Source organism: Pelodiscus sinensis, chromosome 11 (assembly GCF_052426305.1).
Source record: "Pelodiscus sinensis isolate ZL-2025 chromosome 11, ASM5242630v1, whole genome shotgun sequence".
In the NCBI taxonomy this organism is placed as follows: Eukaryota; Metazoa; Chordata; order Testudines; family Trionychidae; genus Pelodiscus; species Pelodiscus sinensis.
In genome coordinates, this window is record NC_143062.1 from 17,233,327 (window position 1) to 17,294,645 (window position 61,319).

Consider the following 61,319-nt stretch of genomic DNA (forward strand, 5'->3'; position numbering starts at 1 on the left):
GCTCTTGCATGCACCTTGCAGCCCCATGTTCCCTGGTCTGGCTGCATTTGTAGGCCCAACCCCACTCACCTTCTGCATCTTGCTGATGGTGCAGCACTGGGACACGGAGGTGACATTGTGTCTGAAGCTGCTGGCCAGCAGGATGGAGTACTTGGAGGGGAAGGCGCTGGACTCGCAGTAGCCCACACAGGCCTGGACCACATGGGTCCCCCGGCAGGTCCCACGGCGGTCGCTCTTGATGGTAACATCAAATGCTATGGGGAGAGGGGAGAGTTCAGTCTTCATGGCCTGGGCAGCCCTCAGTGTCTGTGCTCATGAGTTAAGGGCTGGGCTGAGAAACAACTAACTCATTTTGCACCAGGGCCACAGAATGGGCATAACCCTGCTGCTTGGGATTCAAACTGGCAACTTTTGGATCCAAAACACCCAACTTCTGCCAAGTGCTCAAGTGGCTTGACAGCCATGAACATCCCTGTAAAGAAGAGGTGTGCAAAGTCAACTGTGGGGGGTGGGGGCAGGGATGTATAATGATTAGAGCAGAGGGACTGGGAGCTAGGGCTCTTGGCTTGTAGTTTTGGTTCCGTCACAGACTATGCATGACCTTGGGGCCAACCCACTTCTCCTTTCTGTGCTTCAATTTCCCAGTCTGTAAAATGCAGCAATGTCACGAAGCCCATGGTGGTGGGGGATGGGAACATCAGACCCAGGGTTAGGGAGATCCTGGCTCTCTGGTGTCATGTTCAGTCCCTGGTATAGCTCCAAACCGCCCTCCCCCATACACACATCCTTACAGTGCAGATGGCATCCAGGCCTCACGGCCTCATTGCTCCAGTAGGGGGAAGCCATCAGGATCAGCAGCAGGGAGATGATGGCAGCATGGCAGGATGGCAGGAAGTGGCACATGCTAAGAGCACAGAGTCTCTGTAACAGAAGTGGCACATGCTAAGAGCACAGAGTCAGGTCAGCAGAAGCTGGAGAGCAAAGCGGTCGCACAGCCATCCTCTGCCGGCTGGAATCTGCATCTCTGAGCTGTGTGTCCTACCTTCTATACTGCTAAGTGGGATTTCTCTCGTTTTTGGGAAGAGAAGAGGCTGTGACATGTGTCAGGGACCCCCTGACCCTGCACCCCCATCCACAGCAAGATGTGACTCTGCCAGCCAGTAGAATAGAGAGGGTTTATTGCTGCTCTGAGATACAGCACAGCATAGGACCAATGCAGGCATAAGAGGATAGGCTGACAGCCCTAGTTCCCTTGGGGGAGGGGGTACAGGCCCCTGGACCCACCCCCACACTGGTTAGTCTGCTTCCTCCATGCTTCCCTTATCCTTCCTGCCCTGGGGCTACCTGGCTTTTGGCTGTCCTGTCCCATCCCAACTAGAACTTCAACCCATAACCCTTCCTATTCCAGGTGAGCACCCTAGCCCCTAGGCCACTGCCCCACTCTCTGAATGGTAGGGTGCCCTTTATCCCTCCTGCCCCCCTGCCTGGCTTTTGGACACTCCCACTGCCCTTCTCCAAACCACACCCTTCCTTTGTTCAAACCCCTTCCCATGTCAGGTGAGAACTGGTTGGGCCATGGCCTACCTGATATGAGGGCCCTCAGGGCGACCCTCACTGATCAGTGCTCACAGACGCAGGCCAGTAGGGGTCACCCAGAGCCCAAGCATAGCGACCAGTGAATGCCCAACCAGAGTGTACAGCACGCCCCACCTACATCACAATGTGCTAAGGCAAAGGGCACATGGACCAAGCTTCCGAGTCTGGGCTCTGGCTATGTCCCATTGCCCCTCACACTCAGTTTCATAGATTCCAAGGCTAGAAGGGACCAACTGATCATCTAGCCTGACCCATTGGACAGCACAGGCCAGAGAATTCCCACACTCACTCCTAGAGCAGCTCTTTTAGAAATACATCCGGTCTTGTCTTAAAATGGTCAGCGATGGAAAATCCACCTTGCCCTGGGGAACGTGGAACTTAATTATCTTCACTGTTAAAAATGTCGCCTTGTTTCCAGTCTTTCTCTGCTAGACACAAGAGCCTACTGTTAAATATTTGTTCCCCAGGTAGGTCCTGCTACCGTGTGATCAAGCCACTCCCGTTAACCTTCTCTTCGATAAGATAAATAGATTGAGCTCCTGGAGTTTCACTATTAGGCAGGTTTGCTAATGCTTTACTTGTTCCCATGGCTCTGCTCTGAACCCTCTTCACTTTATCCACATCCTACGTGGACTGTGGACACCGGAACAGGGGGCAGGGTTCCTGGAGTGACCACACCAATGCCAAATAAAGAGAATAACTTTTTTTCTTCTCCTTGAGATTCCCTTCATTAATCCAGGCACCATGGAGCCCTTTTGGCCACAGCCTTGCACAGGGAGCTCACATCCAGCTGATTTCTCTCGCCCTCCCGCCCAAATCTTTTCAGAGCAGCAACTTCCCAGGACAGAGTGCTTCGTCAAGTCATCTGTTTAGACCTATCAAAACACGTACTGGTTGCTTGTGCCCGCTCCCTGGCGTTTCGGCCTCACGCTCTTCTACCTGGAGTAAAACTGCAACAGAGAGAACCCAGGACAATAGATTTTCCTTTTCACTGTAGCAAGCTCTTTCCACTCAGCTTCGCTTGTGAATCAAAAGAGCAGCAATCAAGGGGGGGATTGGCTAGTATGTGAGGCATGCAGAAGGGAGTCAGCTCTTCTAGTTTCTATCACTAATTCTGGGAGAGGAGGCTTGCGGTGAGAGCAGGGGCTAGGGCCTCAAGATTCCTGGGTTTTAATCCCAGGCCTATTAAGTACATTGGTTAGTGTGGGTATGTGAGCTGGGGATTATTTCTTCTATTTAATAATGACTATTCTCTCTCCACCTACAAACTCTTCCTGTCCCCAGGATTCACCAGACCTGGGAACCTGCTCTACCTTCAGTGCAGCTGAGACCCCAGCTCTTCTACCCCCGTCAACTCCCCATAGCCAGGTGTATATCCTACCATCTGTCTGTAGCTGGCAGGGAGTCCACAGCAGAGGTTTTTAGCAGCTCTCTTGCACTGGGTCCTGTTGGCAGCTCCCGAGTCATGGTATCCTGCTGCAAGCCCTCCCTCCCTATTTCTAGCTCAGGTATTTGCATCTCCACACCTCAGCCTGCCCCTTTGGGACTCTTTTCCCATCTCCACCCCATGCCCCGCCTCCACCAGCCCTCCCAGCTAAGAAATAGAAATTGCTGTCTGCATTTCCAGAGCTACTAGCCTTTTCAGAGATCCTATCCCCTCAACCCAACCAGCTTCCTAGGCCGAGCCCTCCCTAGCTCCAGCTAAAAAGGGTTACTATAAATTTCCTTCCTATTAAAACCATCAATTCGGGGGCAGTGTGACAAATAGTTTGTTAGTGTAGTAGAGAGTGCGTGTGCGTGAGAGAGAGAGAGAGTAAGAATGGGTGCCACTGCCTTCTGTTGGATGGAATTGGAAAGACTCAAGCATGTGTCATAAGCCCTACATTGCTAACAGCAAATGGGGATTATCTGTGAACTCTGGTTTGTAGAAGGAAAGGCTGTGTGTGCAGTCTAGTGACAACAAGGGTGCTGCTTAGGGTTTGTAGGTCTTGTTTTGATCCCCCTGAAGTGGCTAGTTTGAAATGTATTTAGGGGTGTGCCCTCGGAGTCAGGGCTACAATGGTATTCAATATCACGCAATTGTAGCAATTGATGGATCTTGCATGAGACAGCACCTTCCATTCTGACAGATCAAAGACCACAGTGCAAACTATGTATATGCCCCCTTTTACCTCCCAATGAGATGCAGCTGCCTCTGGGGTGGGGGTGACACATACACCCACCAGTGAGATGCAGCAGTTATTTATCAGCATCAAGGCAGCACTCCCCACCACACTGAAGACTGTAAGTGGAGTCTTGTTCCTACTGGGGGAGAACAGGATGCCAGAAAAGAGTCCCTCACCCTGGAGTTTGGGTAGGACTCCAGGTTCACATGCCCACTGCTGGGGGACTGAGCCAGGGATTTTTAATGAGTGGTGGTGATATGGGTCTTGCATATCATCTCACAGACAGGATGCTGCGATCCAGAGAGCTAGTGAATGGCACGCGCCCCCTCAGACCAAAAAAACTGCTTGAAAAATTATGTCTTCCTGCAGGCAGCCTTCCAGTTCAGGGGCACAGCAAGTCCCCTGCCAGACGCCGGGCGTGCATCCGACTGCCGGTGCATTAGGGAGATAATTGTGTTGCCGTTGCAAGATGTGCCCATTTATTACTAATAATGATTTCTCCACTCTGATGCAGGTCACTCTAGGTCACAATTCTGGCTCCACTGGTAGCCCAGTGAAGAACAGTGGCTTGCCCCTATCCAGTGGCTCTTCCCTGAGTATCTAGGTGTATTAGTTAATTAATACATTAATCAGTGGTTTCTAGAACCCAGCTTGGGTGGGTCACCGCCCCGCTTTGTGTCTCAGCTTTCCCATCTGTGATTAAAAGGGTAATTATAATCTAAATAAGAAAGATCATCCTCACATTCAGGTGGGGAAACTGAGGCCCAGAGAGGTTCAACAACTGGCTCAGAATCATCTAGGGAGACTGTGGCAAAGCCAGGAAGTGAACCTAGATCTCCTGAGCCCTAGTCCCATGCCTCAACCCTCACAATTCCTGCTCTTCTCCATCACTGAGCTGTCTCTTGCTTGATATGGGATGGTGCCAGCTCTGCAGAGATCCCTGAACCTTCCAGGAAAAGGCTGGACAGGGAGACAGTGTTGTACAATGGTTAGTGTGCTAGGCTGTAACTCGGGACACTTGAATTCATTCCAGGATCTGTCTTGGGTGACCTTGCTGTGTACTTCAGTACTTTAAAAACAATAAGTATTTTTCTGGCTCTGCACTGGGGTGGGTCTCAGTAAGATGGGGAAACCGAGGCATGGAGCTGGGGCAGTGACATGTCCATGGTGAAATAGTGGCTGATCCTAGAGCAATGGATTCCAACAGGGAGGCCAAGTAGCTGGAAGATGAAGATAGGCCAATTGAAAAGTAGGGTCCAAATATTTAACGGGGGGGGGGGGGAATTCACCATCGGAACAGCTTCCCAAAGGAAGGGTTGTGGGTTCTCCATCACATCCACATCCACTCTTGATTTAAAAATTGCTGGTGTTTCTAGCAGGCCTATTCTGCTTCTAACCTGAGTCAATTCAGGGATGTCTTATGGCCTGTGCTATATGAGTCAGACCAGAGAAGGCCAGAAGGGACCCCTGGGATCATCGTGTATGAAAATGGCAGCCTTCTCCTAATCTTTATTAACAGGTTTGATCTTGCTTCTGAAAGCTGAATGCAAGCCTGCCACCCAGAAGAGTGGGGGGAGGGGAGTTTGCGCACCAGGGGAAGGAGGGAAGGAGCGGGGGATCCTTCTCAAAAGAACAAAGGGACCCCCATGTCTCCTAGAGGAGAGTAAATTCAGCTGTGGGGGTGACAAGCTGTTGAAGCCAGCCTGGAAATGGCTGGGAGAGGAGAACTGTTTTAAAGAATCTTTTTCAAGTGGAAAAAAACAATGTGGGTGGTTTTGTTTGAGGGTTTGGTGGTGGTCTTTATTTGCTATGCCCAGTAGGGCAAGACTGTCAGAAGCCCTGGCAGACAGAGAGAGGCTGCCCCTGCCCTAAAGGGGTCTCAATCCACACAGTTAAAAGGATAATTGGCCTTGTTTTTAGGTGAAAGCTGAAGCATGGTGCAGGGAAGTGACTGGCACAAGGCCACCTAAGGAGTCAGTGGCAGAGCTCACAGTCAACCCCAGCATTTCTGCAGCTTAGTCCAGCCCTTTAGCTACAAGACCATCCTCCCTGCTGTAAAAATATTGCTGGCCTGTCATTATGTAGGGGCTTATGGATTTAGGATCCTGACTCTTCAAATTTTAAGGATCAAATTTTCCAAGCTGCCCAAGCCCTGGTTTCAAAAGTGACTCGGGCTCTGGCGAGTCACTTTTGAAAATGGGGCATAAGCATTATTGGAGAATGGGACCCTCTCTATTGTGAGGTCACTAAACCAGACACTAACTTGATTAGCCGATCTCTGCACAGCACCAAAGGCTCTTAACTCCTCTCCCCTCCAAACCAATTAAATCCTTCCAGGAGAGTTGAATTAAACGAAAGGGGGTTGTGACTTAACATGTTGGGAAAGAGCAGGGAGAAGGCTCCAGTTCTTTACCAGCCCCTATTTTTATCACCCAGACAGATTTTAGGCATCAGATTAAGTTCAATATATAAACCTGCCATTGTTGAATTGAGTCCTGGGGCTAACGGAGAGTTGCTTTGGAAAGCTTAATGCTGCGTAAAGACTGGAATTTGGCTGCAGGGGCTGCTATGTCAGACTTCCCTGGATAAAGAGGGCTTTGAAAAGTGGAGGGATGCTGGCGTGACTGACTCGAGCTGGGATCTTGGAGGGGATCATCGGCTGTGTCTCAAACAGCACATTTGCTTGTGTGTTTCAGCTCAATCCATCCGTGTCTGGGGTGGAGCAGGGCGGTTGCTTGGCAGGCAGGCATTTTAAGGGAGGAAATTAAGTCTCTTGAAACAACGAAGGGTTGGTTAAGAAGCACAAAATGCTGGAGCTGGAGCTGGGCTGGAGTGCCAGGGTTCAGCTTTGGCTGTGGAAGTGCCAAGGGATTTCTGAAACCCACAAAGGTGGTGGCTTCATGTTGAATTTCAGATAGGACACCTCTGACAGACACCACCATTTCTGCCTCCTGATTCTGGCCTGTGAACACCTCCTCGCTTTCAGCTGTTCCTTGCTCCTGTTTCCCGAGGGCTCAGCTCCCACAGATTTCCAGAAGTTTGCTTCACTACCAGCCCAGTGGTGGATGCTGAGCCCTCAGAAACCCCTTGTTCTGAGCTCTTTGGAAAAATCTAGCCCTGGACAGCTGATTTGCAGTGCAGTAAGCAGATCTTCCCTCTGCTATTTTCAAATGCAGCATGGGTCATACCTGACGCTAGCCAGATTCTACTCTGGTAGAGATCAGGATCTGGCCCTTGGTTCCAGGGAAGACAGCAGAAGATCACTGCAGAAAAGTAACTGTATCCTGCATCAAGCCATCTCTAGCACCCCTGAGCTTACAGTTCTTTCTGTAAAAGCCATAGATGCTTGTGTGTGCACGTAGTTGGCCCTAGAAAAACTTAGAAGAAATGATAATGCAAAAAGAGTCGTTACAATAAATATTTCATGGGGCTATTTCTGCATTACTCTCAGCCTGTGGAAATACCAATGGTCTACTCACCGTTAGGCCATTCAAGGAGCCAAGCATATGTCAATATCTCTTTGCTTCTTTTATCTCTCCTAAATACTCATCTGCACCCTCCCCTAATGTCTAGGTACCCCTCGATCTTAAATGGATTTATCCCAATGCATCCCTGTGAGGAAGGGCAGTGCTGTTATCCCTATACAGTATTAGAGATGGGAAAACTGAAGCATAGGGGCTCTTTTGCCCAAGATCGCACAGGGACTCTGTGACTGAATAGGGAATTGAACCCTGGTCTCCCATGACCTGGGTGAGGTACATAACTGACTAATCCCTGCTTACTGATTGGTTAATTGCTCCAGGCTACAGCTGTGAGGTCTGGTTTTTAAAGGGTGGAGGGATGGATTGTGGTTTGCAGGAGAGAGAGGACCAAGTAGCTGAGTTCTGCTCTGGGTTTGAATGCCCCAATGTCCAAGGAAAGAGCACGTTACCTTGGATTGATAGTGGGGCTTGCTTGTAAACAGCAGAATTGCTCATGCCAGGGCACTATCTGTTCTGCTTCCACTGAAGCCCATGAGAGCAGCTATGAATGTACATAGCTGAAATCAGAATCAGGCCTTGATCCCGCTGTGGGCAGTGGGTGACTCTGGATTGACCCTGGGGGATGTGAGATCAGAATCAGGCCCATTAGATGTTATACAGTGTGGCCAGCTGTGCTGGTCCCCTATGGAAGTGCCCTACTGCTGACCCCTTGAGAGCAGGGAGCCCTGAGGGTGGGGGATGTGAGCAGGCGGGCAGCTGCCTCGCTTGAATGACAGCTTGGAGGAAACTGACATTAGCTCAGCAGCTGCCTGTGTTGAAAGACAAAAGCCCTTCCAGCTGGGTCTTGTTCCTGCAGGTTCCTGTGGGTGCACCTAGGAGGAGGAAAATGAGGTAACAGAAATGCTGAGCTGGGGGCTTCTTAGATTAAAGAACCAGTGTGAGGGGATTGGTCAGAATTTGAGGCTGGATTTATTTTTTCCATGATCAAAGCTGTAGCTAGGCAACTCTCTCCAAATAGCTGCCGGGCCGGAGTCTGATCTCACGGAGAGCCCTGTAAGTGTGGGGTTCTGTTCCTGGCTGTGGGGTCTGGTGTCTAGAGAAAGGGGGAGGAAAAAGGAGCTGGCAGCCAGGGTTGCTGGTCTCTTCCCAGTGCTAGAAGAGGCATGTGTGGTATGGCTAGAGCAGGGGAAAGTGGGAGGGAGTCAGGACTCCTGGGTTCTATTCCTAACCTTGCCGCTGCTCAGTACAGTGGCACGTGGAGGCGGACATGCCCTGCCTGTCCCTGTTCTCCTCTCGCTGGTGGGATGCGAGAGTAAGTCAATAGAGCCAAGCTCTGATGCACTGGAGAGCTGAGTCAGGTGCTCTGGAAATGCAGCCTTCTGCCCTCATTATGAAAAGTACTTTGGGCCTAACGGCTTCGTCTACGCTGGCAGCTTCTTGAAGAGTTCTTGCGCAAAAAGTGTTCCACAAGAGCGCATCTACACTGGCATGTGCTTTTGCGCAAGAGCATCTATGGCAGTGTGGACGCTCTCTTGCGCAAGAAAGTTCCGATGGCCATTTTAGCCATAGGGGTTTCTTGCGCAAGAAATTCATGTTGCCTGTCTACACTGCCCTCTTGAGCAAGAGCTCTTATTCCTCGTGGGGAGAGGAATAACTCTTCCGGAAGAAGCCCTGTTTTCCGACTCTGTACTGTAAATTTACTTGTGCAAGAACGTGCGTGCAGTATAGACACCCAGCAAGTTTTTGCACAAGAACAGCCGTTCTTGCGCAAGAAGCCTCCAGTGTAGACGTAGCCAGAGAGGATTAGACCTCTTGCAAGGCTGGGCTCATGGCTAAGGGACTGGCTGGAAGGGTATAGGACAAATGCTGTAGGGCCCCAGAGAACCTGTGCTGTGGCCCCTCGGCTCCTCTGCCCACGGGGAAGAGGGACACTATTTATAGTAATGACAAGTCACAGGGCCCAGCCCTGCTCAGCCAACATTAGGTGCTAGTGAATTCTCCAGGGCCTGCTCCTGGTGTCATTCTGGAGTGGCTTTGCCCAGTGCAAGCACAGAGACCATTGGAAATTGCAGAAGGATTTAGCCTTGGCTAGTGATAGCATTCTTCATGATGGCTCATCCCTGTCCTAGAGGCACCGCTCACTCTCTGAGATCCCCTCTTCTCATTAGTTTCTAGCAAGTCCCTGCTAAGACTCGGAGGGATTTAGTTTTGAAGGCCCCTGGGCTATGGCTCCCAGTCCCACCTGCTCTACCCATATAGAACTCTATTTCCCAGGGCTGGGAATGGTACCCAGGAGGTTGGGCATCCTGCTAGCTGCTTTAATCTCTGAAGGGCCAAGACCACCTGGAGCTTGGGAGGGGGCAGGCAGGGCTGAGAACCAGGACTTCTGGGCTCTATTTCCCAGCTTTGGAAAGGACTGTAGATCACACTGCAATTTGGGAGCCAGGATTGTGGGGTTCTAGCCCCAGATCTGGGACAACAGTGGGCTCTAGTGGGTAATGCTGGGAGGCAGGTAATGCTGGGCTACGTCTACACTGGCATGATTTTCCACAAATGCTTTTAACGGAAAACTTTTCCGTTAAAAGCATTTTCAGAAAAGCGCGTCTAGATTGGCAGGACGCTTTTCCGGAAAAGCACTTTTTCCGGAAAAGCGTCCGTGGCCAATCTAGACGCGCTTTTCCGCAAAAAAGCCCAGATCGCCATTTTCACGATCGGGGCTTTTTTGTGGAAAACAAATCTCTGCTGTCTACACTGGCCCTTTCGGGCAAAAGTCTTTCGGAAAAAGGCTTTTGCCCGAACAGGAGCAGCAAAGTTTTTCCGGAAAAGCACTGATGATTTTACATGAGATCATCAGTGTTCTTGCGGAAATTCAAGCGGCCAGTGTAGACAGCTGGCAAGTTTTTCCGGAAAATCAGATGATTTTCCAGAAAAACTTGCCAGTGTAGACACAGCCCTGGGTTCTAGTCCGAGCTCTAGAAAGATGTATACCCTAGAGCAGTGTTACTTAAACTGTGTTCTGTGGCACATTGGTGTGCTGTGGAGAACAACAGAGTTCAAAATGGCTGCCCTTAAAGGGGCAGATGACCTTTTTTGTTTGTTTTTTTGCTCAATAACTTCCCCTCCCCCTGCCCAACCTTTTTTTCCTCTCTCAACAAAAGGCCAAAAGGCTATCAAGTGCCAGTGATTCAGCTACTCCTCTTCACGCTGCTGTGCATCTCCTGCCCTTTGCCTTGGAATTGTCCCCTCAGGAGCTCCCTGCTTGCTGGGCAGGGCAGAGGAGGGATGCTGATGTCAAGCTGCCCCCTCTCCCACTCTGTATTGTATCTCCACAGAGCAGAGAGGGGGCGCAATGGGATGGAGGGAGTTTGCTGGCTGCTTTTGGGAGTGGGCCAGGGCCAGGGCAGGGGTGAGCCTGCCTTAGCCCCACCTCACCCCCACCCAGGAGCCACTGGAGGTAAGCAGTGCCCAGCTGGAGTCCACATCCCAAGACTCTACCCCAGTCATGAACCCTCTCCTGCACCCCAAGCTCCTGCCCTATCCCCGAATACCTCTGCATCGAAAGGGAAAAAAAGTGACCCAGGTAACTATAGGCCTGTTAGTTTGACATCTGTAGTATGTAAGATCCTGGAAAAAATTTTGAAGGAGAAAGTAGTTAGAGACATTGAGGCTAATGGCAATTGGGACAAATTACAACATGGTTTTACAAAAGGTAGATCGTGCCAAACCAATCTGATCTCCTTTTTTGAGAAAGTAACAGATTTTTTAGATAAAGGAAATGCAGTGGATCTAATCCACCTCGACTTTCGTAAAGCATTTGATACAGTACCACATGGGGAATTATTGGTTAAACTGGAAAAGATAGGGATTAATATGAAAGTTGAGAGGTGGATAAGCAACTGGTTCAAGGGGAGACTACAGCGGGTCATATTGAAAGGTGAACTGTCGGGTTGGAGGAAGGTTACTAGCAGAGTTCCTCAGGGATCAGTTTTGGGGCCAATTTTATTTAATCTTTTTATTGCTGATCTTGGCACCAAAAGTGGAAGTGTCCTAATAAAATTTGCGGATGATACAAAGTTGGGAGCTATTGCCAATTCAGAAAAGGATCGGGATATCATACAGGAAGATCTGGATGATCTTGTAAATTGGAGTGATAGCAATAGGATGAAATTTAATAGTGAGAAGTGTAAGGTTATGCATTTAGAGATTAATAACAAGAATTTTAGTTATAAGCTGGGGACACATCAGTTGGAAGTAACGGAGGAGAAGGACCTCGGAGTCCTGGTTGATTATAGAATGACTATGAGCCACCATTGTGACCTGGCCGTGAAAAAGGCTAATACGATCTTGGGATGTATTAGGCGAGGTATTTCCAGTAGGGATAAGGAGGTGTTAGTGCCATTATACAAGGAATTGGTGAGACCCCATTTGGAATACTGTGTGCAGTTCTGGTCTCCCATGTTTAAGAAGGATGAATTCAAACTGGAACAGGTACAAAGAAGGGCCACTAGGATGATCCGAGGAATGGAAAACCTGTCTTATGAAAGGAGACTCAAGGAGCTCGGCTTGTTTACCTTAACCAAAAGAAGGCTGAGGGGGGACATGATTGCACTTTTTAAATATATTAGAGGGATAAATACCAGGGAGGGAGAGGAATTATTTAAGATTAATACCAATGTGGACACAAGAACAAATGGATATAAGCTGGCTAGTAGGAAGTTTAGACTTGAGATTAGACGAAGGTTTCTAACCATTAGAGGAGTGAGGTTCTGGAACGGCCTTCCAAGGGAAGCAGTGGGGGCAAAAGATCTATCTGGTTCAAGATTAAACTAGATGGGTTTATAAAGGGGATGGTTTGATGAGATAACATGATCTTGGTAACTAATTGACCATTCATAATCAGTGGGAATAGGTCAATGGAGGGATGATAGGAGTTACTATAGAGAACTTTCTGGGTGTCTGGCTGATGAGTCTTGCCCACATGTTCAGGGTTTAGCTGATCGCCATATTTGGGGTCGGAAAGGAATTTTCCTCCAGGGTAGATTGGCAGAGGCCCTGGAGGTTTTTCGCCTTCCTCTGTAGCATGGGGTACAGATCACAGCTAGAGGATTCTCTGCATCTTGGGGTCTTCAAAGTATTTGAAGGCTTCAATATCTGAGATATATAGGTGAGAGGATTATTCTGGGAGGGGTGGGTGAGATTCTGTGGGCCTGCACTGTGCAGGGGGTCAAACTAAATGATCATAATGGTCCCTTCTGACCTTAAAGTCTATGAGTCTATGATCGAAACACCCTCCCAGAGCCTGCAAATAGAACCCCCTCTAGCACCTCAACTCCCTGTCCCAAGCTCAGCTCTGAGCCCCTCACACTCCAAATCCCTTAATCCAAGACCAGAGCCTGCATCCCAACCCTCTGCCCCAGCCTGATGAAAGTGAAGAAGGATGGGGGAGAGAGGGAGGACAGAGTGAGCAGGGGTGGGGCGGGGCCTCAGAGAAGGGGTACAAAGGAGGCCCAGCAAGAGTATTTGGGTTTGAGGTAGATCTTGGACTGCACTTATATTCCAATAGTGATCTCATGCTTAAAAGGGTTGGAGACCCCTGCTCTAGAGGTTAAGGCACCTCCCTAGATTGATATTTTTGTACTAGCCCTTGGCTCTAAATGAAAAGTTGGAGGGAAGAGAAAATATACTTCTGGAACCCTTTATTCCTCCGGTGCTCTCTGCCAATGTGGATCCAGGCTCTGCCTAGCTGGAGCACTCTGCCACTTCATAGATCACTTTCTCTCTCTTGCTCGGGGAGCATCCCAGAGTTTCTTCCCACATCTCCCTTCTGGGAGCCAGCCCAGGGCATCTCTGTGCCTCCACAGCTCAACCAGCAGCTTCACCAAGTCCTGCTCTGCTTTGTCCAGGCATTTCAGAGATAAGTCATGGGAGAAGCCCCCGGAGGGAGGGTTACAGTAGTCTGGAGAGCCATCATCCTGCAATGAAACAGGCAGTATTAGCATGAACCCAAGAGCTCCCTATACTGCGGAGAAAGTTAGCAGGCTGTCTAAAGTTAGTTTCAAGTCCTAGTGTGCGGAGCTGAGAATCACGGCTTTCTTTTTTTCTTTTCTTGTTTTTTTAAGCAAGTTTCTAGCTGCATCACTGCAGAGCAAACCCACAACACATGAAACTAGTAGAGCAAGGAGACAAATACAAAAAATCCCCAACTCTTATTTTTCAGTGTGACCTTGTGGAGTCTATTTCTGGCTCAATGTCTGGCTGGGTAACCTCATGCAAGTCACTGCCTCTCTCTGTGCCTCAGTTTCCCCATCTTTAAAATGGAGTTAGTGATACAGTACTGACTAGGGATGTACTAGCATAGTCAATTAACTGATTAACTGATAAGCAAAAGCTTATAGGTGAATGCTATAGACAATATGTATTTCCCTCCCCCCTTGCCAGTACATTTTTTAGCAGGCTGGTTCATGCTGGGTCTGGGACCTACCCCTGCTCTGCATTTAAAGTGTATTAGGAGCCAGGCGGGCAGGCAGCCTAGCTCAGTTCTGGGTCACACTGGGTCCAGGAGCTCTGACACCCTCTTGCCCCCAGACGGGCTGCTGTCTCTGTATCTGGTTTTAAAATTGACTCCCCACAAATACCAGCTCCTGCTGATAAAGGCAGCAGCATGGGGTAGCAGGGGGCTCCTCGGGAGTGGGGCCGGAGCTCACTGGCTACCAGCCCTACCCCCAGGGACTATAGAATAGTGGAGCAACCAATACGAATTCATGAGGTTAATCGACTATTCAGTTAACCAATATTTAACATCCCTAATACTGACCTTTGTAAAACACATATCTGCTGATTAGAAGAGCTAGGAATTAGTATTAATTCTGACTGTTGGAAACTGACTATTTGATAGGGCTTAAAAGGGGGAAGATGATCATCAAGCATTGGGCTCCATACAGGAATCACTGGGTAAAATTCTCTGGCTTATGATATACAGCAGATCATGTCTAAACCCTTATTTTATTTTACTCAGTTCTCATTGTTATAACTTAGTAAGTATTCAATCCTTTCTTTAAAACCCTGAAACTGTCTCAACAGTATCTTGTAGCAATGAGTTCCACAGGGTAATAGTGCATTATATGTGGGAAGATATTTCATTAGCATCTGTTATCCCCATCCCTAAATAACTATTTGTATTTGTTAGTATCTTATACAAAATTTGTTACTATCTTATACAAGAAACAGAACAATATTTGTATTTGTATTTGTATTATAGTGTTGCCTAGGAACTCAGTCATGGACCATCCCCTCACAGTGGAAGGCCCCAAAGGATTTACAATCTAAGACAAAAGGTGTCAGGTGGATACAACAGACAGAATAACTGGTACCGTAATACTACTAATATGCACATAACAGGGCAAGATATGGGGCCCTTATGCTGTGCCATATTACTACTAATAATGTGCACTCCATAAGGGGGCTGGATCTCAGAGAGGTCTCTAGGCATGCTGATGTAGAGGTGTTGCTTGCTGCCTATTGGACCCTCACCTCATTCTCCTGCTTGCCAGAGAAGTCGTCCAGGAGGTTGGTCAGGCCATACAGACCCACAATGCTTACTAGCCACAGCCCAACCCTCTGCCCCAGTGCTATAGCCTGGTCCTGCAGAATGGACCTACTCCAGGTCCATCTGTAGCCCAGTGTCTCAGACACGGGCTCCCTCTGCTCCCCTGGGGTGGCCTGTCCTGCCACACAGCATAGAAAGAGCCACAGGAGCCAGTTGCTGTGGGCCATGCTCAGCTCAGACCTGCCCACATGCTGCCAGAGTGCCATAGAGAGCACTGGCAGGGGGACTCTGCCATCCCAGGGGGCCAGTGACATCACAAACCCCCCCTTGCTTGGTTACCTAAGGCCCCAGGCCTGGCACAGCCCCTGCCCTGTGGGTCAGTGGGACTTTGGTCTGGATCAACATGTCTGGGCTGGACCCAGTACTGCCTGGGTTCTGGGACTCTGTAGTAAGAAGAGATGCATTCTGGGGCCCTGCCATGGTCATGCCCTAGATCAACTGTGCCTGTTCCCAGCATCCCTGTGATCTGGGACTAGGCGGGGAGCTGCCCCACCTTCTACTCATGGACCTGAGAATGGGGGACTGTCTCCTCCACTGGTGTCCCATCCCCAGCCCAGCAGCCGTTGTGGGATGTGTGTTGCCATAGCAACAATGCCTTTTGCCCCTCACTGTCCCTCATGCAGAACTGGACCAAAGGTTTTTGACACCCTAGGCGAATTGTGACTTGGGCGCCTTCTCCTCCATTCAATACAGAGAAAAATGAGAAGTCTAGAATGACATTTTTCCCTTTATTTACTTGGCACTAAAAACAGAGAACAGCAATAGTAAAGTAGAACGCTATTTACATTAAACTAAAAGATAAATGAATCAAAACAATTAGTAGGAATGATTAAATGTGGAGTAAATAATGTATGGAAAAGAAAAATTACGAATTTGCAATGCCATGGGACAACAGAGCATGTAGCTCTCTCTAACTAGTGAAACCTTTCCTGGCGAGTTACTGCGCATGTGATGGCATCAAAAATAACATGCATCTGGTAAATTTTAATTTAATCAATAGTCACTTAAAACTATTTAAAAAATAAAACAGAAGGCCAGAATTTATCTAGGGTTACCATATTTGAACTTTCAAAACAGAGGACACACCTGAGAGGGTGTGTATCTGTATCCGTATCTACCAACTCACGTTGTAATAATGTGTTATGTAGTATATAGTTATATGAATACAACGTGAGTTGGTAGATACGGATACAGATACACTCCCTCCCAGGTGTATCCTCTTTTTTGAAAGTTCAAATATGGTAACCCTACTTATTATCGAACATTATTGTAATTAGAATGGAAAGGGATGTACATGTTAAATTATGTTTGTTAACATTAGCAGTCAGATATTTGAAAATGAAGGCTATACTATTACTTGAACACATCTTAATCTTACAAGTACTTGTGATTCTCCTTTTACAATCTTGTTAAAAATAGGGATGTTAGTGATTAATTGAATAGCTGTGTAACCACACAAAATATTATCAGTTACAGGACTAGTCAATAGTTCCCAGGAGTGGGGCTGGCAGTCAGTGCACACCTGGCCCCACTCCTGGGGAGCCCTCTGCCACCCTGCGCTTCTGATATAGAGGCAGCAGTGTGGGGCAGCAGCAGCCCCTGTCCATGGCAGGTTCAAGCTCCCCATTGACAGAAGCTGCACCAGCATCCCATGGAGCAGCCTCTGTGCCTGGCAAACCTGGGCCCTCTACTGATGAAGGCTGTTCTGTGGCAGCCTCTCCTGCCGCCTCCCACCCTGTTCTGCTGCCTCTGATAGATGCATGTGAGGAGAGCTGGCTTAAAAGCCGGTTCACAATGCGTATCAGCTTCCCCTGTCCCTGCCCTCCCCATGCTGCTGTCTCTGATAGAGAGGCAGCAGCATGAGCAGGAGGGGGACAAGTGATTTGCATGAGCTGATACACATGGGGAGCTAGCTTGAAAGCCGGATTTCTGCATGTACCAGCTCCCACCTGCCCCCCTCACTCTTTATGTTGCTGCCTCGGGCAGCTCCATTGGATCTGGTGCTCGTGGGGAGCTGGCTAAAAAGCTGGCTCCCCATGGCATCAGCTCCCACTCTCCTCCCTCCCCCTTGCTTGCTGCCTCTGGTACAGAGGCATCAAGGGGGAGGAAATGTGTGTAGTCAATAAGATTAGCCGATAAGCCTAGGTTTATCAGTTAATTGTATACTTGACTACACGTTGACATTCCTATTTAAAAACTCTTACTAAAATTTTCAGTCCAACATAATACAGATTTTCTGTGGGCACAGTGTCTTTGGAATCATGCCTTGTAACACGGCAGAACAGCTGTTGCAGGTCACGGTCCGGCCTTCACTAAGTGGCGAGCAACACTGACGCAACTGTATGACTGGCCAGCCCTGGGCTACTGAGAATGCCTGACCTGCCAGACCCCACTCCCAGGCAGCAAACCCAGGCGATGCTCTTTTGAAGTTCTGCCGTGACAAATTTTAACTGTGTTTGCATACACAGCTGTGCTCCACAATGTGAATAAAATAACAACTTCTGACATGGGAATAATACACTGTTTTACAAGTTCACTATTTGATACTTTCGTTTATAAGAGATTAGAAGATTTACCAGCATTGCTCGGGTTCTTAACTCAATTTTGTTTTTCTTCATTTAAATCATTGCTCTGTGGTGTGTGTGTGTGGCGGGGGTGGGAAGTGCTGCAGGTCAAGGGTGGCCCCCAGAGCCTGACCAACCCCCAGTGCAGCCCCCAAATAGGTTGCAAGATAGAGGGTGCTGCTGCAGGCCGGGAGTAGCCCCCAAAGCACTTCCATCCCCAACCAGCTGCAGGGTGGGGGTGGAGGGCAGCTACAGGATCGGAAGGCAGCAGCAGGACAGGGGCTACCCCCAGGGGCACTGCCTCCCCTCAGATAGGCTGGGGGGCAGCTGCAGGCTGGGGGCAGTCTGTAGAGCCCCACCCGACAAGCGCACAGCCCTAGATCCCCCCCTCTTGGAAGGAGCCACCATCCAGGGAGTGCACCCTCAGGCCCTCGAGAGGAGCTGCTGGCCAGGGAGCGCTGCCCTAGCCCCCTGGGAGGAGACACCACTGGAGCAGCACAACGGTAAGCCCACCGCCATTTCCCCATCTCCTATCCTGAACCCCCTGTCCTAGGTCCTGCATATGCCACCTGCCTTGACTTCTACACTCCTACCCTTGCTCTGAGCCCTCCCACCCCCCAACCCTCTGCTCTGAGCCTCCGGCCTCGAGCCCCTCCACCTCCCAACTCTCTGCCCTAAGCCACCTACCCCATGCCTCTTCTCACCCTAAACCCTCACTCCAGCCTTCATTTTCGAAAAATACAATAATTGAAATAAAGCATGTCCATTATTCATTTATTTCCCCACCCCCCGTTAAATTACTTCAGTTACAGACAGGAGCACATCTGCTACTCTGATATAGTAATATCTGTATCATTCGACCCAGACTGGGGCACTGCACACATGAGATGAGCTCACATTCTAAACAGGCAAAAAAGATGGCTCTCCCCACTCTCTTGGATGGGATCCACGGCTCACAGAGATGGAAGTGACTTACCCAGGACTTTCCCAACAATACACAGACTACAAGCGGCGTAGAGCACCACAGAATTTGAAGCTCACATTTCATGGAGCCCTAACAAGGGCAGTGTTGCCAGATTACGCTGATTTCTATCCATGTAGTTTTTTTCCTACCAGTATTACTAAAGTGACACGTGTAAAGCAAGGGTACATGAAGTGAGGGTAAATTTTAGAGTTGGTTGAAAAAATTTCAACTTTCTGAAGAAAAGAAAAAAGAATTGTCAAAATCAGTTTTGTTTAATATTGAAACAAAATGAGAAATTTCCATCAGTGTCGTGTTTTATTATTTCCTTCTTTTTTACTTATTGGCTACGTCTACACTGGCACCCTTTTCCGGAAATGCTTAAAACGGAACAGTTTTCCGTTATAAGTATTTCCGAAAAAAGCGCGTCTACATTGGCAGGATGCTTTTCCAGAAAAGCACTTTTTCCGGAAAAGCGTCCGTGGCCAATGTAGACACGCTTTTCCGGAAAAAAGCCCCGATCGTCATTTTCGCAATCGGGGCTTTTTGCAGAAAAGACTACTGTGCTTTCTACACTGGCCCTTTTCCGGAACAGTTTTTCTGGAAAAGGATTTTTGCCCGAACGGGAGCAGCATAGTTTTTCCGGAAAAACAATGACGATTTTACAGTAGATCGTCATTGCTTTTCCGGAAAAGCAAGTGGCCAGTGTAGACAGCTGGCAAGTTATTCCAGAAAAGCGGCTGCTTTTCCGGAATAAGTGGCCAGTGTAGACACAGTCATTTTGTTTAGACTTTTATTTTAAAACATTAAAAAGAACATACATATGGCATGTTACAGATGGACTACACAGGCAGTCCCCGAGTTACGCGGATCCGACTTACGTTGGATCCACAGTTATGAACGGGGATTTTCTCACCCCGGAGGACTGGGGCGGCGGGACGCCTGGTCCCGCCGCCCACCTCCTCCGGGGCGAGAAAAGCTGCTCCCCGTCTCCCTGGTCTGCTGGGGGAGCCAGCAGACCAGGGAGATGCTGAGCAAAGCGGCGGAGGCCCCGGGCCGGACCGCAGCGCTGATCTGGAAGCGCCGCGGTCCAGCCCGGGTCCTCCGCCGCTTTGCTCCACGTCTCCCTGGTCTGCAGGGGGGGGACGCAGCTAGTGCCCTCCCCAGCAGACCAGGGAGACGTGGAGCAAAGCCCGGGGCTTGTGGTAGAGCAGGTGGGGCGCTGCAGGTTGGTCCCGCAGCACCGCTCCTTGGTGCTACTGGACCAACCCGGCAGCACCCCAGCTGCTCTGCCCCAGGAGTCCTGATTCAGCCGCTGCTGATCAGTTTCAGCAAAGGCTGAATCAGGATGCCTGGGGCAGAGCAGCTGGGGTGCTGCTGGGTTGGTCCAGTAGCGCCGAGGAGCGGCCGCGCTACTGGACCAACCCAGCAGCACCCGAGCTGCTCTGCCCCAGGCGTCCCCAAGTCAGCCGCTGCTGAAACTGACCAGTGGCTGACTACAGGAAGCCCGAGGCAGAGTTGCTCTGCCCCGGGCTTCCTGGAATCAGCTGCTGATCAGGACGCCTGGGGTTCTTAAGTTGAATCTGTATGTAAGTCGGAACTGGCGTCCAGATTCAGCAGCGGCTGAATCTGGATGCCAGTTCCGATTTACATACAGATTCAACTTAAGAACAAACCTACAGTCCCTATCTTGTACGTAACCCGGGGACTGCCTGTATAGAACTATAACCAATAGTGAAGTTAATATTACAGTTGTATAAAAGTTTCAGTGAAACATTTGTCATTGTTGAAATGACCCAGTTTTACCATATTGAAACAAAATGACTCAAAATGTTTTGGAATCTTTGTTTCTCAGGAAACTTCCAAAATTCTGCTTTTAAATTCAAAATGAAACATCAGTATCTTCCTGCAAAGAGGGATTCTGGTTCCCAACTAGCTCTAGTTAATTTTTCTTGGAGAAACTTCTAGACATAGCACTCCTAAATTTGCACTTTAGCTGGTGCTGGATGTGTTGCAAGGAGGTACAGACCTGTAGGGCTAACAGCCAAGGGCTGCCAATTGTCTAATCACACAAACCAAACAAAGCCCTTGCCTCACTCCTTATCAGAGGCCCTGCCCTCACTCACTCTATCCCCCCTACCTCTGTAGCTCACTCTCCCCCATCCTCGCTCACTTTCACCAGGATGAGGCGGGGTTTGGGGAAAGTGGGCTCTGGGCTGGGCCTGAGGTGTTGGTGTGTGTGTGAGCCTGGGTAAAAGGATTGGGGTTAGGTTTAACTGCTTCAGCCCGCTCCCACTCCCAGTCCTGTGCTGGGGCTGGCTACAAGCTCCTGGCCCCCATGCTGGGGCTGGGGCTGCTGTAGTGTGCAGAGGCCTGGCAGAGCTGTACAGGTGTGAGGTCTGGGCTCTGGGAGAGGGACTCAGGACTGGTAGAGGGTTGGGGTATAGATTCTGGCTGGGCAGTTCTTATCTCTGGCAGCTCCGAGTGCTGGTTGACAGCAGAATGGGGCTAAGGCAAGTTCCCTGCTTTCCCTGGCCCCATGCCACATCCTTCCCTGTGGCCCCAGCTCCCATTGGCCACAGTTCCCTGCCAATGGGAGCTGTGGAGTTGTCACTTGGGATGGGGCAATGTGCAGAAACTTGCTGGGCCCTGTCCCTGCCCCCCATCTAGATACCATAAGGTGGGACATGACTACTGCTTCCAGATGTGACATGGGGCCAGGGCAGACAGGGAACCTGCCTTAGCCCTGCTGCACCCTAGGACTTTTAGTGGTCAGTCTTCTGGTTTGGCATCAGCAAACCTACCTAATTCTGGGAGACTCCCAGTGAAACTAGGTTAGCAACCCTAACCTATTCTAGTCCTATCTCTGACTCTGGCCAATGCTAGCTGCTTCCCAGGACGCTGCAAGGAGCCATACATTTAGGGGATAACCTGCCCTCTGGGCCATTGACCTTCTGACCCCCATTAGGTAGAGGTGAGTTCATGCTCTGAAATAGATTGGACTCAACCAATAATACTACCACTAAGGAATGTATTATCATGGGCCCTGCTCCTGGCTGGGGCTCCTAGGTATCTCCCTAATATTAATAATGCACACATCATAATAGGAGCCCCGATCTTTGTCTGACCCCCTCGGTACAACTAATGTACACACCTAATTGGGCCCTGATCTTGGTCTTGGCCCTACGTGCTACTGCGCTACTAACTAGCAACTAAAAGTCTGTGTTGTTGTACGTGGCATTTTTCCTTCGTGGTCTCCTTCCTTTAGCCTCTCTGTGACCAGTGAGAGTAGCTCTCTTTCTGTGGCGTTGGGTCTGTGCCCAAGGATTAGAGTGGTTTTGGTAATGATAAGTGTGAGCACTGGGCCCAATTCTGTATGGCTTGGAATCAGATTATTTCAGTACCTGTCATAGGTGCTGAGCACCCACTAGTGCTAAGCTCCTCTTCCTGCATTTCTTGCCCACTCCTGGCCCTGCTGGCCACGTCCTTTCCCATCCTCCCAGCACTTCAGGAGCACCGTGAACAGCTGATTTGTGGTGTTCCGAAAGTTCGGGGCTGGAGGGAGAGGAGTGGGGCAGCACGTGCTCAGGGGAGAAGGCAGGGAAGAGGTGGAGGAAGATGTGAAATAAGGTGGAGGAAAGTGTGAAATAAGGTAGAGGCAGGGCAGGGTCAGGGCCTGAGGTGGAGTGCGGGGGGAGGGGGAGTTGAGCACCCCTCCTGTCACGTTACTGGAATTTGAGGGAAGCAGCCAGATCATGGCTACACCCATAGGTGGGGGTGCTGGCCCCAAAAATGATATAAAAGGGGGCCATGTGGGGTGTTGAATGGGAGCTTACTGTTTGCTGATCCTGTGTACGCTATTTATGTGAGTGTATAGTGTCTGTGTGTATAGGTAGGAATCTGTAATCTGTGTGGAAGCTGAATATTTCTCTGAATGTGGTTGAGCATTGGGCAGAGCCTGGCCTATGGACATGCTAATTAGCGAGGCCCTATGGGACAATGGCACTCCATGGGCCAAGGACACACCTAAAGCATGAGGGCAGAGACCTAAGAGCTGCCAGGAGAGAGAGGCTGAGGGCCAGGTGACCGGCTTCAGCCAAGAAGAGGCCAGGAAGGAGGTATAAAGAGGCCATGTGGGGGACTCCATTTTGTTCTCAGCTCAGCACTTCATCCCAGAGGCAGCAGTGCAGGGATCGAAGAGCCCGGGAGACCTGTGAACCCATCCTGATGCTAGGATGTGCAACAAGAACTTTTAAACCAGCAGCTGTAACATCTCTGCTAGAGCCTGCATCGAGAACTGGGAGATTCGGTGCATGTAACGTACTATTCTTTAACAACCTTACTCTCATGCTTTTCTTTATTGTGATAATAAACCTTTAGTTCTTAGATGCTAAAGGATTGGCCCAGCATGACTTGTGGGTAAGGTCCAGAGGGTAAATTGACCAGGGATCTGTGGCTGGTTTCTTGGGACCGGACAAAACTTGTTCCGGGTAGGTGGGATTGGGTGCTAGGACCCCCCACCTGTGTATGAGGCCCGGGGCTATCTGAGGCACGGATATTGCTGGGGTGTCGGAGGGGTTTTGCTCATGAGGCTTCAGGCAGGCAGCTGAAGCGCTCTGTGGGACTGGTTTGTGGCCTGTTTGGAGAGGTCATCAGTCTGGGGGCTGTAAGGAGCCCCGGATTTGAGCAATTCGCCCTGAGCAGACGCCCTCAGCTGTGCCCGGACACGGCCTGGTCCGTCACACCTCAGTTAGAAGGGAAGTTGGCACCTAAGGTACCTGTGGCAGGCTTCCCCCATATGCCTGTCAACTAATTCACTGAACATCACAGCAATGAACATGTAAACCCAGCACAAAGTGGCATGTCTCTGTGATGAGGAAATAGGGGGCAGTGACAGTAAAGCTGCATCGGGAGGTAATATTTCAGGGCTCTTGGTTTCTATATGCTGTGGTGTAGTGAGCAATGTTGCTGTTTGTAAGTGTGCTCCAAAGTTTGTGTACGGAGCTGCCTCATGGCTTGAGACACCACCTCCCATTTGTTGTCCCCATCTTCTCTGACGGGCTGTCACATTTCAACTGCCACAGACCCAATTGGCTCTACCATCCCATCTGGTCCTCCCGTAGCCCAGAGATGGTTGATCCTGGCGACATGCTAAGCAGAACACTCTCTCACCGGGCATGGAGCTGCTTTGCTGCACACTGACTCAAGAGATACTCTAGGTTTCAAAGTGTCAGTCCTGGAAGGCTTTCCTTGGTGTATGGGTGATGAGTGACACATATGTGCTGGGGCTGTGTGGGAGAAGGGTTGTTATGGGGTTAGTTTTGAGGAATTATGGTAGCTGATTGCTGAACCAAGTAATCTGGCAACTGTATAGTTTAACTCCTACAGCCAATATAAATTGTCGATGCAACACAGCTGTAGAGTAAGGATGGTGATTGTGATCTCTGACGTAACTCATCCAATGGTCTAGGACAGGGACGGGAAAACCTTTTTTAGACTAGGGGCTGCTGACCCACAGAAAAATCAGTCGAGGGCCGCACACAAGTGAGAAGCCAACCTACCCCCACAATTCCTCGCTGATGTAGTCCCCAGATGAGGAGAAAGACACTTCCCACATTCCCTTCGCACAGCAGAGCTTGGGGGGCCCCACGGGGAGGCAGCAGGGGGCTGGAATGCCAGCGCGGGCTCCCCAATGCTGTGGAGAAGCCCTGAGTTTCGGGGGCTGTATCCAGGCAAGCCAGGGGCTGCATCCGGCCCCAGGCCTTACGTTTCCCACCCCTCGTCTAGGACTCCTGCCAGGGCACAGATACATGACATACTGCAGCTGTGTGCCACAGGGGGGCACTCTGTCAAGTCAGAATGGGTGAATATGTTAAAAACTGTATGGTAGCAGATGGCAGAGCTCTCGACCATGCTTGTAGCTGTTTCCATTGCCCCACACGTATTCTATAGCCATACTCCTCTTCAGACAGGCTGAGGAGGTTTTGCCTTCCTCTGCAGCCCGGGGCATGGTCACAGGCAGGTTTAAGCCTGTAGTGTAAAGGGTGGAGCCTCTGAAACTTGAAGTCTTTATATAATGATTTGATGACTTCAGTAGCTCAGCCAAAGGTTATGGGTTTATTATGGGATGGGGGAAGGTTCTGTAGGCTGCACTGTGCCCAAGGTCAGATCAGATAATCCTGGTGGTCCCTTCTGGCCTTAAAGTCTGTGAGTGTGTGGCATCTGATTATACGGGTAATGTGATAATGGGAGTCTGATCTCACTTAGCTCACAGTATAAGTGAGCCTACCTATGCCTCAAAGTCTGAACCCCACCTTACAAGAGAATAAACAAAGTGTAATTTAAGGTTCACACCTGAGCTGACACAAACTCTGAGCCAGTAGATGCTCATGCAGAAACACAGTTACATAGACTAGACATTTGCAAGGTCAGAAATTCATAGCTGTCTTGTTAAACACGGCACCTGGTGAGCTAGGAACCTGAGAAAACACCAGTTCCATTTCAGTATAAACAGCAGCTTGGTAATGGCTCCTTAGGGTGAAATTCACCCTGTGCTTAAGACTAGGCAAAAAGCCTGGACACCATAAGGTACCAGGGCTGCACTGAGGGCTAAATGGATAAGATCTAGTACTAGCGTTGCACTTGATTGGAGTCCCCAGTTCTGTGTAGCACGGTGGCGAGCACTGCAGGCTGGACGGGCGCAGGGTCAGGTGTTGGCTGCAGGGTGGGTGTGTGAATTTTATTAGTCTCCTCACAGGTCATTAGTCTGATTTGGTTTTAGAGTTAGATGGCATCAGGCAGGACTGCCTGCTCCCTGTACTGTGCTGGGTTCTGTGGAACAACAGGCTGGGTTTGCTCAGGGACTAGCCAGGAATTCCCTCTCTGTGAGGAAAGTGGTTTGATTGTGGAGAGGTCTACTGCCTGGAACGAAGCGAGGCTGCATCCATCCACCAGCCCATCCCCTAGATGACATTTGGTGTTGTCCTTTCAAGTACCTGCTTCTGGCCAAGGTTGAAGATGGAACAACCTGGGCTGTGGGTCTGATCCAGGGCAGCAGGGAGGGAGGGATACTGCGCTGGATGGGTCCAGCAGTCTAATCCAGTACAGCAGTTCTTCTCTCCCAATTTAACTCCCTCCTTGGCTTATGATCCCCATGGGGTAGTCGGGGTCACTGTAACCCCAGGTCCAGCCCTTCGACCAGCCAAAGTGGAAGGGAGGGCTGAGTTGTCAAGGAAGAAGTCAGCAAGTCCTGGCAGATGTCCGGGCTACCAAGCAGGCAGGTGGCCTCATGGTCCTTGAGCGTCTGAATCCAGTTCTTCTTCTCCTTCTCCAGGGCCTCAATCTCCTTCTGCAGGGCAGCGTTAGACTTCTCCAGCATCTCGTGTTGCTGGCAAAGAAAGAAGGGGTGAGACTAAAATGCCAGCCACTTTGAAGAATGTGTGTGTGTGAGTGAGGGGGATCTGAGAGGTTCTATCCCCAGTTCGCACTCTTACTACTTGATTATGAGTAAGGTTAAGATTGTGTCATGGTTATGTTTCATAAAAGCAGGGACAGGCCATAAACAAAATAACGGTGACAAAATGAGGGTGACGGGGGGAGACCTGAAGCCTGAGCCTGGCTACAGAAGAGGGGAGGGGTCCAGCATGCACCCCTGCCATGGCTTGGAGCACTCAGGGCTGCCCTTAGCAGCTAAGGGCTTTGGGGACACTGTCGCCTCCATGGATGAGACTTCTGGGACAGATGACTTGGAGATCCAGGTGTCCCCCCCCCCCCCACCCCCACGCTGGCTGACAGCTCCAGCCCACCCCCTCAGGCTGAAGTGGAAAATGTCACAGAGGTCTCTGAAGCCAGAGGATCCGTGACATAATCTTATCCTTAATTATTAGGAAGATCTGCTATATGATTTCTAGCCATTTCTGTGCAGAACAACAGTGGCCCCTGGTGTATGATGTGGTGGCTGGCACAGCCAGGTGGCAGGATAGGAAACAGCAACAGTGGGGCAAAGCTGACTCCAAACAGGGCGCAGCAATATTAGTGCTTTCACAGCAATGCCCACACAGCAGGACGTAGTGCTGGATGAATAGGTTGGTCACTGTCTCATGAGCCAAATTCTGTCCCAAGGTACACCCATATCTGCTTCTACCAGGTCATGCAGAGAGACAGAATTAGGCCCTAAGAATTGTAGCTAATCCATGGCCAATAACATCATTATGCTGCTGCAGAGATAGAGCCCTGATTCCCCCCCCCCACCACCCCACCCCACACACACACCCCACCCCCTGTGCTGGATTTAGCACACCTGACTGAACAGGTCCAGTACTCTCCAGCAGGAGGCACAGCTCTGCCTGCACATTCATTACATTATGAGCCCAGCAGCTGCGTTAGCATTGCCTTCAGCATGGCCACTCACTTCCCTGGCCTTTCAATCTTCAGCCTAACCCCTCCCACAAGTGGTGCTTGGGGATTTTTAAGAATTTTGATCACATTGAAGGTGAAGTGCGGCAGTGGCTAAGGGGGCAAAAAGGACTTTGGGTAAAGAATAATTAGAACATTTTCTAGTGCTGTTCTATACATTGATTGTGCAGCCTCTCTGGAATACTGGGTAGCAAAAGAACAAGGACCCAGGGGTCAGAGTCAGTTGAGAAACTCAGATTCAATTCCCTGCTCTGCTACAGCTACCCTGTATGACCCTGGGCAAATCCCTTAGTTTCCTATGTGCTTCATTTTTCCCCATCTATACAAAGAGGCTAATAGCACTGCCCCGCCTCACTGGGGTGTGGAGAGGAAAATGCCTTCAGGGTGGTGAGATGCTCAGTGACTAGGCTAATGGGGTGCAAAGACCTTTCTGGTGCCAGAGAGAGATTCTGGATGCACTGCTGGTCACCCCATCTCCAAAAGGGTATTGCAGAAAGAGCAGGGGGTCAGAAACCTGGAAATACTCTCTGAAAAGTCTGGGATGGGTTTTAAGAAAATAAAGGCAAGGGGACAGGATGGAAGTTTCTAAAATACTGACTGTTTTAGAGAAGGCAGATCAGAGCTTTTGTTCTCCTGGTCTCTTACCATGAGAACAAGGGGCCATTCAATGAAATTGAAAGAAGGGAAAGAAAGACAATAAAAGAAAATGCTCACTCACATACCATGGGCTTAGCCTGTGGAGCTCTCTGCCACAGGAAGTCACTGGGGCCAAGAGCTTGGCAAGACTCAGAAAAAACAGTGTGTAGACTGATATGCAGAACAGGGATAGCTGGAGTAAATGTTGGTACAGTGTGGAAGGGCTATTAAACTGTGGGCTTCAGCTGAGCTCTGACTAGTAGAGACCAGAAAGAGGCCTGATGAGGGGTCCAGAGTAGCGCACATCTACTTCTATGGGAGTCTTACACCTTCTTCTGATGCTTCTGTTGCTGGGCACTGTCAGAGACTGTGCACATCCTGCCAGCACATGCTATGACCCTGCTCTGCCTTTCCTGTCTCTCACTGGTTCCCTGCCAGAGTCCAGGAAACTGGGTGCTTTTGCTATTACTTTCCCTCTGACAGTTCAGTCAGGCACAGCCCTGTGTCCCTGCTAGACACGGTGTCACCTTAACCAATTGTTTGCAAAAGGAATGGTTTGGAAGACCCCTGCCTGACTAAGGGGATGTAATAGAAAATGGAGGGCTAGAAATTCCACAGATCCCAAATGGAATGGATTGAGAGGCAGTGGAAGTCAAAGGGTATGCAAGGCTTAGGAGTCAGCACACTTGAGTTCATAGATTTTTAAGGCTACAAGGGTCCTTTATGACTATGTGTCTGTGCAGCATCAAGCAAAGTGGGCGTAACAGTCTATGGGTGCTGCCACCATACACGCATAATAACACACACGGAATAGGCATACAGTGAGATAAGGCCTAATACGCAGCACTGAGATGGGAGCCAGGACTCCTGGATTCCAGCCTCAGTTCTAGGAGAGGAGGAGGAGGTCTAACAGGTTAGAGCAGGGAGAGGGCTTAGTCATTGCCATTTCCAGTTGAGCCCCGGAGCTATGAGTTCCAGAAGAGCTCCCCTGGCTCTAGCCACTACGCCGTGTTCCCCTCCCAGAGCAGAGGACAGAACCCAGGAGTCCTGACTCCCAGTCTCCTGTTCTGATCATGGGCCTGCACTGACTTCACATGAACACACCAGACACCACGCCGGCAAACTGTGAGGGGACCTGGGGCCACACTTAATGCATGTAGCTATTTTTGGTCCACAAAACCCCCAACTTTCTGGAGCTGCAGAAAATCATCTTGCAGAGCCCCAGCTCCTTATCCTGCCTGCTGCCCCAGACACCTCCCATCATCCAATGCTTGGGTCTTAAAGAGCCAGTGATTACTCTGGGGTTAGAGAGAGTGATCTTCCCTCCTCCAAGGCTCTGATTCCAGCATATCTCACCATGGAACCCCACCTCAAGGCCTTGCCACATGTGCTGACAGAGAATCCCCATTCACCAGGAGTATGGGTCTTAGGACACATGTAGTTATGCAGTTTTGATCACCTGCATCAGTTCTTGTTAACTTGTTCACTGGGGAGTTTTCTCTTTGGGGTGTCCTGGAACAGAACCCATGTTTCATCCTATCTTATCATCGTTAACCCCCTCCGCTGACCTGATGGAGCTCGTCTGCCTTCTCTGTGTGCTTCTGTCGGCTCCTCTGGGCAGCTGCACGGTTCTTTTGACGTCTTTTCAGCTTTTTTTCTTCCAAAGAATTCTAAGACACAAATCAATCAGTGAGGCTTGGGATGAGTTGGCTGGGCCTCAGCTAAGGGGCTCCCCAATACAGAGGGCATTATAGCTGATCCCCAACTCACTCCCTTATCAGTGAGGTAGAGGGCTGGATGGGCCATTTGGGGCGGGGGGAGGAAGGATGCAGGGAGTTTTGCACTCTAGGGCTATGTCTAGACTACAGGCTTCTTTCGGGAGAAGTTTTTCTGGAAGAGATCTTCCAGAAAAACTTCTTTCAAAAAAGAGCATCCACACAGCAAAAGTACATTGAAAAAGCAATCTGCTTTTTCAAAAGATAGCATCCACATTGATTGGACACTATCTTGCATTTAAGTTGTGATTACTATGGACGGAATGGCCATCGGGGCACCTGTGCTTTTTCCTGGAGGCCTCTTCTTTCAGAAAAAAACCCTCTTCCCTGTCCACACACGCCTTTTTCTGAAAGAGCTCTTTCGGAAAAAGGTTTCTTCCTCGTAGAAAGAGGTTTGCGGCTTTCGGAAAAACCTCTACGTTCTTTCAACTTTCTGTCGAAAGAACACAATAGCGTTGTGGACGTAAATGTAGTTCTTCTGGAAAAACAACCATTTTTCCAGAAAAACTCTGCAGTGTAAACATACCCTAGGGCTGTGGGATCCAGTGGGTTAAAACAGGACACCATGTCAGGGCACCTGGGTTCTATTCTTGATTCAAGGAGGCGGCTAGAGTTTAGTGGTTAGAGCTGAGGATGGCAATCAGGACTTTAGGATGTCTCTTCTCCTTATCATCCCAAATGAACCCAAACCAAAAACAAAGTTGCCCCTAGGAACCGGACTCTTGGATAATGCAACACACTGGACCGTGGATGTTGACGCTGGCTGTTTCGAACCCACTCCAGTCATGGTTCAATGGTGAATCAGATCAGGGCTGACCCTGTCCCACTGTGCCTCATCACAGCCATTGAATTGACCCAGGGCATGCACCCAAGGGATGGGGCTTTTGAAAGCACCCAAGAGTCCCAGGAGATTTGGAGGCACAAGCCAAGATTCCCACCCAGGCTGGCAGTTTCCCAGCAGGTCTCCGAGCCCTACCATCTGAGGGGATTCTGTAGTAAGTGCTGGGCGTGAAAGGATGAGTGACAGAATGCCTGTCACTGACCCTCGGCATGTCTCCCTACATCTTCCACACATTTCACACACACACAATCCAGCACAGACACAGTCATAAGAACAGCCACACTAGGTCAGACCAAAGGTCCATCTAGCCCATTATCCTGTCTGCTGACAGTGGCCAATACCACATGCCCCAGAGAGAGGGAACACAACAGGTAATCCTCACATGATCCCTCCCCTGTCATCCACCTCCAGAGAAACTCAGACTAGGGACACCATTCCTACCCATCCTGGCTAATAGCCATTGACGGACCCAACCTCCATGAATCTATCTAGCTCTTTTTTGAACCCTGTTAAAGTCCTAGCCTTCACCACATCCTCTGGCAAGGAGTTCCACAGGTTGACTGTGCGCTGAATGAAGAAACACTTCCTTTTGTTTGTTCTAAACCTGCTGCCTATTAATTTCATTTGGTGTCCCCTAGTTCTTATACTGTGGGAATAAGTAAATAACTTTTCCTTATTCTCTTTTTCCACACCAGTCATGATTTTATAGGCCTCTATCATATCCCTCTTTAGTCTCCTCTTTTCTAATCTGAAAAGCCGAAGTCTTTTTAATCTCTCTTTATATGGAACCCGTTCCAAACCCCTAATCATTTTTGTTGTCTTTTTCTGAACCTTTTCCAATGGCAATATATCTTTTTTGAGATGAGGCAACCACATCTCTATGCAGTATTCAGGATGTGGGCGTACCATGGTTTTATATAGAGGCAATAAGATATTTTCTGTCTTGTTCTCTATCCCTTTTTTAATGATTCCTAACATTCTATTTTCTTTTTTGACTGTTGCTGCACACTGAGTGGATGTTTTCAGAGAATTATCCACAATGACTCCAAGATCTCTCTTAGTAGTTGTAGTAGTCAAATTAGTCCCGATCATATTGTATGTATATTTGGGCTTATTTTTCCCAATGTGCATTACTTTACATTTATCAACATTAAATTTCATTTGCCATTTTGGTGCCCAATGTCATATCATATATAGTCACACAATCTACCTTTCAACAGGCAGACACGCACACACACAAGCTCTGACATACCCACACATTCAGATATGTACAAAATATCTGTATAATGTTCAAACACAAAATCTCTCTTATCCCGGAAAAACTGTGTAGTCTAACCGTACCCTCACACACACTATCACAAATTCTCTGTCACACACACACAGGCCTCTCTTACACACATACACAGTTCTTTCTGTCACACACACACAGATCTCTGTCTCTCTTACACATGGTCACACAACACCAAGTTCTCTGCCTCACACACAAATGTCACACATACACTCACATAGTGGTCTCTGTCACATACACAAAATCACAGTTCTGTCACCTACTTACCACACACAATTATCTCTGTCACGCTGTCCCATTTACACACCCACACACAGTTCTCTGTCACCCACACACAGTTTTCTCTGTCATCCACGCTGTCCCATTCACACACAGTTCTGCAACCCACACACAACATTCTCTTGTCTCACATGCACACACACCTGCAGTTTTGTCTCACTCACACTCTTCTCTCTGTCACACACTCACTTAATCTCCCTAACACACAGTTCTCTCTGTACTTACCGCTCCAACCATTAGAGTGTTCCCGTCCTGTGAGTCCTCGGAGAGGCAGCTAGTGCTGCTCTGGGATGAAGGGTTACCTCCAAACCATTCCATGCTGCGTACATGCATGGGGTCAGATCTTGAGGTGACAGGTCACTATGAAAGAGTGTGTACTCGGGTCGAGGGGGCTCGGCACCCTGTGATCATCCTCACAGAACCTGTTATTCGCTGGGCCGGCCCAGCCCTCCCTCACAGGCTGCTTGTCCTCTCCTAAGAGCCTCGTACATTCATGAGGCCAGCCTTTATATACACAGCTCAGTTTCGATTTATCCTAAACCAGCCCTTTGCTCAGAAAAGTCTGGCTCAGCTGGAAGACACGTGTTTGGAATTTCCTTCTTTGTGGGTGAGCCAAAGGGCTTCCTTCCTTCTTGTCCCCTGGCCAGTTCCCTACATACTTTCACTTTTCTGCAGGGACTTGGTTCCTCATTCCTGGCTAGGATTGCCCCATCCCCAGGTCTGTTCAGAGCTTCCTCACCATCCTGTTGCCCTGGCAGCCAGTTCCAGGGCGAGGTGGGTGCTTCGTACCCTGTGGTGAGGAAGGCAGGGTGAAATGCCAGCACAAACTAGGTAGCTCAGAGTTTTTACATGGATTATCTGGCCAAGGCAGATGCTACGCAGCACCCTGCTAGTGGGTGTGAGAGATTTTTGGTGGATGTGCCTGTGCGAGAGGGACAATGCAAGAAACACCCCCGCTTTATCCACATTAGGATTTTCCCCAAGGAGAGCGTAGGCCTGCTAAAATCCCTGCCTTTTTGCCTAATGAAGACAAGTCCTTGGGCTTTAAATATGCTCTGGGAGCATATCCTCCGATAGTGCAAATCAGTGCTGCTCCTTCCAATCTAAGGCCTCATGCAAGATTTGCACCAGCGAGGATCTGTCCCATGTCAGACGCTTTCTCTTCAAGATATAGTGTTACTATTTAGCAGTAAACAGTGAAAGACAGTGAGGTCTAGTTGATTAAACAAAGGTCTGGGAGACAGGGCACCTGGGTTCCTTTGCTGGCTACAGCGTAGGTGGTGGTGGGGCAATGTAGCGGTTAGAAGAGTGGGTACAGGCAGAGGGTACAATAGGCCAGGGCAGCCGCCGCCATGTCTGGTGCAGCCACTTCCCTCTTTGCCAGATGCCTGGACTGTGGTGGCCCCTCCTGAGTTTCACCTATTGCCATCCCTGCTCTGCCCATTTCCCAAGGCCCCAACAGCCTGCCGCAACCTGGCTGAGTCCCTCCTCTCCTCCACTCTACTCTCCTCCTCCAGAGGTCCCCACTGACAGCCACTTGCTGCATCCCCCCTCTCCTCCACCCCTCCAGCCTCCTGCCTGCCATGTCCCTCCACCTACTCACCCGGACAAGCAGGAGCCTGGGGAGAAGAGGGCTTGCAGAGGAGAGGAGAGAGATAGGGAGTGGCAGGTGGTCTGGGGACCTCATGAAGGGTGGAGGAATGTGGCAGGAAGAAGCAAGCAGGGAGGGGGCAGGGCTGGAGTGGAGTGTGGGTGGGATCATAGGCAGAACAGGGAACTAGCCTTCCCCAGAGGAATCTTCACTGGTGCTTGGGACATTCTTCCCCTGCCACATCTGGTGGGGGTGGGGGAGTGTGGAGCATGGGGATTTAAAGGTGCAGTGACTCTTTTCTTTTTGTGCAGGGTTTTTTTTTTTTTCTCAACAACTTTGGTCCCCTGTTTTTTTGTTTTTATTTATTTATTTATTTTGCTCAACCAATTTTTTCCCGCCATGTTCGGTATTTTTTGTGAAAGTATCTGGCAACCCTACTTGCCACCCATGGCAATGGGGATTGGGAATCAGAACCCCTTGGCAACCCTAGCAGCCAGCATCCCATAAAGGAGTACAAGGACTCAGGGTCCTTGGGATGCTGCTCAGAGATGTGAGGCAACAAGAGAGCAGAAATAGGACCACAGACAGACAGCACAATTGGATGCAGTATCTTTGGTTTATGTGTGACTCTGCTCAGTGGGGTGGGTTACAAACAGCTACTCAGGTGCTACAAACAGCAGGGGGTTATTACAGTAAATTTCTGAGGGCAGGTCTTCTGTAATGCTTCAGTGAACACATTATGCTGGGAAGAGGGGTTCTCCCATTGGCCTAGGAAGCCCACCTTCTCGAGTGGCATTAGCTACATTGATGGGAGAATTCTCCTGTTGGTTTAGGGCTGGCCATACTGAGGTTAAGTCAGTTGAACAGTGTCAGTCAAGAGTGTGGATTTTTCACACTTGGAGTGACATATTTATACTGACCTAATTTCCAGGAGTAGACCTGACTGAAGCAACTGAGAGAGGTACAGCTTCTGGAGGGGTTTGCATAGACTGCCTCAAGCTAGGTTTTCCAGGGACTAGGAGACAAAGGAAAGGGGTTTTGATCTAAAAGGATGAGTTTGAACGGACACCAGGCCTTTGTTCTGAGCCAGTGATTGGCCAGGATTTCTGTCCCAGAGGCCTCCACCCATGCAGAGGGGTTAGAAAGACTTTGGTCTACTTGGGTCCCATGAGGCAACTCCTGGAGTGTTCAGCATGTTTTTAAATCTGTTTATTGGTTTTTTATGTTTTCTCTGTAATGCTTTTACCTTAAGAATAAATGTGCCTGCTTAAAATGAGTTATGAGGGCATTTGTAACTGTGGGCAACAGATTATTCATAGCCTTTTGAGAGAAAGCAAAGCCCAAGGACTGGGATTTTGGCATATCACAGCATGAGACAGGGACTGCTGCAGCCATAAAAAAAATGGTCAGAAGAGAGAGAGAAGCACAGATCTCCAGCCAACAGAAGTGATGGCTGGGAGCTGGAAAAACTTGAGTGCCATTGAGAAACCGTGGAGAGAGCATACAAATCCAGTTAACCTGTAACTGGAGAGGCCCCATAATCAAGCTCCTTCTCGTGGGCTGTAGAGAGTCATTTTGGCCAGTCCCAGGAAAAAAAGAAGCTGTTTATGGGATCTAGAGAGGAAGCAGAAAGGCAGGGCTTCCTGTGCACAGATAGGGTTGCCAGATACTTTCACAAAAAAATCCTGAACATGACAGGAAAAAAATTGGTTGAGCAACAAACAAACAAAAATGGGGAGCCAAAGTTGTTGAAGGAAAAAAAAAGGTCACTGTACCTTTAAATGTCCCCATGCTCCCCCCCCCCCCCCCCCCCCGACCTGGCAGGGGAAAAATGTTCCCACCAGCCTTCCAACTGAGAGAAACAGAAAATACTGGACATTTTACATGTCCAGTAAAAAAAAACAGAAAATACCAGACAGAGGCCAGAAATAATGGAATGTCCAGGCAAAAACTGGACACCTGGCAATCCTAGACACAGAGCCCACTGAAGGAGCAGACTTGAGGATTTCAAAGCAAGGTAACTACCTTGTTAGTTTCTACTTCATGCAAGGAAACATAACTTGGAGTAAATTCTTCGTGAGCAGATAAGATTACCTACCTCATTTCACTAATTTCTCCTACTACCTATTTGAAATCATGGGATGGTGGGCGGGCAGAGCCCGCCCACCTTCTAAAAGCCCCTCCCCAACCTTATGGGAGGGACACTGGACCCATGTTCAATTGATTGCTTGGGACAAATAATGACTAAAGGATCGAGAAGTGCGGGCTAGAGGTTCAAAATAAGGGAGCCGGATGGGGACACCGAGCAGAGAACCCCGGACAGCGCCCACTGCTCCTCAAAGCTGTCGATGGAGCCAGTGGACGCCGCCCAGAGGAACTCTGCCCGGATTCGTGACACGAGGGAGGAGCGGAAATAGGCCCCACAGTCGCAGAGAACCCCCTCGTCTAGCATCCTCCTCCTGCTATTAAAGATGGCAGCTTTCGCTAAGGCCAGGAGGAGGTTGACGAGGAGGTCTCGCGACTTTGTGGGGCCACGGATTGGGTGTGCATAAATAAAAAGGTGAGGGGAAAAGTGCAGCCAGAACCTCAATAAGAGGTTCTGGAGGAGCCGGAATAGGGGCTGCAACCTGGCGCATTCGAGGTAGGCGTGCGCCAGGTTCTCCCTCACGCCGCAAAAGGGGCAGGTGTCTGGGATAGGGGTGAACCGCGCCAAGTACACGCCCGTGCTCACGGCCCTGTGAAGGAGCCGCCAACTGATGTCCCCGACGGGCCGCGGAATTAAGGTCGAATAAACGCTGGCACATCGAGGTACCCCACACTCTATAATGGAAGCAGCCCTACAATGCCCCAGGTAGTGACTAACTGCTTGGGCCAAAAGGGCAAAGCTACATCAAGACTGTGAGGCTCTCAGATTCCATGATAATGGGAGCCATCTAATCATCTAAGACAGGTTTTGCTAGGATAAACATTAACCCTGGACTCTAGGAGTGGCACTCACACTGCAACTGACTATATAATCAGCCAATACAGGGGGAGAGTTAAACATCTGTGGGTTTATGAGCTTAGTTTACGTGCCACTTGTAAGCCGTTCTCATCAGGGACCCTAACTGTTGTTGATATCCTTATCAGATTGTTTCTGGTGTTTCCTGTAAAGGAGTACAGCAGGCCCTTATCACTACCAGGAACTAAAGCGGATTTAGTTAATCATTGATTGGCCCCAGCCTAGGGAGTTCTTCCCCCTTATCTCTGATACTCTCAGACACAAATTAAATGCCATCGCTACCTGGGTGGCTCTCACAGGTGCTGCTCTGGCTCCTTTTAACCACCTGAAATCTTGCTCTGTCTTTCTGACATCTCCTCATGGATGTAGGGTTGCCAGATGGTTGAAACAAAAATCCTGAACACCCCCCTCCCCACCTCCACCCCCCTCCACCCCAAAAAAAACCAGGAAAAAATTATATTGAAGGGGGAAAAAAAGAGGGGGAGACCAAAGTTGTTGAGCAAAAAAAATGTTTTTTTAACAAAACAGCATTAAAATAGCATGTCCCCTTTAAGTGCAGGGATAGGAACAGGGGGGTAGTTGAGCACTAAGACCAAGGGAAAGCATTGCTTCCCCTAGGTCTTTTGGCCAGCAGTCATTTTGTGCTGGCAGCCTTGGGGAACCAGGTAAGCATGGGGGCTGGGAGTGTTGGAGGCCAGAGGGGGATTCGGGGGGAGGCTGGGCGCTGAGTGTTTGTAGGATTGCCAGGTGCCCAGCATTTTTGCCTCCTGGCTGGGGAAAAATTCAGAAAATACCAGACATCTCAGGTGTCCGGTATTCTCTGAATTTTTTTATCGGTCAGGAGCCAAAAATACCGGACTGTCAGGGTGAATACCGGACACCTGGCAACCCTACATGGATGTCCAGCGGACAATTCAAACTCAACATGACTAAAATAGAGCTCCTCATCTTCCTCCCCTAGCCCAGGGTTGCCAACCGTCAGTAAATTTACAGACAGGCCGTAAAAAATTAGCCAAAATTGGACATGTCCATAAAGTCTGTTTAAAAAAAAAAAAAAAAAGTAGCTGTCCGTAAATTTTGTAAAAGTGCAATAACATTTTAAAAAACGGCAATTATTCTATATCAATTAAATTTCTTCTGTGCTGCTTCAGCCATTTTACTGTGGAGCAGAGGAAATTAGATGTTTTAGTTGTTTATTTAGCTCAATGGTGGAGGTGACAATGTGAATCACGTGATCCACGTGATGTTATCATTTATATTATCCCACTGAGTCAGCATATTGGGAATTTATGTAATTTAATATTGTTTACCATTAAAAATTATGTCTGTAAAAAAATGTGTCTGTCCGTAAATGTTTCCCATTTTGTCCATAATGAAAATTCTATGGGTTGGCAACCCTATCCCAACCCTCCCTGTTTACCTTCCTTTTTGAGCATTGTGGACAATACCACCGTCTTGCCCGTCGCTTAGGCCTGTAACTTGGACATCATGTTCAACTTGGACTACTTTCTAAGACCCACTCTCTGGATAACTCTTGCACGCTCTCCCTGCAAAACATCTCTTAGGCACCACCCTTCTGAAGCTCTCATCCAGGCTCTTATCCCATGTCTTAATTACTGCAATCTCTCTCTCTCTCTCTCTCTCACTGACATGAAATCTTGCCCCACTCATACTCATTCAGAAAACTGCAGCTGCAAAGATCATTTTCCTAGCCCACCACCAAGTCTCTTCTCTCTTTGCATCCTTTCACTGCCCTCCTAATCTCTACCCTACCAAACATAAACATTGCCTTCACTTTGAAGGCCCTTCCTGACCTAACCCCACTTGACTTGTCATCTCTCATTCAGTACTGAACTTCCCAGAGGGGTAGCCGTGTTAGTCTGTAACTGTAAAAACAATGAGCAGTCCAGTGGCATCTAAGGGCATGTCTACACTGGGGAGTTATTTCGAAATAACTCCCCTTGTTTTGAAATAACAAGGTGAGTGTCCACACCACCAATCCTGGTATTTTGAAATAATGGGCTTGTTATTTTGAAATAATAACTCCTGCTTCTGAAGAGGAATAAGCTTATTTTGAAATATTTATTTCATGAATTATTATTTTGAAATAACCTGGTAGTGTAGACATAGACTTAGAGACTAACAAATGTATTAGGTCATGAGCTTGACTCCCACTTCCGACTGGCCCGTGATGCAGCCTGCTTCATCCACTTGTTAAATTTTCAACTAAGCACCTTCATGCTTTCTCCAATGCTGCCACTTAGGCTTGGGAGGAACTCCTGGTAAACACCCTCAGAGCTACTTCATTATTGTCATGGTCCTGTACCAGATAAGCCCCATCTTTTATGCACTAGATGTATTTATCATGCGATCATTGAATGTTCTGCCAGACGGTATGTCTACACTAGGAAATTATTTTGAAATAACTTATTTTGAAATAATAACTCCCAAAATAACGATTTTGAAATAGCATGTCCACGCTACAGGGAGGCCTTGAAATTAGTCTGAGGCAGGTTCCTTTAATGTGGACACGCTATCTCAACTTAAAGCCCTAGGAAGCACTGGGGAGTAATTACTTTGAATGACTCTGGGGAGTAGTTATTTCGAAATAGCAGCAATGGAGCATCCACACTACTGCTATTTTGAAATAACTCCTGCTTTCAACGAGGAATAATGTTTATTTTGAAATACTCATTATTTCAAAATATTGGGAGTGGTATTGTGGACACTTGTTATTTCGAAATAAGGGGCGTTATGCCAAAATAACTCCCTAGTGTAGACCAGGGGAGATATAGCTTTAAATAAGGTCTTTACACTCCATGCCATCTAGTTGGAGAATATAACACAGGTTAGCTTTCCATTACAGCTCCCCCTTTAAAATTCTACTTTCCTACCATTTACAATATTTACACTAGCACATTATCTTTGAAATTCAGTATGTATTAGTCTGTTAAGTGTCTCTCAATCATACTGGTTTTCTAATTACACAACCCAAACATATAGCAACTCAGCCATCCAGCTGTCCATTAGCTGCAACAACTGGCTGTGGTTAGTTTGGAATCTTTGAGTTGTCTTCTTGTCCTGCATCTACCATCTGTAGCCCTTGCTCTGTTAATTGTTCATTCTGAGGAACAAACTGTAGATATTGACAGTTGCTGTTGAATTCTCCACTGTCAGGCTCGATTACATGATTTAGGCACTGAATTCTTTTGTTTACAGCACCTCAAGTTGTCCTTTCTTTTTCTCCATCCAGTTCGACGGGAACACGGTCACCAGATTATAGATGTGATCTTTGTCTAAATGAGTGACATCTGTTATAAAAGTGTTCGTATGTGCTTTTAGCACTTTTATCCACTTCAGCTACTCTCTTCATGTCTGGTCACTTTGGAAATAGGTTCTCTTCCAAAGTTGGAACAGTAGTTCTGAGTTGTCTTCCCATCAGGAATTGTGCTGGATTGTGTCCAGTAGCTGCTATCAGCGCTGATTTGTAACTCAGAAGAGAGAAGAATAGATCCTCCTGTAGGAGGCTTTTCTTGGCTATCTGTGTGGCTGTTGCAACCTCTCCATTCACTTGTGGATAATGTGGGCTGCCAGTAATATGAGTAAAATAATATTTCATTTGGAATTATTTAAATTCTGCTGCAGTGAATTGTGGTCTGAGATCCATCACTAGTTGTTTTGGAATATTGAAATGAGCAAAAGTGCACTTCAGTTTCTTGTTAGCACTGAACCATATTGTATCTTTCAAGTACATTATTTCTGTGTTCCTGGAAAGACAGTCTACTATGGCCAGGAAATTATTTCTGAATTTGCATAAATCTGCAACTTGTCTTTTCATGGTCTCACTGGTAGAGGTGCTTGTACACTGGCCTCCTTTCAAAAGTCCAGTATCATCAAGCCCTCTCACCTTGCTCAGTAGGCCCATCATGACTTTCACACTGATTCTTTGATCGCATGGACTCTGAATGCATAGCTTTTGCCTTTGTAAGTTGTTTCTACAGTGAACTAGCCCGATGCAGTTCAAAATATCTCCAGGGCTAGGCAGAGCGGTATCAAATTTAAGCTCTGGAAAGGGTTGGAAGATGATTGTAAGTCATTTCTGAAATGAGTCAATTTTAAAGTCAATAGAATAATCAACTGCCATGAGTAGTTATTTTCACTCTTCAGGTAGGTTCTGTTTCATCACAAGTAATAGTTCTCAGAAACAGTGACTTTTGGTTGTCTGTAATATGAATCAACTCCCTGACGGCTTTGGTGCCACTAACAGCTGTAAAATGCATTATACTATGTGTCTATAGCTGGGCATGCATAAACTTTTGGAATATGACATTTTTCATACCTTGTGCGTGTAATCTAGAATGTATCCCTCTTAGGCCACGTCTCCACATGCCGCGCTGGGGATCGATTTTCTGGCATTTGATTTAGTGGGCATAGTAAGGATCTGCTAAATCAAATGTTGAGGGTGCCCCCTGGTCAGCACCAGTACTCCTTGATTCACAAGGAGTAAGGGAAGCCAACGGGAGCTTTGGTTCCCATCGGCCTCCTGCTGTGGAGATGGCTCCAAGGTCATCTTAAGGTATGTCGACTCCAGCCATGTTATTTATGTATTTGGAGTTGTGTACCTTAAGCTGATCTTCTGGGTCTAGTGTAGACCTGGCCTTAGGCTATGGTGCAGCTTCACAACGTAGCTCTGCTAGTGCAGATGCTCTAAATCAGTGGTGGGGAACCTCAGGCCTGAGGCCCAAATGAAGCCCCTAGTTTGCGTGGATCCAGCCCCCAAGGCTCAGGCCTCCCCTGAATTAGAAAGCTGGCACTGCAGCTCTCCGCTACCCCACCGTGGAGCTGAAGAACACAAAATCTACTAGGCTGGGCTCCCCTAGCCTCTGGTGTGTGAGGGGAATGTGGGGACTGTCTTTCTCCTTCTCAGGTGCCATGTTAGTGAGGGGTTTTTTGTGTGCGGCCCCCAACTGATTTTTCTGTGGGTCAGTGGTGTCTGACCCAAAAGAGGTTCCCCACTCCTGCTAAATCAATGGGAGAAAGCTATGTAAGTGAGACAAGCTCTCCTGTTGGAAAAGCACTGTCCACACCCATGCTGAGGCTGGTGTAACCTGCATTGCTCGGGGGAGTGGCTTATTCACAGTCCGAGTGACATAACTTCTATCAACATAAACTGTAGTGTGTACATAGCCATAGCCTGGGAGTTCTCTCTCCTCTCCTTAAGGGTTTTATGATACTCACTTTTAATGCCCAAGTGTCTGTTTACAGATTCTAAGCTAGTTTCAGGCTTGTCAGATTGCTTTAGGTTTTGCTGCTTCACCAGTTCAGACTATTTTGCAATTTGAAAAGCTGTGTGTAAGGCTGGTTCTCGTCTTAATTGGAGCTACTGCGAAGGGTTTTTACCTGTTAACCCAACAGCCAGATTCATATTTTCATGTTTTGCTGTTTCCAAAAATCACAATTTTCAGCCATTGTATGCAGAGTTCTTAAAACTTAAAAACCATTCAGCATTTCCCCTTGGTTCTTGAATTCTCTGATGGAAAGATGCTTTCTTTAACCACATTTTAAAAAGATTTAAAGATACACCCTGCTTGCTTCCCTAGAGCATAAATTAAAGATGATATCTGTACATCTCCATTTTCTTTGTGCAGCTTGATAGCAATGCAAAATCTTATTTCCAGTATGTCCATTCTTAATTGTCAACATTGAAGTTCTCTGGAGCATTGAAGAGTGGCATGTCGATGAGAGTCTGCAACCTTTGTTTCTTTGTCCCCTCTGTTTGCGAACTTTGTTTGTTTTTCCTTCTGTTTCTGTTCTTAGTTTAGTTCTGACACTGTCATATTTTTCCATACCAAATATGGACTGGTCACAGACCTTGCTTTTACACAGTGGGGCTATGTCTACACTCGTGGCTTCTTGCGCGAGTAATATGCAAATGAGGCTACGCGTGGAATATCGCTGAGCCTCATTTGCATACCTAATGAGCCACCATTTTTTTCAGAAGAGGCTCTTGTGCAAGAAGGAGTGTCTACACTGCCCCTTCTTGCGCAAGAAATACCCTCTTGTGCAATGCCGTTACATCTATTACTTGAGAGGAAGAACGGCATTGCACAAGAGGGTTTTTCTTGCGCAAGAAGGGGCAGTGTAGATGCTCCTTCTTGAGCAAGAGCCTCTTCTGAAAAAAATGGTGGCTCATTAGGTATGCAAATGAGGCTCAGCGATATTCCACGCTTAGCCTCATTTGCATATTACTCGCACAAGAAGCCGCGAATGTAGACATAGCCAGGATGTGTTCATCATGATATCCTTAATACAGGCAGTCCCTGAGTTACGCGGATCCGACTTATGTCGGATCCGCAGTTACGAACGGGGCCGTTCCTCTCCCTGGTGTCCAGCAGACCAGGGAGAGGAAGCAAAGCGGCGGAACACGTGGACAGCGGACAGGGCTGTCCGCTGCCCACACGCTCCGAGGCTTGGCTCTGCTTTGCCCCCCCCCCCCCTGTCCCCCTGGTCTGCAGACCAGGGGGAGGAGGGGGGCAAAGCAGAGCGAAGCAGAGCCAAGCCGCGGAGCCGCGGCTTGGCTCTGCTTCGCTCTGCTTTGCCCCCCCCCCCCGTCCCCCTGGTCTGCAGACCAGGGGGACGGGGAGCAAAGCAGAGCAAAGCCACGGAGCCCGAGGGCCGCAGGACAGCCACGGCACGTCTGGGCTGTCCCGCTGCCCCCGTGCTCCGTGGCTTTGCTCCGGACACCTGTGCTACAGCAGCTGGGGCGCTGCCAGTTGGTCCCGTAGCGCCGCTCTGGGCGCTACTGGACCAACCGGGCAGCACCCCAGCTGTTCTGCCCCAGGCGTCCCCAAGTCAGCCGCTGCTGAAACTGACCAGTGGCTGACTACAGGAAGCCCCTGCCCCGGGCTTCCTGGAATCAGCCGCTGATCAGTTTCAGCAGCAGCTGACTTGGGGATGCCTGGGGTTCTTATGTTGAATCTGTATGTAAGTAAGAACTGGCGTCCAGATTCAGCCGCTGTTGAAACTGATCAGTTTCAGCAGCGGCTGAATCTGGACGCCAGTTCCGACTTACATACAGATTCAACTTAAGAACAAACCTACAGTCCCTATCTTGTACGTAACCCGGGGACTGCCTGTAGTTGGGCAGGTTAAATCAGGTGCTTATGCACAGTGCCACCTTGTGGCCCAGCAGTGAAATGCAATTTAGCATTCTAGACCATTATCTATTTAAAAACCCTCCTTAAAACTCTCTTCTAATGTGCGTCCAACAGAAAAATTGGCAGTGATTAGGCTGTTGGTGTGCTAAGACCCCAACCTATCATGCTGACAGATAATGTCTGACTGTTTCCTTGTTCTTCCCGTCTGTCTGTATCTACCTGTAGTACTCCTGTGTCTGTCTCCATCTTGATAGAAATGTAGCCGTGTTAGTCTGGTGTAGCTGAAACAAAAAACAGGACTATGTAGCACTTTAAAGACTAACAAGATGGTTTAATAGGTGATGAGCTTTCGTGGGCCTGACCCACTTCTTCAGATCAAATAGTGGAAGAAAATTGTCACAACCATATATACCAAAGGATACAATTAAAAAAATGAACACATATGAAAAGGACAAATCAAATATCAGAACAGAAGGGGAATTGGGGGGGGGGAGGTAAATGTCTGTGAGCTAATGATATTAGAGGTGATAATTGGGGAAGCTGTCTTTGTGCTGAAAGTGTCCGTCTGCTATGTACACTGGACAAATGTCTCAGACACTTCGCCAAAGGATCAACGCCCACAAAACAGATATTAGACAAGATCACAAAGAAAAAACAGTTTCTTGCCATTTCAACCAGAAAGGACATTGTCTCGACTTGATTACCTGCTTCAAAGGCCTTTTAAGAGTACACTTGAAAGAGAATCCGCTGAACTGTCATTCATGCTTAAATTTGACACTTTACGCCTAAGTTTGAATGAAGACTTTAATTATCTTACCCATTACAAAGATAGCTTCCCCAATTATCACCTCTAATATCATTAGCTCACAGACATTTACCTCCCCCCCCATCCCCCTTCTGTTCTGAAATGTGATTTGTCCTTTTCATATGAGTTCATTTTTTAAATTGTATCCTTTGGTATATATGGTTGTGACAATTTTCTTCCACTATTTGATCTGAGGAAGTGGGACTGGCCCACGAAAGCTCATCACCTAAAAAACCATCTTGTTAGTCTTTAAAGTGCTACATAGTCCTGTTTTTTGTCTCCATCTTGTTTCTCTTGAATTAGATAAGTACATTGAGGACAGGTCCATCAATGGCTACTAGCCAAAATGATCAAGGTTGCAACCAGTGTTTCCTCTACATTTTGCATCCATGAGCGGAGTGAGTTTTGTCTTGTGCACCCATATTGAAGTCATGTGCGTATGTTCAGATGTGTGCCACTGTGGCACCCAAGTTATAAACCTCTCCCTTTTCCCCTCTGTTGCCATGTCTCATCCACTCCCCTGGTGCCTGCTGCTGCCCACCATCCTTCACCCTCCTCTGCCGTCTTGGCTCCTGCCCTTCTCACTCCCCTCATCCCTCCTGGGACCTGCTCCCCTCCCCATCCTCTCTGACCCCTGAACCTGCCCTTCCCTTCTCCCTTGTGCTCACCCCTCCTCTAGCTCCCTTCCCTATCCCCTCTCCTAACACATCTCTCTACCCACTTGCTCTGCCTCTTTCCTCTGCCATCGGGTGCCCATCCCTCCCCTCCCTATGTCTGCTCTTCTGCTTCATCCTCACAATTCCCCTGACACCTGCACATTCCCTTACCCTCTCTAGTCTTCTGGTGCCTCTCACTACCCTCCCTGCCCTGGCTTCCCAACACCTGCCCCTGTTGCCCTTTTCCTCCCTGGTACTCACCCCTTCACCACCCTCTGCCCCTGTCCTACTCATGCCTCTCTGTGCTCTCACACATCACTTGCTTCATCCCTTCCTTCCTCATGCCCACCCCCCTTTCAATCTGTCTTCTCCTGGCACCCACTCCTCCCCTCTCCTTTTCCTTTTTCTTCCCCTCATTGCCCCTCCCCTCTCCTCTTCCACCATCACCTTGTTCCCTCCCCTCTCCCACCTCCACTGATACCTTTCCACCCACCCCCCGCTCCTCCTGCTCTTTCCCCTAATTGTCTCCTCTTGGCCCCCTGGCATTTGTCTGTCCTTCACCCTGCCCCGTGGTGCCTTCTTTTTTCTTCTGCCCTGGCCCCCTCCTTCCCCTCAGCACAAGCCGCTTCCTGTCCTCACCCCCACCTTCCCCTTAGTTCTCCCCTTGTCCTTTCCCTCACCTTTTGCCTTCCTGATACCTGCACCCCTCAAATGCCTAATGCCAGGGCTGGGCAGCAAGGTGGGTGGAGTTGGAGCTCTGGTGCTGTTTTTAGTACCTTGGCCCCAGCCCAGGAACAGCTGCACCATGACCCAGCTCTAGTCCCAGCACACAGGGCAGCCACCTGCCTCATGACGGAGCCACGGTGCTATTTTTAGTACCATGGTCCCAGCCCCAGCGGCCATGGCCCCAGCTGCCCCTAGCGGTAGGGCTGTGTGGTGGGTGGCTGTCCCATGTGCCGGGTCTGGAGCCAGGGCTGTGGTGCTATTTTTAGTACTGTGGCCCAGGCTCCAGCTCTGGCAGCTGCCATGCAGGTTACGTGGTGGCTGCCTAGCTGCTCCTGGGACGGGGCAGCCACCTGTCATGCAGCTGTGCCCCCACTTCCTTAAGAGCACCTGGGGCCGTGGCTCGTGGTTCTGCTGAGGGGTTGGGTGGGACTGAAATTTCTGGTGCACATTCGCGCAGATGCGCACCTTACAGGGAACCCTGGATACAATCCAGTGCTCTGGGTGTTCTAAGCCTCTAACTGCCTGCAGATAACAAGGAATAGTCACTCGTAATTGCCCCATTCTATTCATTTCCTCTGAATCTTCAGGCATTGGCCACTATCAGAAGACAGGATACCGTGGTAGATGTACTATTGGTCTAACCCAATATAGCTGTTCATACGTTCTTGTTTTACATTAAGGTGGTTAGCTTTCTGGGGCAGAAACTCTTAGTTTTTCTGTGTTTTTACAACACCTAACATATGTCTTGCTAACTGTCCATGACTGGGCCTCCTTGGTGCTACAATACTGTTGCTACTGCTACTAATAGTTAGGGTTGCCAGGTGTCCGGTTTTGAACCGGACAGTCCAGTATTTGATCTTTCTGTTTGGGAAACAAATTGAGAAAGTATAAATGAGAAAATATAAATGTCCAATATTTTCTAAATAAGATGTAATGTAGATTGTGTTGTAATGTCAAGTGTGTCCAATATTTTTGTTGAAAACATCTGGTAACCCTAATAATAGTAGTACTAATAATGATTGATAGGCCATGATGCTTTAGCCTTGATCCAGCAGGACTGGTATAACTGAGCACACAGCTACATCATTAGCTTCTGGGAGTAGTGGTAATGTTTTGCAGTGAAGGATTTGTGTCACGGGGACACCTGTCCTGCTGGGAATTGGGCAGAGGCCCAACAAGTTATGGTGGTGCGGTGATGTATTTAACACCCTGTTGCCATTGATCAGTGACTCAGCTCATGCTGCTGTTGAGCGGTGACAAATTTCACAGCACTCTTACTCTGTGTGGAAACATTTCATATGGGGCACAGAGAAGGCATTCCAACTCCTTGTCTGGTCTTCAACTTTCCTTATATTTTGCACTGTCAAGCTATGAGCCAATGACTTATTTCATGTCACATGGGCAACAGGTGCATAAGCTTGTTGGGTAGTGGACTGGAGTATTGACTATACTCTCCCCCTTCTCCCCCCCCGGCTGCCTCTGTGAGTGGCAGCAAGGTGGGGGGAAACAGGAGCCAGTGCAGGGGGAAGCGAGCTTATAAGCCGGTTGCCCCCAGCACCATCTCTATGGTGCTGCCCTGCCCACCCCTCCCCCCATCCGCAAGAATTCCAGAGGGGAGCTAGGCCCCCCATGGACAGGGGCTGCTGTTGCCAAGCAGCCTCTGTTCATGGCAGCCAGGGCTGTCCACTGTGAGCAGGGGCTGTTGGACTCAGCTCAAGCCAGGACTGAGCAGTCCCGCACTGGTCCAGGATGCTGCGCCTCTGCATTTTAAATGTAGTAAGAGCCCAGTGCAAAGCTGTAGTGCTGGTGCCTCCCAGAGCTGACAAGAGCCGAGACTTCTCTCTCCTGGCTCGAGCTAGCTTCTGGAGCTACTCCCACTGTGGCTCTGCAGAGCAGTCCTTATCGACTAATTGTGTAGTCAATACGAATTGTATCAACTACACGATTAGCCAGATAACCGCAATTTAACACCCTTACTATGGTGCTATAGGTCAGTGACTTATTTAACACGCCCCTTATGTTGTATGGTACCGTACTGCATGCTGTGGTGCTGTATGCCAGAGACTTATTGAACGCATCCTTCATGCTACAAGGTGACAAAGTCTGTATTAGGTCTGTGTGCCAGTGACTTATGTCAGGTCCAATGGGCAACAGAAAGTGACATGTCACACCATGCCAACAGGATGTTATGACATGTTTTCATCACATCAGCCTGTCACCAAGGTGTGGGGAGTCACCGGGCCCTGTACCCGCATCCGTAGCCAGATGTGCGCCTCAACCAGCAGGTGGAACAGAAGATTTATTAGTTCACAGGGATACATGGTAGAATAGACTTGTTAGCACAGGAAGCAGAAGCAGTCAGTACAATCCATCTCGGGGGGAGAGGGGCCCAGAGCCCCCTCCCTGTATCCTAAGCCAGCCAAGACTGACTCACACACTCAGTAACTGGTCCCAGCCCTGTAGCCAGCCCCACCTTCTCCTTTTCCAGCTTTCCTGGCAAAAGATGTCACCTGGTTCCACCCCTTTCCAGGCTCATGTTACAGAAAGCCTGGGCCATTGTGTACGTGGTGGGACTGGGGCAGCCTCCCTTATTGAGAGTCACATCTGATATTCCTATTCCTATCTAGGCATTGGTGCAGTGTCCAAGGAAACTGAGGCACACACACAGGCTTGCCACAGAACAGTAGAAATGGCATGGAACATAATGGAGTGAACTGAGTGAATACAATCCCCACTTCACCCCACTGCCCCAACAGCTCCACAATTCTGCTGTGTAGGGAAGGAACTGGGGGGAGACTAAGGGTGCGTCTACACTGCAGAGCTTAACTTGAAATAAGCTATGTGAATTGAGCTACATCAATTGCGTATCTTCTGACTTCCTTTATTCCTCGTACAATAAGGGTTACAGGAGTTGGAGCCTGAAGTTCTCCAGCGTGACAGTATTTCGACACTATTTTGAAATAACTGACCGCTGTGTAGACACGGACGAAGTTATTTTGAAATAGTGTTGCAGTGTAGACATACCTGGGCCTAAAGTGTATGTTCAAGAGAGAGAAAAAGTCCTCTAATCACATGGCCCAGGCAACATGGCATTAGCTTGGGAGGCCTCAGTGAATGGGAAAAATTCTTGTGCGGGGTGTATAAACGTGTTGAGGAAGTGAGATGTCAATCTGGTGTCTCCACCCTGCTGGGCGGACAATGCTGCCTGATTACAGGAGACATTGGGGCATCCGTCACTAAAGGAAGGAAGAATGGAGGCAGTGAAGGAGTGCCCCCTGGGGCTGGAGAGAGACAGGGGGAGGCAGGGGGCTGGAGAAGAGAAAGGGACTGGGTGCAGTCCAGGCGGCAAGAGGCTGGAGCAGGAAGGGATGGGCTGGTGGAGCCAGGGGATATGGCAACAGATGAATTGGGGGCAGAGGTGTGGAACTAGCAGAGGGAAAAGCAGGGAGGGGGGGATAAGAGGGGAGGGCCCAGGAAGACTAGCCTGTCCCCAAATCTATAGCTCCATGCTGTGGTTCAATTGCCACCTGCTGGAGGGTAGGAATAAAGGGATTAATATCCTACCCCTTGCAAAGGTCCTCATGCTATGCTAATAGCTTCATAATGCAATATGTTTGCAGAGGGTGAAACCTGGGGAATCCATAGAAGAGAAGAGAGGACTGATTCCTTGAAGCCAGGTTGTTAATGAAGCTTTAGAGCAAGGGAAAACATCTAAGTTGAGGAAAGAACAAAATTCAGCCCTTTCTCAATTAATCATGTTGCTGCTCTTTGTCCTACCTCTGTTTCTAAAAACAATAATTCTAGGCACATATCAACACTTAAAGGGCTTTACTAACACTGACCCTTTGTATACAGACCAGGTCCTGTTTCTAATGAATGAGGCATGTTTGAGTGGTGTTGTGAAGGAGGTTACTGAGTTGACAGCCTCTGGGTATTGATCCTGTCTCTGTGATCCACCACCAAAAGACAACTTTCCTTGCTTTGCTGTGTGGCCCTTGGACTGAGGCTGCCAATTAAAGTGGTGATGGTTATGTTGCTGCTTGTCGAGTAGGAGTGGGGCTCAGTTATAAGCTGTATCCTGTGGGATCACTGAATGACTGTCAGTCTGACACTGACTGGCCACTGCCGGAGAGAGTATATTGGACTAGATGGAGCTTGGGCCTAGTCTAGCCAGGCAATACCTACGCTCATTCAGCCATTCCTGACCTGAGTCAAATTTGGAATGAGTGTGCTGAAGGTAGAATAGTGATAGAAATGTAGCCGTGTTAGTCTGGGGTAGTTGAAGCAAAATGCAGGACAATGTAGCACTTTAAAGACTAACAAGATGGTTTATTAGATGATGAGCTTTCGTGGGCCAGACCCACTTCCTCAGATCAAAGGTAGAATAACCTGTAACTTAGTTCCTGCGCCAGTTTGTATGTATTCCCCTTCCCCCTTTGCTCTAGGAGCAGACTGTGAAAGGCTACCAGTGAAAGGCTTCATACCCTATTCCAGCTCTTCTGTGTGACCCTTGTTCCACTGTACATTTCTTATGTTGGAAATCTTATGTTACATGCCAGCATCTGCAGCCATCCAGTGCTGTCTTCCTTTGCTTATGGCACTGGTTCTCAAATTGTGGTCCATGGCCACCTTCCTGGTGGTCTGTGGCTTGAGCTCAGCCCTCCTTCCACCCTCCTTCCTTCCCTCTCCCCACAGCAGGGAGCTGGTGCTGGTGCTCCAGCCTCTCACATCCCCCCACCCTCCTGCCATGAGGTTGGAGTGCTAGTGCTGGCTTCCCTCTGCGGGGGAGCCCTGAGCCTTCCCGCTGGAGCCAGCCCATGGGAAAGAAGCTGTCGAAGCAAAAACACGCTCCTCTGTGTTTAGGCAGCTAACAAACAGCTTTATTAATTAATAAAGCACAGCATGAGCCAAACGTGGTCACAGCAGAGCCGGGCCCAGTAGGGCTGCTAATACAATCAATCCTAGTATCTTTATACCCTTAGCCAAACAGTGTGACGTCAGGGCATCCAATTACAGAAATCCTCAATTAAATTTGGAAAAACAAAGCCTTATCAACAAGATGGCGGACAGGTACGAGGGAGTACATCTCCTGTCCCAACCAGCCCAATTTACACATACCAATAGCCCATCCTGTAGGCCTCTTCTCACGGGGTGACAGAAAGTTCACTCTGGTCTACGTGCTTGAGAGAAAAGCTGAAATGGTTTCTGATATACAAGATGGCTTCTAGCTAAACATAAAATAGCTTCTACAAAGCTGATCCAGAAGTGGCTCCACACGTTTGCCACTCCACCTCCCCTTCCCTGACTGGGGAAACAACAGTGAATGACTTGTGCTGCCTGGAGTAAGGATGTTAAGGACTAGTTGATTCCCTCCCCCTTGCTGCCTCTATCAGATGGAGGCAGCAAAGGTGGGAGGGAGAGAAGGGGTAATTCAAAGCGGCAGCACCACGCAGAGCCTGGGGTTAGCTGGGGACTCCAGCTGACTCCTGGCTTTGTGTGGCATTTCAAATTGGCAGCACAGCATGGAGTCCGGGTTAGTGGGGACTCTGATTTCCCCCACTGACCCCAGGCTCCATGAGGGCACTTCTGCTTTGAAATGTACAGGAGCCCCTGTTGGGGACTCTTGTACATTTCAAAGCTGGCACTGGGCTGCACACAGAGTTTCACATTCCTCCTTTGAAAATGTTTCAAAGGAGGAATGCTGGAGTGCCTACGAACTAGTTGAGTAGTCGATGGAAATTCCATGGACTACTCAACTAGTAAATTAACCGCTAGTTAACATCCTTAGCCTGGAGGCTTTCCCCACTGCTCCCAGTGGCCAGTGTGTGGGGCAGAAAAGCAAGTGCTCTCCCACCTCATGCCCAGACCCCGCACTCTCAGCCTGCTCCTGAACCCTCCCTCCTGGTCAGACACCCATCTCCCCAGCCCTGCTCCTGCACCCTCTCCCAGGTCAGATACCCTTTCTACTGGCCAGACACCCTATCCCCAGCTCATTCCTGCACTCTCCTGGCCACAACCTCAGTCCTCACTGTCTCTCCCCTTATGGGGCTGAAACACCAGAACAGTGAATTGTCTCAGTTGGGGGCCACGAGTGAGGGTTTTTTGTGTGCTTCTTTCTTGTGTAGTCCCCCAACTGATTTTTCTGTGGCACAGTAGTCCCCAATACAAAAAAAGGTTTCCCATCCCCTTTATAAATAAAGAAAACACTAAAGCCTTTTGTGTTGGACATAAATAATAAGTTTGATATACTAACATGAGAGAGTGCACAATCTGTTTAATATTTCTTTTTGTACTGGTTAAATTAAGCTATTCTCCCTAGCTGCAGCACTAGCAAAATAGCTTGGACATAATTATGTAATTAACAGCACGAGCCCAGGGGGGCCACTGGCCAAAGAGTTCGAGAAGCACTAGCCTAGGGCAATGCAGGCGCAATTCTAAGCTGCCCAGTAGAGAGAGGCTGCGACCTCTCCTCGTTTGTGCGCTCTCACGGGAAGAAGCGCGCCCTGACCCTAGTGCGCTCCTGGCCAGTGGAGCAGGGCCACGTGCTGCGACATCCCCGGGACGTGTTGGGCCTGGGTAGCTTCAAAGGCAGCTCCTGCCTTGACAAGCCCTTCAGCGATTGGGGGCAGGGGGATCCCAGCAGCAGAGTCGCCTCGCTGGGGCGGGGGCCCCGCCTGGCACAAAGCCCGCCCCCAAACTCTCCCCCAGCCTGGGCGGGAGCGACTCGCCGCCACAGGACAAGCCCGTCCGGGAGGGGGTGTCACGTGTCCCAACTATGGCGGCGCCTTAATCGCTTCCGCCGCCGGTGCTGGATTTCCGGGGGTGCCCGGAAGTGGGCGCCGCCATCTTGTTTCTGTGGCTTTGGAGGAATAGTCAGTCGGCGTCCAACGGGTGCTCCGGCTGCTTTGGTCCCCCCTGGCCCTTCCGCCCTCTCCCGCGGTGAGTCCCAGCGAGCGGGAAGGGAAGGCGCCGGAGGGATCGGGGTCCCGCCGCTGCTCGCGCGTGCGGGCAGGGCGGGCTGGTTTGTGGTCAGTGCGCATGCGGGGTTGGTGTCATCGGGAAACACGGGGGAGGGGTGATACCGCTGAGATGGGAGCGGCCAGGGGCACACACGGGCGGTTCCATTGAGTGACGCGCGGGGGGGGGGGACAGAGGCCCTTGGCCCCACGGGGACCCGAGAGGCCTGGCCACGGGGACCCGAGAGGCCTGGCCACGGGGCTGAGGTTTGATCAGCGGCCCCCTGGTTCGAGCCACGCCCCCTGCCCAGGCCACCAGGCTTCTCCCTTGTGGCAGGCGTGGTTGGGAGCCACGTGAGGACTTGCTGCCTGACCCTGGGGGGGGGGGGAGAACTTCCTCAGTGGTGCTAACTGCAGTCCCTGCAGGCGGCCATTTCCGCAGGCGATGGCCCCGCCGGCCCGCCCCCGCTCGTCCCGCCCGTCCGGGGTGTTTCTGCACACCACTGTGGTACCCCGTGTAGGGCAGAGATGTGACCGTGTAGCCGTTAACCGACAGGCCTGGGCTCATCGGTTAACCCTCACGCACCCTGCCTCTGATGCAGAGGCAGCAGCACCAGGGAGGCCTGATAGACAGGAGCCGCTACACGCAGGGAGCCAGCTTCCCAGGCATACGAGCTCCCGTGCTGCTGTGTCTGTTGGCAGGTAGCAGTGCAGGAGAGATCAGGTGGGAGCTGGTGCTTCTGCCCCGCCCGGATACAGAGAGAGCAGCCTGGGGTGGGTGGGGATGACAGGGAGTTAGTGTTGGCAGGGGAGTTGGCTTAAAAGCCAACTCCCTGTGAGCACCAGCTTCCCCTCCCCTCCTCCTCCCCCCCCCCCCCAGTGCATAAACATGTAACCGTTGAAAAATTCAACAGTTACACATTTACACAAATAACAGTATTTTAACATCCCAAGTATAGGGCCATAAAGTTATGACATGCCAATCAGACACATCCCCTGCTGTTGAGATCTTGGTCTAGGAGAGTGTAGAGAGCACAAATTGAGACCATCCCTGGAGAACCTGATATCATTGTGATCGTGTGAATGTGAGCAGGAAGTAACTCTTCTCCCCTCTGTGTCTCAGTGGTATTTGCATAGGTGATTCCTGAGTACATTGCAGACTGGACCTGCAGCCTCCAACCATGGTGAAGATCTTTGTGGGAGGTGTCTCCCCTTCTGTCACAGTGGATGAGCTGAAGAAGCTGTTTGAGCAGTATGGACAGGTGAACGAGTGTGATATCCTAAAGAACTTTGCATTTGTGCACATGGAGAAGGAGGATGAGGCCCAGAAGGCCATCAGCGAGCTGCACAAGCAGGAGTTCTATGGGTCCCACCTGACAGTGGAGTACGCCACCTCTAAGATTCGCAATGCCACCAAGATCTATGTGGGCAATGTCTCCAGCAAGGCCACCACAGCCCAGATTAAGGAGCTCTTTGAGAAGTTTGGCAAGGTGGTGGAGTGTGACATTGTCAAGAACTACGCTTTTGTCCACATGGCCAAGGAGCGAGAAGCCATGGATGCCATCTTGAATCTCAACGACATGCCTCTGGAGGACCAGAAGATCTTTGTAACACTGTCCAAGAGCAACAACTCCCTTAAGACCACCAAGGGGACCTCTGTGCCACCTCCACAATCTGCCTCCCCCAGCTACTATTTCCCCAGGGGACGCATCCCCCAACCACCACTTCCCTATACCCCCTATGCTCCCCGATCTTGGTATGACCGGGAATATTATGACCACTATGCCTATGAGCTCTACGACCGTGCAATGACTGCCAGGACAGCATACGAGAGAGCCCTGCAACCTTCGCCTTCTACCCCCACTGCGTACAGAGAGAGGAGCCCCGTGGGCAGGCGGACAGCCGCTGTGGTGGCCCAATATACCGACCCCTACGCTGCTGCGGCTGCCACCCAGACATACAGCCAAGTGTACAACCAAACGGGTTATGCAGCAGTGGCAGCTGCAGCAGCAGCTGCAGCTACTTACTCTCAGTACAGCATGGGTGCCACTTACAGTGCAGGAGAGTACTATGAGAAATACAGCAATGGGTATGCCACTCAGTATGCCCAGACATATTAATCTTAGCGTGCTCATAGTAGTAAGTAACCAGAGATCTTAGCTTTGATGGGGAAAGGGTAGTGGCATGGGGCAGGGCGTAATTAAGCCCTAGAACTCTTTATTGGCACTGTTTTTCTTGGAATAAGGCAGTGCCACTCCTTCCTAAATTAGCTCTCTGATGCTATCCACAGTTGATGGAGGCTACCATGCCTCCTGAAAAGCAGTAAATAGGCTCCTATGAACTAGAGAATCTTTTGTGTGTGTTTATATGTATGTATATATATAGAAAGAGAGAGCAAGAGCCTAGATTTCCTTTGAAGGTCAAGTTGCACTGATGAGAAGTGAGTTTGTCTCCCTCCCCCACCCCCTCCAATTAAGAAATTAACCTGCTTTCTTGTTGCTTTGGTCTTCTCAACGCTCTTACTTTGCAAGGCTTGTTAGGTTACATCTTTTCTCTACTTTTCCCCCTCACCTGCTTCCCCTCCTGCTTTCCTTTCCTCGTGTTTTATTTTGTTTTGATTCAGTCACTAAGAAAATAATCCCCATTTGGAAGACCTGTTGCCCGCCAGTACGAACCAGCCCTTGCTTGCACTGAAAGCTAAGATGATTGTGCTCAAAACTCAGAGCTGATTCTTTCTTGATTCCTTTCCCTCTCATCAGTTTTAACTGTTGTAACTTGCAAAGCTCGTTTTCTTTTTTGCTGGCTAATCCCTCGGTGTGGCCTGCATTGCGGAGCAGAGTTTTGAAATGTATGTCTCTAGATCCATAGCTAGGACTGGAGGGGAGGGGCGGAGTTCCGCCTTCTGTTTCTGTACCTTGGTATCACAAAAGGAAGTGGATTTTCTTGTGCATCCAAAGTTCGTCCATGTCATGGCTTCTTTTTCCCTTTTCATTTTTTACGTTGATGATTAAACGGCTTGTACAGAACTTCCCGGCGTCTCGTTGTCAAATCAGCTGCTGCGTCGCTTTAACTGTGCCCAGCCTTCCGTGCGGCTCTTCGTTCTCTGCCTTTGTCCCCTGTGCCTGGCGAACGGCAAAACTGGCATCTTGATTTCGCTCGACCGTATCGCGCTGCCTGTTCTGCTGCGGTTGCTTTGGTTAATGGGGCAACTCGTTTCCCTTCCCATCTCCCTGTGCCCTCCCCATGGAGAATGCCTTGTTAGCAATCCTATGGGCTGCCTGGGTTTCCCTCCTTCATTCTCGTCACAGCATTCCTCTGCTCTAACTCTGGCAGTGCACCTGTAACTCTGATGTATTGCAAGCCCCTTGTTGCCCCCCATCCCCTCCTGTTTACACCTCCCGTGTCAGGTATCTAACATTTTAACCCTTTCTCCCCCACATTGATTTTTTTTTTCTTCATACACAGCCCGGTGCTCGGAGGCGTAAGGGGGCAAGGGATCTCGGCTGCAAAGGTGCAGGCAGAGCTGATTCAAGACAGCACTATGCCTTTAACCACCACCCTCCTGAAGGAAGCATGAAGCCTCCACTACAAGCTTGAGTGAATATACCACCCCCCCTTGTCTCCTACCTGTGCTTCTTCTGGTTAGCCATTCAGCAGTCCAGAGGGCACCCTCTGGAGAGAGCGCAAGGCAAGCTGGACTCAGGTTCTACTCCCAGTGGCTCCCGACCTTTCGCTGTGCCTCAGTTTCCCCGCAGTAGAGATTGCATTGAAATCTTTGGGTACACACTGTATGTGCAAAGTGATCTTGACTCCTTGCTGGGATGCTGCCTCCGCCTATTTAAAGCGTTCCCCGCCCCCTTCCCTGGTGATGTCCTCTGGCTCACGTTCCTCCTTTTCTGGGTTTGAAGATTTAGGGACTCACCCAGTCCTTAGCACATGCATGTTTCAGCCTGGGGATTGTTTGGTTATTCCAGATCCCCCTGCATGCATTTGCTTAGGGCTAGCACACCCCTGCCTCCATTGGCTTTTTAGTCTTCAGGTGTCAGAGACGATCGCATTGGAGTCTGTTGCGCTGCCAAATAGTCAGCTTGAGCTGCTTTCTTTCCTAGGAGCAAACTCGGGGCAGAACACGGTCACCGGCTGGGGCCAGGAATTGCACCCCTGTTGGTACAACATTGGGTAATGCCATCTATTGACGTCCTGTGAGATACAGAGCTAGGTGGACCACTGGCGTGAGAGACAAGGCATAGAGAGGCCCTTTCATTCCCCCAGCAGAAAAAAGAGCCAACAGGGTAACCGTCTCACTCTGGGATCTACCCATGGCAGCTTGAGGTAAGGCAGAAAGACCTCCCTGATGAGTTTTGAGCCTGTGTTTATTGGAGATGAGGCTGTGAGCAGGGGAGTGGGGGATGAAGGGGGATGGTGTAGTGGTAGGGCAGGAAGAGTCTACCACCCCTCCATGTTTCAGTTTCCCCATATGTGACACTGAGTGGCCCTTTCTGTGCCTGGAGAGCCTCTGGTGGAAAGGGCTGTAGCAGCACCATTGCCATTTAGCCCAGGCTCAAAGGACAGCCTCCTTCCATCCCCTGAGCGAGGGCGTGCAAAGGGATGTGCGGCTCAAAGGAAGCCGCTCTGAGCATCCAATCAGAACCATCTGGATCTCGCCATAGGGGAGCACTAGGGAGCAAGTCTTAGTCCCACAAGCATCTAAAGAGGGAGTGTGATGTCTGCTTTCAGCACAGTTCATGGAATGACATTTGTCTGCCTGAGTTCTGTGCCATCCTGTTTGGACGGTCAAGTTTGCTGACTCCACAGAGTCCTTTGGAACTGGCAGCCTTGTGCCATCCTAGCTCTGTGTTTAAATCTCTGCCTTTTATGCTGAAGACCGCTATTAACCCAAGCTCCTCCAGGCCAAGGGGAAACCAAAGCCCCTAGAACCTTTTAAAGACTCAGGAAGGAGGGACGAGTGAATCTAACTTGCCCATCTATTCTAGATTGACCCTATTCCCAAAGAGACCTTACATCAAAGTACCTCCCCCAGTCCAGGAACTCTTTTGGCCTCAGCTGACCTGTCAGGGGAAGAGCAGGATTTCTGGAGGACCCACCAAGCATCCCACTAGCAGAGATGAAAGATGACTTGGGGGATTCCCCGAAGATCTCCCAGTTTCTTCTCTCTAACTACTGTGAGCCTTAGACACGCATGGGGAATCCGACCTGAGATGAAGCAGGAGGTAAGCGCTTCCTCTCCCTCCCCCACCGCCATTTCCCTTGCACTCCAGGAGGAAGGAACAGTCATGTGCTTCTATCACAGACAGCACAAGATCTGGATTCTGTGTCCTGGTGACCTTAGGGCAGCTCTGTAGATCTCCGTGAGAAAAGCGGGAAGGGTTGATTCATGTTTGTTTGAGATCTTAATGGGGTAGTATTAGAAATCCCTTCAGAAAGCATGTGCCTCCTGCCTTAAAGCGATCATCTAGTTTAAGACTTTATGTGGTCCCCACAATGACTTGATCACTGTCTGCAGGTGGGGAGGAGATCTGAGAGTAGTGCAGTCTTTAATCTCACAGACAGAGGCCAAACAAGAGCCAGTTGCTGGATGTTGGAGGGAGACGACTTCAGACTGGAAATCAGGCAAATTTTTAACCCCAAAGGGAATTAGCCAGTGGACCCAGGGATGTTGTAGATTCTCCATTGGTTGGAGTCTTTAAATTAGGATTAGCTATCTTTGCTAAAGCTGCGCTCTCACTGACACAAATTACAGGCGGTGGGAATAGGAATTCTCTGATGTGTAGTATGCAGGTGAGCCTGGATGATCAGATTGGGTCCTTCTTGTCTTAAAAGCTGTGAATCATTTCCACAGTATGTGAGCACCACAGTCTTGAATGGATTTATCATATCAGCACTTCTGTGGGATGGGGCAGCGCTACTCTTCACTTTGTAAGGATGGGGAAACTGAGGCACAGATAGACTAAGAGACTTGGCCAAGTTCATAAAAGCAAGCTGTGGCAGAGCAGGGAATCAAACCCAAGTCCCCTGATGTCCAATCCAGCAACTTAGAAGACAAATAATGATCTTAAGGTACTTAATGTTAGCGTTGGCTTCCTGAAGAAATATGGGCCTTTGGCTCTGGTAGGTGGCCCCACTCATGCCACAAGACACGAGCAGCTGGCTTCTTCTGTATCTCTGAACCCTGGCACCAGCCCTCAGCTGAAGCCCAAACTGGGCTTGAGTTTTTTACCCTGAGAGTGTGGCCTAAGATGAACATACAGATCTAGGTCAGCTGACAGATCCCATCTTCAAGTCCCAGGCACTACTGCATCAAAGTGTGTGCTCTCTTCCTCATCAGCCCAGAGACCTTTGGCACAACCGCCTGCTCATGGCATCGTCCCTGTGTGGAATGGCCAGGTTGCAATAGGACTGAAAAGTCTGGAGCTGGGGAGCCTCCAGCTGAAATTCTCTTCTCTTCTTCCTCTCTCCTAGAGCAGAGTGGACTGGGCCCCTTCTCTCTCTCTCTCTCTCTCCCCCCCCTCCTCTCAGCCCAACTCCACCACCCCTTGTTCTGCAAAAGCAGTGAGCTCCGTCCCCGCCACAGTGCACTGGATGCTGTCGGAAGGCTCCCTGCTCGGTGAGATTCTTCACACCTGGCTGCTGGGTAACAGGTGACGGGAGCAGGCTCCGCTCTGCCCGCTGGCTGGGAAATCTGCATGGAGCTAGCAATTGGGAGAGGTCTTTCCCTGTGATCAGGATTAATGGTTGGGGCGGGATTGATGTGCAAGGTGCTGAGAGCTCTTCATCACCTGGTGGGTGGGATGCCGGCTGGTAGGGCTGGCATGCTTTGCATCGTGCGTGGCTTTCTCCTTTGAGGTGTTGGGACAGGAGTGAATTCTCTGGCGTAGCAATCCAGGGTATCCCTCTTTCGTCCTGGATAACAAGGTTCCTCCTGCAGCGTTTCGATTGGGTGTGACTGGCGGGAGCAGCTTCGCTTTGTACCAAGGCAGTGCAGATTTGGCTGGGCCGCTTTGCCTCAGAAAGATCTCTGAACTGCTGCTTCTGGGTAGGAGTCACCTTGCCTCCTTGTCTAGCCCAGGCCTTGACCAACACTGCGCCTTCCACAGCTTCCCTCCATGAGCCCTGCCCCTTGACATGGGACGTCCTGCATGGAGATGGGACCAACAGAGCTTGTGGGTGAGATAAGAATGGAGGCGTCTCTACCACCGAGTACCTCAGGCAGGAGTTTCGACTCCCTATTAATTGCAGTTAGCTCCAGCAGAGAAGAATGGAGCATGGGGACTGCAGTGGATGGGCATGGCGAGCTGCTACTGAGACCGGTAGGTGTGTGTGAGGAGGCCAAGAGCCAGGGTAAAAAAACTAGCATTTGGTGCTTTGTAGGCTGGAGCAGGGGAATATGTTACCCTGTCTAGGGGACTCTGAGCAGCAGTAACTATAAAGCCTCCCATGTTCAGAGAGCTGTGTTAAACTTGACCTTGTGAATTACATGAGACAGGTTTGAATTTATTTTGCTACTCCCCAGTGGACTAAACCATCCCCGCCGCTAGCCAAATTGGCAGTGTCAGCTGAGGAGAAGCCTAGGAAGAGACTCAGAAGTGGAGGGTGCAGGACATGAGTGGGAGTTGGGGGGGGGGGGGGCATTGGCTGCTGTGTGAGAGGAGCTCCAAGGTAGGGTAGCAGGAGGGCTGTGGCAGGAGGGCTGTGGTAGGTATTGAGGGGGATTGGCAGATCTGGGAGGAGAACCCAGAGGATTGTGGGTCAGGATTGAGAAGGCCATTGATAGAACCATGGAGAGGGGGAGTCGGGTTGGGATTAAGGGGCATTGGCAGAGCTGGGGGGGAGGGAGTGGAGCCCAGCCTGGGAATGCATGCGGCTGCAAGCCAGGACTGAGGAGCACCCGAAGAGCTGTGTGTGAACCCAGAACTGCATTGTTAGCTAGTGCCAAGCTCCCCTGATCTTTAGCACTGGAACTCCTTCAACACCAAGGGCAGCCCTCTCTGTGAAGCCCTAGCATCTCTGAGAGCAGCTGGCTTCTTCTGTATCTCTGAACCCTGGCTCCAGCCCTCAGCTGAAGCCCAAACTGGGCTTGAGTGAAATGTGTTGCTCAGCGTGGGGCTCTGGGACTGGTGGGTGGCAGCTGGTAGAGCATCACAAAGGCAGAGGCTCTAGGGACAAGGTTTGTGACTAATAAACATCCTTGTTTAAGTAGCAATTGGGCTGGCTGCTGATTATTTTGTTTCTGCCTCAGTCCCTGGTTCCCTGCCAGTCAATGAAGATGACCTGCTGGCTTTGCGTAGGGGCTTCTCTTTGAGCAGCCACAGACCCTGACATCTTCTCCCCGCTGATCTCAGGCTGCTGAAGGAACCATCCCTCCCCTCCCACTTTGCACACAGAGCAAGTGGTGGGGCTGCTTGCTTCGGGGGTTGGACAACAGCCCAGGAGTTAGAAACAACTGGGTTTAATTCCTAGCTCTGCTGCAGACTGCTGGTGTGACCTTGGGCAGGTCATTTGGGCTCCACCATCTGTACAATGGGGATAATAGCACATCCCTGCCTCACAATGGGGAGGGGGAAAGGAGGGGAGGCTTTAAGGCACCCAGATGATGGCAATACCTGGCTCTTAGCAGATCTCAGATCACTTTATGAAGCAGGTCAGAATCATCACTCATTCAGGGGACTCTGAAGCACAAAGAAGGAATGTGACTTGCCCAGGGTCACCCAGGAGGTCTGTGGCAGAGAACCCCACTCTCCAGAGCCCTAGTCCAGTGAATTACCCCCCTAGGCCACACAGGCTCTCCTAATGGGGAAACA

The 61,319-nt window shown here is 49.6% G+C and overlaps 3 protein-coding genes and 1 long non-coding RNA gene across 13 annotated transcripts in view; 1 reads left to right on the forward strand and 3 right to left on the reverse strand.

The window, feature by feature from the left end:
- GPHA2 (glycoprotein hormone subunit alpha 2) overlaps window positions 1-3,078 on the reverse strand; it is a 4,448-nt gene extending 1,370 nt beyond the window's left edge. The window contains exons 1-3 of the mRNA XM_006136559.5: window positions 2,978-3,078; window positions 792-921; window positions 70-254 (exon numbers count right to left, since the gene is read on the reverse strand). Of these exons, the coding sequence (XP_006136621.3) occupies window positions 70-254; window positions 792-921; window positions 2,978-2,980 (318 nt within the window). The 5' untranslated portion in view covers window positions 2,981-3,078. The remainder of the gene's footprint in view (window positions 1-69; window positions 255-791; window positions 922-2,977) is intronic.
- Window positions 3,079-12,922: 9,844 nt separating this feature from the next.
- Window positions 12,923-15,613, reverse strand: LOC149523798 (uncharacterized). The gene is made up of 2 exons (XR_016350477.1): window positions 14,774-15,613; window positions 12,923-13,215 (listed from the first exon to the last, which is right to left on the reverse strand). It is a non-coding gene; the product is annotated as an uncharacterized LOC149523798 (long non-coding RNA).
- Window positions 15,614-21,053: 5,440 nt separating this feature from the next.
- On the reverse strand, window positions 21,054-32,751 carry BATF2 (basic leucine zipper ATF-like transcription factor 2). The gene is made up of 3 exons (XM_025178176.3): window positions 31,834-32,751; window positions 28,994-29,095; window positions 21,054-25,761 (listed from the first exon to the last, which is right to left on the reverse strand). Exons 1-3 carry the CDS (start codon window positions 31,939-31,941, stop codon window positions 25,543-25,545), a joined length of 429 nt encoding a protein of 142 aa, XP_025033961.1. The 5' UTR covers window positions 31,942-32,751; the 3' UTR covers window positions 21,054-25,542.
- A 19,587-nt stretch (window positions 32,752-52,338) lies between these two features.
- Window positions 52,339-60,721, forward strand: LOC102462236 (uncharacterized). Of its 10 annotated transcripts, none has more exons than XR_012906511.2 (4): window positions 52,339-52,483; window positions 53,624-54,589; window positions 55,966-59,125; window positions 59,616-60,721. XR_012906511.2 is itself a non-coding variant. In XM_075939160.2 (4 exons), the coding sequence occupies exons 2-3, from the start codon at window positions 53,682-53,684 to the stop codon at window positions 56,075-56,077; spliced, it is 1,020 nt and encodes a 339-aa protein (XP_075795275.1). In that variant the 5' UTR covers window positions 52,339-52,483; window positions 53,624-53,681; the 3' UTR covers window positions 56,078-56,097; window positions 56,610-60,721. The 10 variants fall into 10 exon arrangements, 4 of the variants coding, with proteins under 4 accessions (XP_075795275.1, XP_075795274.1, XP_075795277.1 ...); XR_012906508.2 differs by having other exon boundaries at window positions 55,966-57,731; window positions 58,981-60,721; XR_012906512.2 differs by having other exon boundaries at window positions 55,966-57,731; window positions 58,986-60,721.
- Window positions 60,722-61,319: the final 598 nt, after the last annotated feature.

Excerpts from the sequence above, each read along its gene's own strand:
- BATF2 (XM_025178176.3), bottom strand. The coding sequence starts at position 31,941 with ATGCATGTACGCAGCATGGAATGGTTTGGAGGTAACCCTTCATCCCAG. Across the intron at positions 29,096-31,833 it reads ACACTCTAATGGTTGGAGCG|AATTCTTTGGAAGAAAAAAA; the intron begins GTAAGTACAGAG and ends TTTGTGTCTTAG. Across the intron at positions 25,762-28,993 it reads AGGCAGACGAGCTCCATCAG|CAACACGAGATGCTGGAGAA; the intron begins GTCAGCGGAGGG and ends TTTCTTTGCCAG.
- LOC102462236 (XM_075939159.2), top strand. The coding sequence starts at position 53,682 with ATGGTGAAGATCTTTGTGGGAGGTGTCTCCCCTTCTGTCACAGTGGAT. Across the intron at positions 54,590-55,965 it reads TATGAGAAATACAGCAATGG|CCCGGTGCTCGGAGGCGTAA; the intron begins GTATGCCACTCA and ends CTTCATACACAG.